At 42.7% G+C, this 71865-nt stretch overlaps 2 protein-coding genes across 3 annotated transcripts; one reads left to right on the top strand and one right to left on the bottom strand.

Moving 5' to 3' along the window:
- Positions 1–17854: 17854 nt before the first annotated feature.
- GLRX3 (glutaredoxin 3) lies at positions 17855–40960 on the bottom strand. 2 transcript variants are annotated; one of them, XM_074875556.1, is made up of 11 exons: positions 40828–40959; positions 35403–35511; positions 32367–32441; positions 31538–31739; positions 25707–25879; positions 25552–25613; positions 22841–22898; positions 20917–20969; positions 19755–19794; positions 19580–19672; positions 17855–18132 (listed from the first exon to the last, which is right to left on the bottom strand). In XM_074875556.1, the coding sequence occupies exons 1-11, from the start codon at positions 40899–40901 to the stop codon at positions 18082–18084; spliced, it is 990 nt and encodes a 329-aa protein (XP_074731657.1). In that variant the 5' UTR covers positions 40902–40959; the 3' UTR covers positions 17855–18081. The 2 variants fall into 2 exon arrangements, with proteins under 2 accessions (XP_074731657.1, XP_074731658.1); XM_074875557.1 differs by lacking the exons at positions 17855–18132; positions 19580–19672; positions 19755–19794; positions 20917–20969 and adding an exon at positions 20986–21474 and having other exon boundaries at positions 40828–40960.
- Positions 40961–50073: 9113 nt separating this feature from the next.
- On the top strand, positions 50074–62346 carry C7H10orf143 (chromosome 7 C10orf143 homolog). The gene is made up of 4 exons (XM_074875546.1): positions 50074–50261; positions 55016–55156; positions 55282–55347; positions 57485–62346. Exons 1-4 carry the CDS (start codon positions 50181–50183, stop codon positions 57512–57514), a joined length of 318 nt encoding a protein of 105 aa, XP_074731647.1. The 5' UTR covers positions 50074–50180; the 3' UTR covers positions 57515–62346.
- Positions 62347–71865: the final 9519 nt, after the last annotated feature.

Below are 71865 nucleotides of genomic sequence, written 5' to 3'. Positions count from 1 at the left end.
TACACATGGCACCCCCAAAGCCAGCAGTTCTTTTATTAAGAAGCTCATCGTGCCTCACAAAGGAACAGAATCCTCTGAGGCAGGGAAACCAAATTTTCATTTTGATACAAGGAAGTAAAAGCAAAGCAGATCTTAAAAACTTGGGGGAAAAAAATTTTAAAAAAAATGTATCAGTTGTATCTCATGAAATTTAGAGATTAAAAGGGGACAACTGCTCTGGTACATGTCCACGTCCACTCCTATCACCAAGGCTATTTGTTAGAGTACAGAATATTTAGTGAAACAGGAGTTTGAGTCTCCCTGTGGCACAGCAAGCTTCATCGCAACAGTTTGTGCCAAAAAAGCAGTAAGCTTGCTTCAGCTCAGGAGGAGTCATCAGGACCATAAGATTAGGTAGTAAAAGGCTTGGGGTTTTACATGCAAAATATCCTTACCCACAAATTGAGGGTAATAACGACACCCAATGAAAGAACTAGGAAGTGGTTTTTAGCCTAAGTAATTTTCTTATTATTTCTATTGGTTTTATTAAGATGCACTGGGAAAAATATAGTTCAATCTAAAATGGGATTTTCATTAAATTCTCTGGTTCAATTCTTTTTAATGTGTAGGGCTATATTCAGCAAATAGCCAGCAAGCAGAGGTTTTCGTCCAGTTTAAAGCCGTTAAACACAGTTTCATCAATTCCATAGAAATCTCCAGATTTTGCTTTCAGATGAAAAGATAAAAGCTGTAGCCACCCAATTACATTCTGTCTGAGCGTGAAATTCAGGAAAACAGTGAAACCATGAAGGCTGCAGTGGAGCAGGACAGCCAGCAGATGCCATCCTCACGTGAGATGGGAGACAATGTGTTGCCCATGAGCTGGACTTCACAAGTGGGTTTTCTACACTTTTAATAAATTTAAATTGGGTCTTTCGTAGTGCCAGGTTTCATAAATGCAAACAAAACATCTTTTGCCTTCCCTGTCTGTTCTCATGCAACAAACAGCACAAGAGGGTGAAGCCAAGTCCCAGCTCTTGAGGAGAGGAGTCAACTGGCCATGCCCTTCTCTCTAAATGGACTACGTGTGAAAACCCCATCACCTACAGCCATCCTATAGAGGAACAAAACAGAATTTGTAGGGCCCCATGAAGTGAAGGCAACACGCACAGTCTAATCGCTGACTTCCTGCATTGGTTTTCCTGCTAAACACTAAAGAAAACAATCTATTTTTTTCATTGTTTCTCTACCCTATTAAGTGTATAAGCTTAAAGGGGTCTGGTGATGTTGAGACCTTTGGGTCTGTCACAACCCAGACTGGGAGCCCTGTTAAAATGTTTTATTTGTGGTAGAAAACAATTTAAACTTGGAAAAGGATAATAAGCAATGTGGTCTCTTATAAATCTATAAGAAAGAAAAGAAAGGAAAGGAAAGAAAAAGAAAGGAGAGAAAGAGTCAAGGAAATGGGGATCAGCACCCCTGGATCCAGCCTTGTCTCAGGTCCGGTAATCCTGGGTGGTGGGTGCACACCCAGCAAAGCTTCTGTCCCCTTTTAAATTCATCTTATCAGCTGATTAGCATACTTTTTTTTTCTCAGTTCCCACAGGTTTTTGCTGACTTCATGCTTCTTGAGCAATCATCAGGCTTCTGGGACAGAAATTCTCACCTTCACAAGAACCCTCTTCAACGGCCAAGGCACGAGTCATTAGCAAGGCAAGCTGGGCTCTGGCTGGTACAATAGAGCCACAAAGTACCGGGCTGACACAGCAGAGCCAGTGATTAGCGGTGCTTGTGCTCGAGGGGAAACATTTGGTTTCCCTCAGTCCAGTTTCCCCCTCTGAGCTTTATCTAAGGAGTTTGTCAGTGCAACTGCAAGGGGGTGGGGGTGCAGCCTTCCATACACTCCCGCTTCCTTGGGGGACATTCCTTAGACTAACCACAAAGGCCACAGCTTCTCCTTGAGGTTCCTTACAGGTCCCTTCAGCTCCTTACAGGGTCCGTTCCCAGAGGCACAGGTGACACACTGCTCTGTGTCATGCTGTAAGGCACAGTGGGAAGGTGGTGCCCAGTGTCGCAGGTGAAGAGCTGAGCAATATGCCCCCACATTTTCAAGGGGATTATTTCCATAACAAACACTAAGATTACTGAATATCAAATTTTAACACTAGTTCTGTGGCTAAACACACTTAATCCTAATTCTTCATCCAAAACTCAGAGTAAATTATGAGAAGACACACTGTTTTCCAGGATCAGCCATCAGCAGGCAGATGGTAGATCTGTGTACAGATTCCGACAGATTCCACACAAATATTGGGGCTTGAAACGAATGTCACCGAGCACTTTGCAAGCGTGAAGTTTATCACGTGTCCTGTAATTTTCTGGGATATTGTATTTTCCTCTGGCTAGAGAAAGTCCTAGTACATGAAACGATTTGTCCCTAGGAACATTAATTGTTTAACATCAGATCTTAATGAGCTTTCAGCATCAAAAAGAGAGAAATTCTGCCCCTGGCAGAAATAACTTTCTATTTACAGGAAATACACATTGCCAGAAGAGAGCTCTGAAGACTGAAATCATATTTCCTTAAGCCAGTAATTCCTGAACTTTCTGAACACAGTGCACAAGGGGATTTTTGTTATTGTCTGCTATTTTGTTTCTGTGGTTGGCCAAAGCACCGACATCTACTACACAAATGCAAATACTCTCCAGGCCAACGCATCAGCCTCTCTCCCTGCACAGGACACAAACTGCCAGACAGTGGCACAGCCTCCAGCACTGTAATTAGATCACAATTATTTTGTTGCATGTGCACCAAATTTATTTTTAAGCATTCCAAATAACCTAAAATCTGAATTCATTCCTGTGAAAGCCTAGACCTGGCTGCAGTGCTGTCTAGATCTGCATGTGCAGTTGACACCATCAGATTTCAGCCAAGGGGTGGGTTAGTGAAATCCAGATCTCTGTTACTTAGTGCAAAACCAAACAATACGGAGCAACAGCTTTTTTACTTGAGATAAGGTACTAAAATAGGAGCTTTCCAACTAAAAGCAGTGAAAAATTGAAGGTAATACAGAAATCACCACTACAAATTAGGTCTATAGCGCTTAAGTGTCTCATTAAATAGACAGAAAAATATGATTAAATCTGAGATGCCAGAAGAACAGATGAAATGAGGATCCTGGTAACGCACAACAGCAATTCTCCGTGTTTAAACCTGATGTTCCTATTCCCCATTTTGCTTCTGCCAAATGCCTATTGTGTTTTATTTATATTTTAAAAATTAAGGTGAAGGTTTCACTAATGTGAAACCTTGTTTTTCCCTCCCGTGGTGTTGGTTTCCTACCTCCCTGTCCTAGTTCAGAAAGCCACATCCTGCAGTTCAGGCGCACGCTCCCAGCATACAGCACACCGCCCGTCAGATGCTTCAACATGCAGATCCAGTTCTTCCCTGAAGCTAGGAAAAACTTCTCAGGTGAAGATCTTTCATTTGGCAAAAGTCATCTGGGGCAGGCAAACCTGTTTAAAAAATTCAAATTAGATTTTCAAATAGATTTTAGCTAAAGAATTCGAAAACATTTCCTGAAAGACAGAAATTTTGTTTTCAATGTTTGTTCTCAAAGTAACTTTTATCCAGAATTCATTTCCAGTCAAGTGAGGAAAAAGAAGACACCTTTTAAGACAAAACGTTTTTTGAAAATTACCATTTCAGGGGATGAAATTGTGTCGCATTTGATCTGAAACTAATGAGGTCTGCTCAGTTATTTTGCTGTCCTCCGGAACCAAACCAACAGCTTATTTACCCAGTTCTGTCTTCGCGCCGTCTTCACTGAACAGCTACATTATCGCAGCAAGATGAGGACAAGAGAGATGTCAAAAAGCTGGTAGATGCTTGTCATAGTAGATATTTACCCTAACAGCACATCAAGCACTGCAAGCCTAAAATATCCTGGCAAGCTGTTCTCTCTCAAGGGAGAGGAGCAGACTCTTCTGCACGCAGTGCTCCTGCTTTGTTTTCTATCAGCACCTTTGAAACACTCCAAGCAAAGACCCAAAAAAAAGCATTACATGTTCATGCTCCCACCCTCAGGGCGACAGAGCACAGCACTGGCACACCATCTGAAGTTATCTATTAATTTGATGGTTATGGCACAGTCCAAAACCAGGAATATTGGCCAAAATTTCTACTCAATTCTTTTAGTCACCTTCCACGTTTCAGAAGGGACTTTCCAAAGCGCTGGCACTCATGAACCTGAATTCCTTGCTAAGCAGTGAAGGAGCTTTTGTCACACTCTAAACTTATGACTTGGTTCATATGGAGACGTAATTCACCTGTTGAACTAAGAGTCATCACAGCAATCCTTCCCCACCCACAGGACAACTTCTCTCTCTTTGATTGCCCTTAAAATTCTTGGAGAAAATGGAATCAAATTAAAGCATTTTATAAAATAAAAGGAATTTTATTATCAAGTATGTTGGATATTTGAAAGCAAACAACAAGCTACTAGTTTGTAATCCTCAGTGATTTCAGCAGCGCTTTCTCACGCTCCTTATGACTAAGGTAACTCGGGACTTCCATCACCTCCCTGTACGTAGCCTACACACACTCCCACGCTTGCTCCTCTTTTCCTTTCCCTGCATCCATCATGTCACAAAAAGGCTTCCCATGCTTCCATTTCTAACGCATTTTAACAGGGAACAGAATAAAATGGGGAAACAAGGGCTGTGACGTCACTTCCCCATTCACAAGTTTTCCTGTAAGGAGTCTCCACGTCCACTGTCGCTACAAAACAGATGAGTCACAATTCCAGGAAACCCCCCCATGAGATATGAACTGATTAATGGCCATGACTTCTTCAGTTCCTCTACATCCTTAATAAATTAGCAGGATTTTGTATGATACCAGAACTAAGCAAAAACTCTAGACAAATAACACAAGCTGGTACAGCGTGTGAAAAGCTGGAAATTAAAGAAAAAAAGTGGGAGAACACTCTCTGGAATTCTATGTGTGTAACTTAACCCAGCCAAGAAAACAGTGTAATGCAACCCCCTGGATGGAAGCAAACCATACACAGTCCTTCATCCCCTGAATGCCGTTGATGCCACAGATGAGGTTTTGGACACTCGAAGACCACCACCAGCTTGCAACCCCTTATCTCCTCACAGCCCAAGCTCGCGCAAGAAGATAAACCTAGGGACAGGCTGTGTGAAGCACACAGGGGATCTCTTATGGAATAAAAGGTAGGAAAGACCATGGTCTTGGTCACTATGATAACACAATTTACAGGCAGAACATGAAGCGTTAATTATCTCAGCTTTGGTTTCTTACTTTGCCGAGATAGACTCAGCAAAGGCTCAGACACGAGCAGCGGGGGCCCTTCGTTCTGCACCTGCCACGACTCCCCAGCCATGACTGCAGTCATCAAGTCCCAGTGATGGAAAGCTCCTCATTCCCATAGGATCACTCCATTTCCTCCACTTAAATTAAAACCAAGATGGTCAGAAGCAGTGAGATACTTTTAAATGTGGACGTTCAGAATGAGAACAAGCGAGAAGCTGACTTTCAGGATCACACGGTCTCTTCATATCTGCGAATTTCCCAGCAATGCTTTAAGAGCAGTACCGATGCTGGCACTTCCAGAAAGCAAAATTCTCAAACGATACCCCAAAATCAGCAATGATGGGGATCTGCACCTCCCTTGCTTGTTGGGAGCCTTTCACAGGGCAAAAGAGGGGTAACCTAAAGGAGGACTGGGAGGTATGACCTGTTTATGTACTCCAAAGGCATTTGATAAAGTTCCTGCCTAGCTAGAGGCTGCAGAGGAAACACAGTTACCACCGGGTGAAGGATAAAGCCTTGTCATGGATTAAAACAAGTTAGGAGATAGGAAAGAGAATAGAAATAAATGGCCAATTCTCAGCATGGAGAAAGGTTAATAGTGTAGTGACCTAGGGATCAGTCTTCGAGCTGGTGTTTTTCAATATATTCATTACCAGCCTCCGAGAGGTGGTGCACAGCGAGGCAGCAGGAACGCCTGACAGAATTGGTTTAGGTCAGTCGCGAGGATGGGAGCTGGGGAAGGAGTGACCACCGCTGCCCAAACACACACTGAGCAACCCAGGCTCTGCTCCCCGAATGCAGCGGCGGGGAAACGGCCCAGAGACATCAGAGAGCCTGGTGTTGCCAGAGTTGTGAACGCACAAGAAAAGCGGCCAACGGCCCTGTAGGAACTCACCTAATGCTAGAGCTGATACAACGCCACATATCTGCTAAGGTCCAGGAACAGTCAAAAGGGACAGTGTCAAGAAAAAAGACTAGAGACACAAAAAACGTTAAGCAAAACATCTCCCCAGCCTATTACCATTAAGATTTTTTTTTTAATAAGATGACAAAATAAAGCTAGCAGGAACGAAACTATTTTGAAATATGACAAAATCCTTAGAAGGGGCCATTATCCCTTCAACGTCTCTTTGACCTTTTGGCCCTCTTGGCGCTCTCTGGTCCCCACGAGCATCTTACAGCTTATCCAAAAGTTGACCTTGGAAATCACCTACATGTCCAGCATTTAGAGCTCATGGCATTTTCTCCTTTATCTGTATTAGTGGCATCGCTCTCATTAAATGAAAGCAGAACATTATTCAGAGGCATAGAAAGTGCAAGGAACATTTGATGACAAAAACCCTGTAGTTTGATCTGAGATTCAGTGCTGCTCGCCAAGCCTTCGATCAAGGGAAGAAGCCGCCTCCCAGGTGGGAACAAACAGCGGGAAAAAAAATCCCAAGAAACTAGTGGGAATTAGTGTAAGAATGGGTATATATACAGAGAGGTAATTTGCAGCAAGAGCCTCTTAGGTGTTGGGGGCAGAGGAGCTCAGTTCATCCTCAGTAAATCTTCATTCCTAAGAAAGATATGTTGCAAAATAGCACGTGTGCACGTGGCCAGACCAACAAACTGTTATTATTAATACCCATAGAGTGACTAATCTCTTCAAAACACTTGCATATGCACCTTCAAAATCTTATCAGAGTACCTCAGCACACACATGGGGACCAAAACTTGATCACTGCAGGTAAGAAAGAGACACACGTGGATTTTGTTAGGAGGAAGGTGCCTGGGGAAAGGAGTCAGAGCCCATATAGATTCAGGAGTTAAAAGCCACGCGGCTCACACAATCCGGTGCTTTATGGAGGCGTCCAAGCCGGCTGTGAATAAGCTGCTACAGGGTACGAGGGTCAAGCAGTCAGATCTGTGCTTTATCCTCACAGCGATGCTGCCCCATTCCCGCAGCGCTCCGGCCAGGATCACCCACAGCCCGGTGCCAAAAAGGGACACAAACCGCTGCTGCTTGGAGCCGCTTGCAGCTGGTGGAGAGCTGTCTCAGACTGACAGCCCAGGGTTTTGAGTAAAGATTCCCCAAAATGACAAATTAAGACGCCTCAAGGAACTCCCCATCTGCAACTTAAAACTGCTCCCACCATGGCCCCGGGTGAGAATGGCCCAACATCAGCTCCACAGCCGTTCCCTTGCTCTCCCTGCTCTCCCTGCGTGGTGCATCAGAGCGTTATCAGCATCAAGATAGGGACAAGAACATTTCCATTATTAACAACACTACCACAATCACAGGTAACAGTGTTTTTACTACAAAAAATAAATAATAAAGTACATTTTACGAGCTGGCCCCACTAACAGCTCTTCACCTTGCCACGCTGCACACTGATACGCGGCTGAAGCAGAAAGCGATAGCAATTTAGGGGAGAGAGGATGAATGTCAGCTTTGACAGATTACTTTTCCAACTGGTTGTAGTAATCTTCTAAAAGGCCACTGACAAACCCTGAGCAGCACGTGAAAACATCCGAAAATTAAGGGAAAGCTACTCACTGTGCTATTGAGCACATGGGGCCTGCGTACCTGATGACTTATACCGTGAAACGCAAACTTGGAAAGGCACGGGTTAATTCAGGTGGTTTCAGAAAAATACCATTGTTCTGAAATACTTACAGAAATTCACTGAAACACTAACATCCTGTTGGTACCGCATTTAATTTAGAAGACAAAATATACTGTGGATGATTTTGCTGTTGTTTTCGACTCATTCGTGTTAACTTTACTAGATTGAATCCATCAACCAAAACTTTATAAAGTCTTTCTTGGTTGGTTGGCAAGCAGGTGGATTACAGGCAGTGATTATTTCTCACTGAAAAAAGACTATCAGCCCATTTCACAGACCGATTGGAATGCCAACAGCAGCCTCTCCCACTCGACCCTTACTGCAATAACACAATTAAATGGGTGTCCTACACAGCGCGTGAGCAAAGCATAGGAAGGTAGGAAAGAACTTTAATTCCAAACATGTCAATTTTTTGCTTTTTCTAAACAATTAAGAAGCACACACGAATTTGCTTAAGCGTAAGTATTTCAAAAGTATGTCCTGACATGTAGGAGTATGAACGATTTAATTATCTTTCCGTTTTCCCTCTAAAGAGGCTATAACAAAGTGATTCTAGTAAATTCATTGGGAACTATTCATCTGAGCACAAAATTAAAGCAGTATGCATAAATATTTGCAGAACTAGGTCATTAACCCATCAAGGATCCCTTCCTGCAAGGTTTAAAAATTGTTGGCAATCTTTTGGTTCAGAGGTTCCATCCTTTGGGTGGCACCATGCACAACTCTCAGTTTCCTACAAGAACTTCTCTTTCTGTTACCGTTCTCGGTACAAACATATGTAATTTGCCCAAAACTTGTTTTATATGCATTTCCTCAGTATCCTATAATCATTCTGGATGTCAGCAAGATGTACTAGTTGTTTATGCAGTCTAAAATTTGCAAAGAATAATTAAGATGACATGGTTCGTTTCATAATGATGTTGCAATTTTGTCTTCTTGAAAACTAGTATTCTGTAATCTGCTCTCTTGGTTGCTTTTGGAGGCTGCCGATGTGCACAGAATGCTGACACCACTCTGCTTCTGTAAAACAACGTTGGGAAGAGCTCCCCAACGCAACCACCACCGCCATTGGGTCATTCAGAAAGATCAGCAGCCAGTGCACCGGAGCGCTACCCCCAAAGCCATAATGTAAAATAATAATCGGCTTCTTATAAAGTGTCAAAACTCATCGTATTTTGAATAGTTTTCCTAAGAAAGAGAGGTGCAAATGGTTGTGGAAAGCCAGACAGAAGGACAGAAACAATTTGACACGTATCTAGCTGCAGGCACACGTTCTCAAAGCCAGATGTAACCTTTCCTCTACATATACTCCAAAACCTACTTTAAAAGTGATGCATATATAACCTTTAATGCTATAACCATTCTAATTCTTAGTTCCGATGTATTTTTCATGCCAAAGGGAAATGCCACATGATTTTTTTGCCCTCTGTAGGCGTAAGGAAGAATTTCCCACCATGTTTTCCCGTTAAATGGCATCGCACTGCCAGCGATACTCACCTTAACGCATTTCACAAGGCACTGCTTGAAGGGAAGGCTGCTGCTCTGAACTCTTCTAGCTCCTCTGCTCCTCCAGTGCACAGAAGGCTCCATCTAGTGTTACACACACAAAATCCCAGGGAAAAGGAGGAGAAGAGAAAAAAGCCACTTGATAATAATTGCTATAGATTTTTAAGTAGTCCTAGCAAGATAACTGGACTTTCCTGCCCGTGCTTTCCCACACTTGCTTTGCTACCCACCCAGAGGCTGGGTCCAGACTAAAAAGCAACAAAACCAAGCACGGGTAGTCCCTGACTAAATCCCTCACATGTGTACAAACAATAACACAGTAAGGGGAAAGGCCCTAGAAATTACACCAAGTGGGAACAGTGCCCAAAACTGGATCCCCACCCGTTTTTGGCAGCACAGCCATGCTGCGGCTGCTGGCTCTCTGCACATCTTCGGAGTTCCCCCTTTGCTCAGTGGCTGCAGGGGGGTTAAGGATCATAGGTCTCCACCCAGAGACAGCCAACAGTGGATATTGTGCCTTGAACCTGGAAGTCACATCCTGGATAAAATACAACACAGCGTCTCCAGCTCAAACCAGCTGAGGACCAGATCTTTCACCCTGACTTGCACATAACACCATTAATTCTGTTGCCATCACTTAATTACAGTGAAAGTCGCATTGTAGCCAGCGGTGAGTTTGAATCCAAGAGGTCTCTGTGCAAACCCAAGCTGTTGGAGCGCAGTGCTGGGCAGGCAGACCCGCATTCCAAAAAAACACAGGTCAGGGTTAAGGCAGCTCGGTTGACGGATTATCCCAGACGCTGAGCAGGCAGAAATGCCAGACTGGCTCTACTGGGAGCCTGAACAGCCCTTGGCATCTTTAAGAGTTTCAGTGTTCATGACAGCTTCAGTCAGCCTAACATTAGGATTCTTAATTTCAATCGAATCTTTCAAGTTGCAAGAAGACTGTGAGAGAGTGAAATGTCAAATGATTGTCTCAAAATTTGCTTCTGTGTGTGCTGAGTCATGGGGTGGTGTAGGTAATGCCTCCAACAAGCCTCAAGGACAAGCTGTGGCCTTTAGATTAGTCTAAGGAATGTCCCCCAAGGAAGCGGGAGTGTATGAAAGGCTGCACCCCCCACGCATTGACAAACTCCTTAGATAAAGCTCAGAGGGGGAAACTGGACTGAGGGAAACCAAATGTTTCCCCTCGAGCACAAGCACCGCTAATCACTGGCTCTGCTGTGTCAGCCCGGTACTTTGTGGCTCTATTGTACCAGCCAGAGCCCAGCTTGCCTTGCTAATGACTCGTGCCTTGGCCGTTGAAGAGGTGACAAGAACCGATAAGAGGTGAGCGTTTCTGTCCCAGAAGCCGGATGATTGCTCAAGAAGCATGAAGTCAGCAAAAACCAAAGGTGGGCAGGGTGAGCACGACCCCTGATTCAATTGGACAAGGGGTGGTGCACCCCATTTCCCCTTCAATGCATGTGCAGAACCCCTGCTGCACCTTTTTCCTCATCTCATGGAAATGAGTTTGTGGAATCCCTGCCCCTCCTCGTCTAGTATGCAAATCAGATGATAAAATGAACTTAAAAGAGGACAGAAACTTTGCTGGGTGTGCACCCATCACCGAAGAACTGAAGATTGAGGACCCACGGGATGCTGTTGGATCCATGGTGCTGACTATTCTTGTGACTCTATTCCGGATGCTTGCTTGATTTTTCATTCCATTCTGTCCTATCGCTACCCCTCTTCACTTTTAATAATAAAAAAGGGTTTAGGTGTACGGCATTTGACCTTGTTTGTGTCTTAATCTCACTCTTGGGATCATATCAAAACCTTCCCTAACATTGGATCAGGACAAAGACCTCGCCTGCACGTCCCTCCTTCAGGAGCACGTGTGACCCCGCCAGGCTTTCAGAGCCGCTCCACCGGCAGTGGCACCGCTCACCCAGGCCCTGGAAACCCTCCTGGGGGGCTCAGCAGAGACCCCCACTTCCACTCCCTACCCCAGTTGCCATCCCATCCGCTCCCCGGCCCCCTCGGCCATGCAGTCGTCTGCCCCCACCCCACAGACACCCTCCCTGGCCCCCTTGCCCCCAGCTTCCCCCCTCCGTACCTCACTGCACATCGCCACTTCGTCTGCCCCCACCCCTCCAGCTACCACCATCTTATTAATCATTTATATCTTATTTCCAACAAAACTGGGCACTGTGCAGCACCCCGAGAACAGCCACCTGGGGGATTTACCAATACCCGCAGGCAGCTTTTATTATTATTATTGCTACCCAACACATAAGCTTAAAAAAAAAAAAGCTGAAGAGTCCATGTTTGCCTTTGTAAACTTTTAAAAACTGTTTTAGCTTTAAACTTAAAAAAACAAACAAACAATATAGCAGTACCTGAGAGCGCTGGCGGTGAGCCCAGCAGCCAGCCCGGGTCACACGCCGAAGTCGCCAACTCCCCAAGTCCAGCAGCCACCAGCTCCTGGCCACCCAGTGCCCCCAGCAACCCATCACCCTGCGCCCCGTTACAGCCTCCGCCGCTCCGCGGGGCTCCGCGCCGCTCCGCGGTGCGCACCGCCGCCCCGTGGGCAGCCGCGGGCACTGCGCCGGCTCAGGACTGGGTTTTTGTTGTGGTTTGTTTTGGTTTGTTTTTTTTTCCCAAAAAACCCCGTGCTTTTTGGATACACTGCCCACGCTGCCCAGCGTTTGCATTCAGGCATAAAAATTCACTTTTGGCAAAAGGGTGTCCGGCACAGAGACGCCGGTTTTCCCCCTGGAGCTCTGGGGAAGCACATTATTGTCTGAATTAACATTTAACTACACCCAGTTTTACCAGTTTGATTCATCTCCAGATGATGATGCTGCAGGATGTGCCGACTGCAGGTGCACCCTCCATCAGGTCACAAAACCAGCAACGCATGGCACTTGCTTCTACAGATCTTGTCTTCAAGGTAAATCTTGACTATTGAGACAAAAATAACACTGCAAAGTAATTCTAAACCAGGCATGGCGTTGGCGAGGAAAGGCCCTGTACTACAGAATCACAGAATCATCTGGGTTGGAAAAGCCCTTGAAGCTCCTCCAGTCCAACCATGAACCTCACACTGACCGTTCTCAACTCCACCAGATCCCTCAGTGCTGGGTCAACCCAACTCTTCAACCCCTCCAGGGATGGGGACTCCCCCCCTGCCCTGGGCAGCCCATTCCAACGCCCAACAACCCCTTCTGCAAAGAAATACTTCCTAAGAGCCAGTCTGACCCTGCCCTGGCACAGCTTGAGGCCATTCCCTCTTGTCCTGGCGCTTGTTCCTTGGGTCAAGAGACTCATCCCCCCTCTCTGCACCCTCCTTTCAGGGAGTTGTAGAGGGCCATGAGGTCTCCCCTCAGCCTCCTCTTCTCCAGACTAAACCCCCCCAGTTCCCTCAGCTGCTCCTAACAGCACTTGTGCTCCAGACCCTGCACCAGCTCCGTTGCCCTTCTCTGGACACGCTCGAGTCATTCAATGTCCTTTTTGGAGTGAGGGGCCCAAAACTGAACCCAGTCATCGAGGGGCGGCCTCACCAGTGCCGTGTACAGGTCAACCTGCAGCCCTGCACCTTCCTCTTCCACTTTTACAGGACACCTTTGTAGATTTGAGGAGAAAAGGCTGCAATAGTCTGTGATCCATCCTTCCCCCTCTCTTCACATCTCCTAAGGAAGACCAGAGCTTAACCAGATCTCAATTTAAGATAAAAAATGACTGGAAATGGGCCAGCAGGTGAAACATTCTGAGAGTAAGACTATGAAGCACCGTAACCTGCTTATTCTGCTCTGATGAACCCTGAGCTGTGTCCTCCCAGGCCCAGCTCATCTCAGACCAAGAGCTAGCAACACCTTCTCCTCTCGCTCACCCCTCACCCCAGCCTGACGCTGCTGGGACCAGAGCAACCAGCCAAAGCTTGTTCTGCCTCCCCAAGCCCCCCTCAGCACACCGTGGTGCTGGGTGCTCCAAGAGCCCTGACAGGGACATTGTCTTGTGGGACCCAACATGAGGCAGCACTGCCAGTGCTTTTAATAACCCCAAGGCAGAATTTCACATCCTGGATGTCATCCCTCCCCTGTTTAGGATTTGAGGATACGAGAAGCTCAGCTGGAGCTCAGAGTCCCAACCAAAGCATCAGTCCTCTTACACCCAAGTCTTCAGCACATGCAGAAAGGAGAGGCCTTGTCTCTGCAGTACCCAGCTGGAGCCCCTTGATTCAGGTTTTTTAATGTTTCTGTACACAAGCAATAAAGTCAGTAGAAATACTGGTACAAATACAGTGGGAAATACACACACATGATCACAACCACACTGTGGCACAGAGCAGGAAACACTGACCACGTGGCCCAAGGACTTGCAGACCGGGATTAACAGAGGGATGAGTTTTCTGACGGAGGAGGAGGAGGTAAGGACTGCACCATCATCTCTCTCTCCTCTCCCCCCTAATATCATTAACCCCCTTCCAAGTGCTTCCCTCGCTTGGGCAGGGGCTCCACTCCCCCTGACCACACACACCTGGGGAAAGGGCAGCGGCCAGGCTCATCCCGCCTCCGTGATGGGGCTTTGAATAGCTCAAGTCTCCTCTGACTTGGCTGCCTGGAACTACAACTTGAAGAAAAAAAAGTCACTGATTTCCACTACTTCTGCCTCAGTACTGCAAAATGAGAGACTGTATCTTTCCCATGACTTTCCATGAAATACTTCCCTAATTAAAATCATTAACTGCATCAGATTTCTCCTCAGTCTGTCACGAGGCCTTTAACTAATGTTCACATATTGCCAGATTAATTTTTAATTCCAAAACAATATTGCATTAGCTATCTCAGCTCTGTGTCACTTGCCTTTAAAAACCAGAATACTTCAGTGTTTTGAAAGTATTTCTTACTCAAGCACAGAGGAGGTGACGGGGGGTGGCAGTTATCTGTTCCACAAAGTTATTAAATAGAGTTAGTATCACACAGCAGGACTCTTTTGGCTACTCAAAGGTGCTGTTCTGCGCTCCATCCACCAACACCTCTCACTACCCACTGACCCTTCATTACAGGGTTACTGAAAAGCAGAGACTAATTCAGGTTGGGACACACCTCTTGCATGTCATCTAGTCCAGCCCCGCTGCTGAAAGTGGATCAAATCAGGTCAGGTTTTCTCTGAGATTTATCTAGTTGGGTCCTAAACAGCTCTGAGGACAGAGCCCCAACCCCTGGAAGCAGCTTGTTCCCCTTTTGCCCATTAAAGATGAGAAAGAATCTGACTGAAATCTTGGGACAAGAAAGCAAAAGAAAAATACAAATAAGCAGAATATGTTATGTTAATTGCACTCAAACACCGAAGTCAAATACTTCTTTACTGGTACAAAGTGACATGCCATCGTTAGCAGCCACCAAAGCTCAAGTCCTCACTGACTTCCTCCCCAAGAGGACTGTAGCTCTGACACTTCATTCCCTTTTTTTCCCCTTCTGGGCAAAATACACATTTTTCCTTGAAAGCCTCCTGGCACAGCACCCCAGCCCCCCCACATTCAGCTTTAGAGGTCTGGGAACACCACGCAAATCATTCGGATTTACAGAAAACCAGTTGAGGTGCCCTGTCTGCACTTTCAGTAGGTAAAAGGGGTGACTCTGGGGAGAGCACCAAGAAATAAACACTTTTGCAGAAGGAAAGCGTGGAAAGCTGGAACAAGAACCAGCACCCGCACTGGTCACAGGGATCAACCACGGAACTTCCAGCAGCACATCTCACCCCTCAGTAAATTCATTTACCTCATCTTCATCCCGAGTGCTGATAAACTACACACCCACCACCCCTCCCGCTCCACATAAAGCTGAATTTCCCCTCCACAGCAGCAGCGGGACCACATACTCCCGCAAAATCCCTCGGAGGGAGGTTGCGGCCGCACAGCTGGAAGGATTTCCAAGCGTGGTGCAGTGCTCGCTCTGCCACCACCGAGAGGCAGCCTCCACCCACGCATCCTCCCCTTCACCACGCAGCTCCCTCCGCACCAACACACCCAAACAAAATTAGGCCGGCAGGGCAAGTTGAGGCCCACGGGCGAGTTGAGGCCCACGGGCGGAGGCAGCACAAATTTGGAAATTGCACAGCGCGTGGCAGCGCAGGAACGTGCTGCTTTCTAAAGGATTTTACCAGCAGCAGCGTGACGTTCAGATGTGACACCCCCTTCATAGCATTAACCTGCCAGAGGTCGATGGGCCGGTTGCCACCTTGACCCCCCCAGTCTGGAGGGGTGACCTCACGCTATGCGTGGGCACCCCCCCCCCCCAAGCACTCCAAACAGGTTAGAAAATGGCTGTTAAAAGTGCTTGTTTCCAGAAAGTCTGGGTTTGTCCGAAACCAAAGTCTGGGTTTGTCCACAGAAGTGCCATTTTAACTTCTCCAGAGTGGATTTACAACAAATTCTGACAAAAAAAGAGCTGTTAATTACCAAAGCCAGAGACCCTCAGCTGAGCACCATGAAAAGTTAAAGAGAACAGTCACCAAACATGAACAGCAGCCCAGGAGTTGCACTTGCAGAATAAATTCCATACTGGACTAAGTAGTGTAGTGGAGTATGGAGTATAAGAAATATATATATGGAACATAAAAATATAAATTGTCAGAGAAACAACTGTTACTCACTGATGGTCTGCTGCATTTCTATAAATATATTAGCAGGACTCAATAAACCTCAAGTAGTTAAATTGCACTATAGTGAATTCTGAAGGAAAACTATTGGAGAAGAAATAGCATTTTGTATTTAGTCTTGCTTTAATTAAAGCTTCTAGCTTCTAATTTAACCACAGGGATGTTATTTTTTGTATTTTTTTTTTTTTTAAGTAGGTTACTATTACTCCTGACAACTGCTGCCTGGATGCATTTGCAATTCACTTTGAGACATTAATGAAGACTTGTTTTCATGAGAGGGACAAGATTTTTTTTTTTATAGCAATTAAAATTGGTTTTAAAGTTATATACTATTTTATAGTAATTACTAAAATTATTCCTAGAAAATTGATACTTGGATTGAGTTAAATACCAATCACTAAGAATTCTGCAACACATGTAACTACCACCTTCTCTGCAGTCAACCTTTACCAGTTTGGGACTAAGTCCAGTAACAGTGTCGTGTCAGGTTCCAGTGTATTTAAATTCTATTTAGAATTTAAGCAACAAAACCCCAAACTTGCTTCCAAAATCTTACTTCTCAGCTGCTGCCTAAAACTTCGCCCTACCTAAACTCATCAGGCCTCTCTTCTTCCAGGCACATTTTGAAGAGCACGTGGCCAGTCCTGACCCTCCCAACAAGGGAGCAGCTCCTCAGAAGAGCTTCTGGCCATGAATCTCAAGTAGACACATGTGTTTCTCTGCAAGCACAACACAAAAACCAGCAAGGAAAAGGCTTTTAGCAAACCTTTCTGCTCAAAAGGTATTACTGGTGAGGTTCAGGCACCTTTCTGCTCAGCAGTGCTCCATTTGCTGGGTTTCACGAGGACAGCCAGCACCTCTTCACGTTCCAGATCTCCCAGAACAGGGTGTCCTCGTCCTCTTTGCTGGGTACAGCCAATGTGCTCAGAATAGTTTAAACCACCTAGAAGTCAGCAGCAGCTGATAATGCTGTCGCACACTGCGGTCTATACATAATTAACCAGAAATATTTCAGTATTTCACAGACACAAAAACACATTCCAAAGTAGAAACTTCATTAGCCTCAGCACAGATGCCAAGAACTTAAGAGCTGAAAGCAAAAAATGTTTCTGTTGAAGAGAAATACCCTCCTGTGCAGGCTTGCAAGTACACCTGGGCTGGTTGGAGGGTCAGCCCATTATATTTCAGAGCATTACAGGTATTGAAAGAAGGATTAAAAACAAATTAAAGCCTCTGAATACAGAAGGGAAGGATTCATATATTCGATGATTTAAATTGCCAAAGTCCTAGCCCAGAAAGGGACACCTTCCATTTAACTGAAGGAGCACTGATGATACACCACAAGACTGGCCTAATACCGTGTTTATTGGCTCATTTCCACCATAATTTAAATATGTCCAAAAAACTATGTTAAAATAGGTTGAACATCTGAAATTAACAATTACCATACCTACTTCGATAATGAAGATGCATAGTATACAGCTGAAACTCATTAATAACAACTTCCTAATGGGGCACTGGATTAAGCTTTCAATAGTATTTCTCTCGCTCACTAGACATGAAAACAATTATTAACAGGGACAGAAAGTTATTATGCTCCATACCACAGAGGTATACCCATTAATATTCTCCTAATGAGAGCTGAGCCCCCCCCCAAAAAAAAGAGATGCAATTTAGTCCTAAATAGTACTGCAATGGATAGTGGTGTCATTACTCAATTCTTAAACATCTCGATGCAATGAATACACACAGACAGAGGGTAATAACAAACCCAAAGTTCTTTAGCATGGTATTTTAATTGAATTTGAAGATCTTGACATTTTTGTCTCTTCGGTGGGAACACATTTTCACCCGTAGCACAGTCTTGTGAATACACAGAGTACAGAAGCTGTCTTTATCTACTCCCGCTCGGTTCCACGAGGCTAAGCTGTATATTGCTCCAATATAATCTATAAATGAGTAACTGTTCAAAAGTATTTCGGTTCCCATTGATGTCCTCCTCCGTTAATTTTCGCCTTTCAGAATAGGCAACAATTCACCACTTTCCTTTAGTTCCTGTAAAGAAATAATAGAGAGCAATTATTCTCTGACATGTTCCCACCGTTCCCCCAGGGCCCAGTGGGGGTGGGGGGGGAAGCCCACAGGCCGACTTGGCACGGAAGGCACCAGGTGACCCACTGACATCCCTCTCAAACAAGGCTCTAAAGCTCATAAAGTTGTATTTAAATTCTATTTTGTGTCTATTTAGTAAGAGAGAAAGCTTATTTAGTGAAAAGATACACCTTCACAAGAATTGGTTGTTATCAGCGTCACCAGGTAAATCCCCTGGTAGATCTCCTTTGAGATGTAATTCAAGATATATTTCAGGCACACACAAAATCTTACAACATCCAAAATGCCTCCCACAAAATGAAAAAATGACCACCCACTGATAGATTTTGTTACTACCACACTAAACCAAACAAGACAGTATGAGATTTGTAAGAGTTCTAAGAGCTGCTTGCCCATATTATCTCAATGATTTAAAATCAAATTATAAGGCTGTTAAACTTACCAGAGCTAGACAACACCAGGAAATAGTTTTAAAATAACACATTGTGGAGTAGATACTCTTTTCCCACATCTCAAGAGAAACAACTGTCTCAATTTTATTACATATTATGCGATATTACAGAATGCATTTTAAAATACTGACAACATTCATCTACCCGTGCAAGTTAGTCCATGTGAACACAGTCCAATAATGCAAATAGACAAATTACATTTAAATACCAGGGAGAGAAATATTTTGCAGCATCTCCACAATGCCCAAGACTATACTTACTGATCACTGAAATAACCCACACACTTGTTAAATAAATAAAATTAATCTATATAATTTAAGTAATACCAGTATTTTTAGAACCAAATGAGATTTATTGATTGGCTCTTCCCAGGAGTTACGACGTCTGAGGAATTGGCTATAAAACATTCAGACAAGAATGGGCTCAAGAGTATTTGGGGTTTAGAACACTGTGCCTGCTCTGTTACAAAAATCAAAAACCACAGTAACAGATGCAGATCTATTTTTGTTGCTTCAGGGTCTGTTCAAACAACTACAATAAACCTTACTTTCTTCCAGGAATGAGACTGTTTGCTAGGAAGAAAAAAAAGTCTTGCCCACCTTATTTGAGAAAAGCAATGTCAGAAGTAAAACTAGGAAGAGAAACCTGTAAAAATGCACCCACGGGGTAAAAATGGTCTTTACAGTAACTGTAGCTGACTGCTGTCAAGAAAATACATTTCACTGCTAAATCTAGGCATGTGAGAACGCTAGAGATTTAGAGCTCCTTCCAACTGTACGCCAAGCTAATAGAAGTCCCAGTAAAAGCAACCGAGTCATCTGGGCTCAAGATCTAGGGCCACTACACAGGAATTTCTCTGTGTTACGGACAGAAAAACATTTCTACAGTTTTAAACAAACGGTCAATTTACATCTCAAAGGAGATTCTCCCAGTCCTACCTTGACAATGTCCAGCCCTCCAACAAGTTCACCTTTCACATATAATTGAGGATACGTTGGCCAGTTTGAATAGGTTTTTAATCCTTGCCGCACCTAAGAAAAATAAATTTAAATGTAAATCTCAGTTTTAGTAAAAGCAACAACAAAATCCTCAGTGATGGAGAAGCTTAATTACCTCTTCATCTTCCAGTATGTCAAATGTCTCATAATCAATGCTAGGAAAGAAAAAAAAAAAGAAACAAAATCATCTACTGTGGAGTTTTGCAATGTAAGACCCTCAAAAATTCAAAATGGGTATATTTACAAGCTAGCTTCCAAATCACTCAGAATTAACAGGAGGGAAAAAGTCAGAGCTTTATGCATCAAGAACCGTGATGTAAAAAATATCTAGCTTCATGGGACACTATAATGCACAGATGGCAGCATAACGCACTAAAAAGTTAAGCCATGTAGCTTAGGCTCTAATTGGCCAAAATGTGTTCAAAGTAATTCGGTTCACTATTAGCTTAAAAAAAAAAAAGACACACACATCTTTGGAGGTTTTTATTAACGAATCAGCCAGCCACAGCTATTTCACCATCTTCATAGACTACTTGCATAAAAACACAAAAATAAAATGTCTGTGTAAATTTGATTTCTGGTTGGTTCACGTTTGAGTTCTGGTATGCAATTCCAAATATTTTAAGAACTGGCACTCCCCAATAACCAGCAAGTGTGCAGACTCCTGCGAGTGGACTAGGGCCAGTGACAAGGAACAATGATTTGAGTAACTGCTACTTATTTCCGAGATGTGTATTGCTATCTAGTTATCTATTATCTCAAAATTCTAACATCTAGTAATGAAGTCAACTGCTTAACCTCTAACCAGCAGCCCAAATGAAACAGGAGTTTATTCAAAGGAAGATGATACTAATCTCACTGCAGAAAGAACTGCTTTGAAGAGGAAAACTGAGGCTAGATAACATGAGAGGCTCAGAGATTAAGGAAACAGATCAAGAGGGACCTCTCTGAGAAGAGCCGCTTACCAGAGTGGAAGCATTTCTTTCATGTCAATAATCACAGCAAAAGAAAGAAAAAATTCACTGTTGCAATAAACTCCTCAACCCCAGCAAGACAATCACTATGTAGCAGTGCTAGAGCCACGTAACATCTGACACACCACATGTGACTTGGTATCAAGTGAGTGCAGCAGTGATTTACACTACGGGCTTTCACATAAAGATACTTCAAAGTACTCTTAAAGAAGTCTCCCACTAATATTTGCTACTAATTATAAAACATAGTTTTTAAAACAGAACTGGGTTCCCAAATTCAATTAAAAAACCCCACCTACATACCCAGTATTATTTATGATTTCTATAATTTGCTTGCTGAATCCACATTTTGCGACCTAGAATGCAAACCACACATATGTTAAAACATATATCTGCTATATTTAATCCACAATATTCCTCAAGCTACACTAAAGCTATTACCAATCCATTGCTAGTGATGACCTTACTGCATAAGCAATACTGCTAAATCCCTTTTTCATTCTTCTTTATACTCTTTGAGCTTTAAACAGTACTAAATGTCTCTTTCTTTCTATACTCTGCTGAAATCAATTAAAACATTGATAATATTAAAACACTTTCCTCAGCTGTGGTATGAAGTGACACAAGGTGAATCTATTTTCCAGGTTTGGCAATACTGTCTTGAAAACTCGTTAGGCTTAATTACTTTCTGAACATTCAAAAAGCTAAAGCTATAGGTATGATGGGCATAAATGCCTTATACACCCTTGTAAAATAGATGTGTTTTATCTTGAGACATACACTCCCCTTCACTTACCATTCAGGAGAGAGTAGCAACTGATGGTCAACTGATAAAGAGGTTGCACGTACGCTGACTCCCCACTGCAATTAATAATTGAAAGTATCTACTGCAAACTCTTCATGTTGACAGTGTGAGGACACAGAACGCCCATCATTTTTTAAGACGCTGAATATTTAATCCAGACTATCCCTTCTCACTGGTGATTTCACTCCACCCGTAGCTCAAGCAAAATACAAACGTGTTAAGCAACCTGCCCAATCTCCTGCTTTCTGTAGTCAAGACACAGGTTTTAAAGGAGACAAAGTGCATCTTGTTTTAAGACCTAAACCCAGCTAGCTCATCACCACTGCTTCAGTGAGCCAGCACAACCCACGGGGTTCCAGGGGCTATGAAACAGCTTAGTACAACAGCCTGTAACACTCTAGAAGTATCTGTTGTTAATACACAGAGAAAGCTCTGGGAACACATGAGGAAATGAAATGGAAAGACAAGTCACATGAACGAGCTCACGCCCCTACCTCTGTAACCCTTCAAAAAATACCGTATAAACAGCTCATAACATGCAATCACTGACTACAATTATAGTTTAGGGCACACCACTCCAACAAAAAGTCCAAGCTAGGGGCCCTTCACGTAATTTTGACAGGAAGAACTGCAGTGCCTTGCTGTTCAAAGGGGAGTCATTTATCCCCTGGTTACTCTGAGTATGTAACACAAAGCAATACACTGACCTTTTGGTTTACAGTCATTTGTTATTATTTTAATCCTAACTGTTAGCAGCTGACTGTCTGCAGTCACCACCTTTATTTCAGTGAGCAAGATAATTAAGTGCAGCTCAAAGACACCAGGCATAGACCATTCCATGCACATAAAGAAGTGGATCATTTATAGTATGTAGCATTATACTTCAGCCTTAAAAACATCTAGCAGCTTTTTTTAGATGCAGCTGTGAAAGCATAATAAAATCAGAGACATTAAAAAGGATAGAAGACCCAATCCAATTAGGTGCACAGAGGGAAATTTCAAGAAACATGCATCCCAAGATAAAGTTTGGGGCAACACTCAAAGTGTACGCCTCGCCTAGGATAGCCATCAGGGACAAGCACTCAGAACATCAGAAAAAAATCCATTATTTGCAAAGACAATCAATAACGGACCAAAAGGACACACGCAGTTCTTCCATTCATTCCGGAATTGTAGAGCAATTGGCAGACATCACCGCAGGGCATCAAATTCCCCGATTTTACTGTAACACAGCTATCAGCATTTTAGCAATATATATCCATCAGGTAAAACAGGGACTGCTCTTCTATGGCTTACAGAAGGACCAAATAAAAAGACAAATAACTAACTTCCCAACACCATTAATTTTCATTAAGGGAAAAAAAAGTCATTGTCACTGTTTAAAAAACTGTTTAAAATATATTCTGCAACACTCAATCTTACCTGTTTGCTTCCCTTCATAAAAAGCATCACAGGAGCTTTGTTTATCAAGGTTTTAAGCCTACAGAAGGCACAAAAAAAGACATAGAACGGGTTAGTTATTATCCCAAGCTTTGTTCTGACAGGAAAACAAAATGCAAAAGTGGGAAAAGAGCAACTTACAGCTTTACTAAATGCATTTAAAGCATTATTATAAGCAACTCTATTCATTTAAATTGCTTACAGTAACTCTATGAGTGAATGAATCTGCACCATCCTGGTACTTTTGGAGCACCAACTTACTTTTCTAGATTGACCGCTGAGTATCAAGCGGCAGTTAAGTTTAAGGAGACACATCATCTCACGATATTTTAAATACAATGTCTGTATTTAGTGACATACTGCTTTTTCACAAACTGAATACAATGCTTAGCATTTCTCATTCTCCATGGGAGAGTGTCTTTTGCAAAGTAAGAGCCATACCTACTGTCCATCCATTGGAAGATCTTACAGACTAACCACTACTGAAATTCAGGAGTAGGTCTGGTTTGCCCCACTGTGCTACCCCCACAACCCTCAGACATTCCCCTCCTTTCCCTCTCCTTTTGGGAAAACCTTTCTGTGACAATCAACAGAAAAAAGTTAGCAAAGACTCCTGTCCAACCGTTTCCTTCTACAGGCAAACCACCCTCTAATAAAATGCATCAACAAGTGCTCATTTTCTGTAAAAGGTCACTTCGCATGACTCGCACAATGCAAAAAGATTCCAGACTGGAGAGTCCAGGGTCTTTGTCAAATAAAACTAAACCAAGTTTTGTTGGTGACCTACATACAGCCTTTGCACGTGTAAAGCTCAAAACAATTTTTCCAACCAAGTTGTCTCTAGGTTAAAAAGCAACAGCAAAACTCAGAGTTACAGCAAGGGTGAGCTACAGTAACCTGAGCTAGGTCCCCAGCTGCCAGATCGGGCTCATGAAGCCAAGCTGACTGCCAGAGCCCCTTTCAAGGGTATTTTCAAGTGAAGACGACACAGCTAATCGATGAGAAGAGATCAAACATTGAGTAAAGGAACATAATTCAGCATTAAATAGATTCTACTACCGATATTCCTTCATTTTATTAAGTCTTAACATATCTGAATAACTACCTCACAGGGTTTTTCTTAGGAGGGACTGAGAGTGAAGATAGTTTGAAAGAGATGTCAGTGGCTCAGAAGTTAAGTATGAGGTTAGCTACGACTCAAAACTAATCTGCAGGATGGAAAAAGATCTTACCAGTTGTCACCAGAAAACAAGACCTCTGCTAAATGTCACCTGTTAACCCATGAAACAAGCACTTACTAAAAGATGAAGAACAAACTAGGCAACAAGCAGCTACCTGGGACTTGAATTTTTAGCCAGTTTTCCTTCAGGCCACTTCTACATCAAAATTTGATAAAGACTGATAAAAACTTCATGTGCCTGTTCAAAAGATGCTGCTGCTGCTCCTTTAGGGAGCCATTTAGCTATACCAACCATTTTAATCTATTAAAATACATCAGGTAAGCAGAAGACATTTCCCATTACCTTCTTTCCCCAAAAAGATTAAGCAAAGCAAAAAAAAGTATAATCAATAAAGTTGCAGCTTACACAAGTTTGCAAGAAGGAAGAGACTAAAGGAAACTTTCTGAAATAAGTTTTTAAAAGGCCACACTGAGCCAACCTCATCTTTACCTATAATTTAATCTCAAACTGCAGAAGGCAGCCATTGTTTTTCATGGCTTTGGTGAAACAATTTACAAGTTACACTAGTAAAGAAACAAAAGAATAAATTAAAAAGGAATTAATAAGTACTAAGCTATAAAAACAAGTATACTTTATCACCATATCGAAACAGCTTGCATTAAATTATATCTCCACTGTGCTGAGAAGGCAAAAAAAATCAACATCAGTCACATCTAGAGCGCTGTAAAACTTGCTCTTACCATCCACAGACAGCAAGAGGGAATCTGCACTAACACATTTGCCTTCGAGGTACAGGCCACCCTCTTGGTAAACCAGCCCCCCCTTTGCATGTCTTAATGGCACTATTCACATAAAAACTAGGAAAAAAAAAAGCCATGTCTACTAGCAACTTCTCAAACAGAATGACTTGTCAGATATCTGGAGTCTGACTGCCTGGGGCACGTCAGAATTTCAAACAAGAGTGAATCTTCAAATGGGAAGGTTAAAGGAGGACAAATTGGTTTCTAGATATCACATCTGATTTGGGAAGCAACACACTTCCTATGGCTGCAGCATATATTCATCTTGCCAAGGTGAAAGAAAACAGGAACTGAAGGACAAGAGTAATTGAGAAAAATGAGACAAGCCTAGAGAGTTTCTCCAGTGACATCACAGTCATGAAGTCTATGCCAGATGAAGTTAACAAAAGCTACTCATGTTTGAAAGATCTTCCCAGTCATCATTAGACAATAAATTCTTAAGAGAGAAAAGAAGGAATCTCTATATTCCTGCTGTAATTAAAACTTGACAAAGTACAAATATAAGTCTATTGGAACAGTATAGCTTAATACATATATAACAGTATATCTTTTCTTAAGTGATGCTTACTGTATAGAAAATGGAACATATTAAACAACTGCAGAAGTTCTGAAATTAAAGAAAATCTTAACACACTTCTGATAAAGGTGTTTTTACACACTTAGGTTCCCCCTATATAAATGAACATACCCTTAAACTAATGACATAATATACCTGTCCTCCAACTTCTGTGCCTTCGGACAGACCGTGTCCAGTTCTCCAGATGCCTCAAGTTCCTACAGAGATTGGGGAGAAGAAAAATCAGATCTAAAAAGCAAGAAAAACATGCACCTGACAACTAACAAGGTAAGAATTTCTCAGCTGCTAACCTTGACAATATCAACTCCACCGATAAGCTCTCCAGCTACGTACAACTGCGGGTAAGTTGGCCAATTAGAGTATGTTTTCAGCCCCTGACGAACTTCTTCATCAGAAAAAATATCAAAACTGCTAAATGAAATACCGTGTTTGTTCAGTATCTCCACCATTTGTTTGCTGAAACCTGCAAACACAAGAGGAATTACAGGTAGTTTTAAACAAAGCATTCCCATGTCTCCACTAAACCTTATTCATTTAAAAAAAGGCAATTCTTCTAGATAGTGACTTCAGAAAAGCTCTAGTGTGTTATTCTTTGCTCTAGCAATAGCCTCAAATATTATAAAGGGGCAAAACCCATATTTATTACTGGGATTACAAAACCAAAGTATATGGACAGCTTACTAAGTCTGGTGTTTCTCCATTTAGAGAGCTACACAATAAGTACCCTTCATATAAGCTCACTGTTGTTCCAGCACACAATTAAAGCAAAGTTAAATGCATTCCCTTCTGACTTTCCCAGTTCTTAGTTGAGCATTCACAAAGAATAAAAGCTTCTCAAGGACTGTAACAGCATCTTCAGGAGCCTTCTTTTCATTCCTCTAATTGCACATCACCTCCTCTGCCCCTCATTTCTTCCTCCAGCTACTACTGAACTCCTACACCAAATGGGGATGAAGTTGACACCCAGAGTGGGAACCAGGATTTAAACCCACTACTGTGTCACTAGTTTAACTTAAAAACTTGGCTTTTATCATGTTTTCTACTGTTTCTTTAAGAGCACATCCCTTCCTACTTCATGGTAAAAGGCAGATTCCTTTTTATTTTTTTAAACTGTTTACAGAAGTACTTAATATTATTTTACTACCCTTGTGACACTTTCATACCATGTTTTGTTTTCCTTTACGACACATCTTCATTATGTCCTACTCTGACAATGCTCTCTCAGCAGGATATTAAGCACTGAATATTACGATGTAAACATCCAGCTTCTATAAGTTTATTATGTGGCCAATCTAAGAAAAGTTTCTCCCTTCTGTAACTAAGCATCTTTTTCTTAAGAAAATTGTCATGTTATTTATAAAAAGTTGTATGCATAAAGTTTAATATTATAAAGTTTACAGGCTATAATCACCTCAATCTTCTTATGCTAGAGAGAAACCCTCACAAAATTTCACTTTCAAACAATTCTACTCTATTTTAAATTCACCATTCTCATTAAAGTGAAACAATAAAATGATTTTTTTCAAATGAAGATAAATTGCTTTTTCAATCATTAGTCTCTACAGAAACTCTTCAAAATCACTTTAAAAACCAAACCACACACAACCACCCACACCGAGGCTGTGCCCTTTATGTCAACAAGTCCGTTCTTCATGGGGTAACCTGAGAGGAACTGAAGTTCAAAGTCATGTTCAGCCACCAAACACCTCCCCTGACCAGACACAACCGATGCTCCAGAGCAGGCACCAGCCGACTGGATGTTTCAGTGTGTTGCAGATATTCACTCTGTACAAAACCAGAGAAGGGGTCTCCTGTACTTCACAACACAAGGAAGCCAACAACTTCATCTCTAGGACTGATGATCAAATCTTGATTCGCAGCTCCACAGTTCCTCCACAACCTACCTGCTCTGCCATGAAAATGATGCTAATCATGAAAAAAGGCTAAGTACACTGCAACACGTGGAAAGATTTTGGAACTTTGCTTCCTTTCTAGTATGTGGTCTTTATCCTGAAGTATTTCAACACCTGCCACCATTGCTGGCATGCACATCCCTTCTAAGGAAGGAGAACCCTCCGAGACAACACAACCATATGGTTTGCAAAAAGGATTCATGAGAATCTGCCCATAAATCAATGTGATAATAATGCATGGTTTATATCTTTGCCAACTCACTGGTTTGGATTCAAATGCTCTTGCAATCCTACCAATTCCCTCAAAGAATTCCAGCAAATGCTGTGCAGACAAATGAAAACCTCTATACAAATATAAAAAAAAGGAGAAACAATGCTTAAAGGCTTTAATAAAGGAATAAAAAAAATAAAGCAGCTTTAAATGGGAAAAAAAAAATAAAGTGCCATAGAAGAATAACCTTTGATTTCAGCTTGCAAGACCACCTATTAGTTTTTGAAATATGGATTTTTACTACAGCTTTCTACAGTTTTCATGATCTAGAATTTATTGAGATATGAAGTAGCAGTATTTATATGTATGGCATCGAAGTTGCTTTTCTTTCTACAACTGAAGTGTTAAGTTCATGTACAGCCTGAAGTAAAACACAGATTCTGAAATTTTTCATACATCTGGGAGTTCATTAGTAAACAGCTAAAGGCTGATTGCTGATGGTTATTCCATCGCCAATATATTAACTCATTTCTACTGTAAGGAACTGGGGAAAAAAAAGCGCTTTATTTTAGCTGTAGGCAATTACATGCAAACTAGAAAGATTGATCGGTTGTATTTCATTTTGAAGGGTTATGGTAGCAGTCTAGAAGTGTTATGCTTAGGGATAAAGTGCCAGAACAGCTTTACTTTCATAACAAAAGATTTAGGTTGAATTTCTGAAGAAATGCCATACATGCATTAACAGAATAATTAAACTGCTAACAAAATGTTTTAAGCGGTTATCTAGACAATCACAAATGCCATTCCCGATTCTACACCAATTAAAAAACCCCTAAATAAATGACAGTATTGATGAAGCAAACAAATACTGCCACAGTCCAAATGAATCCATTGAAATACAACAACGTCGTAGCAACCACAGACAACTGCCAGGAAACACACAGCCGAGGGGACAAACCTCACTTTACACTGTGCTTAGCTGGCTTTTCCAATGAAGAAATTATGAACTACAAGAAGATCCCAAAATACACTGCTGGATAGGGTTCCCTCTACTCACCAGCTGCAACTCAGACTCGAGTGTAAGTCTATTATTTGTATCAAAATAGACACAATTCAAAAATATCTTCACCTTTTGGCTCCTTTTACTTAATTCTATTTTTACTACTCCTGCTACTGTTATAACAGATCCGTATCACCTTTAACAAAATGTTACCTTCCCCTTGAAAGACACTGTCTATTCTAGGAAGTTAAAAAGGACTCAACTTACTAACATCTCCCAACTACTGCCAGGAACTATCAGAGCAGTCCACAGCAGGCACGGTATTCACCTGCAAAATTAAGAGCTCTAAGTTCAGATGATTTCACGTGTTACACTACATTTTAATATTTCCTATTTTAATACCTACACCTATTTAGGTAAGTATCTCCTCTGCACTTTTCATGGGGTATCAGGGATCAAATGTAGGAACTGAAAGCTTGAAGAAATATCCACTTTATCATGTTAAGACATGCAAAGGAATGTGCATTACATTCTTAAGTCACTTTCCATATTTTTATGATGAGGTACCTAACCATCCTTAACCTTGATGCCTCAACGGCTTTTTCGGTTTGTGCTTTTTGTGATGGGTTTGGGGTTTGGGTTTTTTTTTATTTTAACAGCCTCACAATTCTCTTCCATCAAAAAGTCACAGAATCATCTCGGTTGGAAAAGACCTTGAAGATCATCCAGTCCAACCACTAACCTCACACTGACCATTCTCAAACACATGAGAACCAGTAAAGGGTCTTTTCTCTGCGTTACTTCACAATCTGCCTAGCCTTCTGCGCAATGCCCTTTAGAAAGCCAGCTGTCTGCAGAGCACCCACAGAAATCCAAAGGAGAAGTGGTGTGCCTCTGATGCCAGGAGAAACGTCAGCTGATAATGGAGAACCTGGGCACAGGAGCAGTTCGGAGGAGGCACCACTGCCTGCACACCACCTCCGAGCTCAGCCCAGACACAGCAGCACCCACGCTCTGCTCCTACTGCCATGCAAGTAGAAGAAAAAAAAGGGCTGACACAGTGCTGAGGGATCTGGTGGAGTTGAGAACTCTCAGTCACTACTTCTCTTTCAAATAGTTTTATGACTCTGACACAGAAGCCTTCCTCCTCGTGAAAGGGCAGCACACGCTATACTGAACTCCCTCCAGCGCTTGACAGACAGAGCCTCCCCCTTTCCTGCCCAATATACACACTATCAGCCCAAAGCTTCTCTCTGTAATCCCCACCCAGCAGCTCCACCATTGTTACCCGGCTGCTCAGCTCCCTCCTTCATCAAGCACTGGTCCTAACCCAAAACTACTTGAAATTAATGAAAAGATTCTTATTTACGGACCCAGTCCTCAATTGCAGTAACTATACAGGATGACATGAATAGCTCTCCCGCCACAGAGCACCTTCACAGACAGTGCAAAATAGCCAAGGCTGCCACAAATCCACATTATTTTCACTTCACCAAATCAACATGTTCCATATTGTTTTCCTTCCCTTTCCCCCCTTTTAACAGTACATGGCAATATGACAATTTGAATCCTTCCAGATTAAGGGACAGAATATGTAAAATCAGTTTGGTTTAGGTCCTTTTATACTATTTCATCCATTTTCCTTCACACAGTTCTCCACTCAGTTTCTTTAGGAAACTTCCTGGACAACTCCAGTAGAAAGCACAAGCAGCAGGTTCACGGGGATGTCTGCACATGAAATTCCTAACTGAATTTAATACCTAAAACCCAGGGTGGGATCTTCCATGGCTGGAAGATCAGCAGTGCATGCACACCACAAGGATATCTGGCGATTATGTGAATATAGCATCAAGAAATCACCACGCCAACAGTTCAAACCAATCACTCGTGGCCTCCTGACCAGACACAAGCAGCGCCGCTCTGTCTCGAGGCTGCACTTGCTTAGCCCTTACCAGAAGGGGGTTAAAAAGAATAGTTCCACGAGTGCTCGTTTCCCTCCTCAAAGTGTTTTAAGCACATTTAGTTCACATGTATCTCTGCCACGATATAGAAACATTTATGAGAAATCTTTCAAGCCTGCGCATGCTACTGTAATTCATGCACAGATGGACAAAACAAGTATTTCCATTGGTTCTAGACACAAATAACCGACGTTTTGCATGACAATTTAACTTTTTGAGCAGTTATCTCTTTATTGCTTCCATAGATATATGCCACAGGCCTGCAGGAGATTGGCTGTAAGGAGCTAGCTATTGCTAATTCTTTTCTTTTTCTTCTGTTACATTTCACAACTCCTTCAGCTCTTTGGCCCACCAATGTAGTTGATATGATTTGCCCCACAGGATACATGTTTGCTTAGTAAAGGAATCAGTGCAACTTCTTGAGACTCTATAAGCAGAAGGATGGTGGCTTCACAATACTTAAAAATTTTGTCTTTTAACAATTGTTTGTGTGCTTTCCATATAGATCAACACTTCACGTTCGTTAGGAACCAAGCACTCTAAACAAGAGTTAAGAGAACAGGTTTAAGAAAAGGCATTTCCACTGTAGCAGATACACATGCTACTGGTCTTTTGACTTTACCAGCTAGGACAGTTTTATTTTCTTTTTCCAAATGGCAACAGTGATCCCTGATGTTAGTCAATTCTTCTTCTTCCTTGAACTGAAACATTCTCTTCAGACTATTTTACATTTTCAATGTGCGTAACCTGATGCAGAAAATGTCATGAATAAACCCTGAGCTACCTCAGGAAGAGCGTCCTAGTCCAAGTATACCCTTGTTCTTCAGGAAGCGCCTAATCTGTGATTTAATTTCCAAAATTTAACTAAAGGAAGTGCAATTCTCTACCTGCATATGAGCAATACGAAAATACTTTCATCAACGTTTCTAGGTGTGCAAGACACTGTTGGAATGTATCTCCCCAAAACTGAATAAATCTGACAGCTAGCCCAAAGCAAGTGCTGTCACATTGAACATGAACTTCAGAAAATCCTTACCACAGCGGGGTTCTTTTGGAGAGCCTTTCATAAACAGCATGCAAGGGGCAGCATTGATGAGTTTCTTTAAGCGCACATTAAGATCTTCTTTTGCACTGTCATTGGTGCCAGCAGAAAGGGAACTGCTGGACGCGTGGCGCTGCACTTTTTTGGTCAGCTCTGGGGCATGTGCACCATCTAATCTGTCAACTTTCTGAGCATTCTACGGAAACCAAAACACAGGCTTGCGTTAAAGGATTAAACTTAGAATTTGTACTGTAATAAAAAAGGAATAGTAAAACCACCATATAAAGTATAGATTTTCAGATGCAGGGTGGATTAGTGTATTGATCTTTTGGCCAGCCTTTAGTTCCAAGACTCACACCATTCCGTTGGCTGGCTACTGTTAGTGCTAGCATATTTACTATTAGAAGAATTTATTAAAGAAAATAGTTTGAATTATATGATTGCAGGCAAACATGCCCCAAACAAACTTGCCATTTCTACCAAAAGATTATTTACTTGGGTTTTTGCCATGTTGTAGAACTACAGCTAGACAAGGAAACATTACTGAAAATATTCTGACCCAATAGAGGGTATGACAATTAAAATAAAAACCACGTAAGAATCCCAAAGCAACTAAGGAAGCTCTGAAATATTACATACAAAGTATAAGACCTATTTCTATCTACTCTTTTAGGTTCCACTGGATAGACTTAAATCAGATACATAAGTGTTTCTTCACTAAGAAATTTCTTAAGGTTCTGCTCTTCTGGTGGTAGTATTACAGAAGTATACATATTAAAAGTCCACATGGAATCCATTTTCTCTTAAATCCATTTTCTCTCACCTTAAAGAATAAGAACGTTGGAACAGAACTAATTCCATATTTTTCAGAGACTTCAGGCACAGCCTCAGCTTCCAGCTTAAAAAAAACAAAAAACAACAAAAAAAAAAGAGAAAAAGATTATTTTCATAATCTTCTTTAAAGTTTGACTGTGGATGTCAATCCTGTCTAGAATGTTCTTCTAGGCATTTTATACATTTAAAAAGGATTTGATGCAGAAGTTTGTGACACATTTGCATTTAAATGAGACTCACCGGGTTGGCGTGTCATCCACTGAGCCTACACAGTGTCAAAACAGGTTCAGAGGTTTTTATTTTGTTGCACATTTCAAAAGATGCCCGGAGGCTGCGAATAAAATTTTTGGTGCACTAGTGACCTAGTAAATTTTCAATCATATGCAGCTACTACTATATTGAAATCCATAAATCATTGACCCCAGTTATGTCATGATTACAGTGCTTATTTTCTGCCCACAGCAATTCTTGCTGTTTGCTCTATTGACTAATTTCAAGGGGCAGTACATCATGACTGACATTTGCAGCCTTCTGCAAATTATGAAGAAAAAAGGAGTGTTTCTTCAATAAGCTATTGATGTCTACTAAGTTTTATTTTTAACTCCTGCAAGGCTACTGAGTACCGAGTGGCAAGCTTGGTGAGATTATTGGTTCCAACTTTATTCAGCGTTCGAATGCATACCTTGAAATTATAAATGTAGTAATTTTCCAACAAAATACATCTTTTAATTAACTCAAATTTGTGATTTTTGTGTGCATGGGCTAATAGCTTACTTGAGTGACAGAAGATCTAGTACAAGGTTAGGACATTAGTTCTGTAGTAACTGCAGAGTTAATGGTTAAAAAAGTGGTAATAGAGCTAAATGTTTCAAACAGAAACCTGCAATTCAGTGCACAGAACTGAAAAGCCTTTCAAATTCTTATTCCACAAACCATACAGTGACATTTTGTGAACAAGAATCAAGAGAACTACTTCACAATTTGCTCCTGCTCACCCCTGTCCATCCTTATGCATTTTAGAAAATACTGTGATTCTTCTCATTATGAGCTGAAATGTAGCGAACCTCTGAATATTTCAGTATTACAGCATGTTTGATTTGCTCCAGCTACACAGGCTCTTAATGAATTCACAGAATACAGAAACAAAACAAAGTAAGTCAAAAGTGAAAGTCCAAGCTTCTCCTCTATTTCTGTAAATCAGTCCCACAGGATCAACTGAGAAACTAAAGCTATAAATTGAAAGCTGTACATAGATTATAATTATCTATTCTCTTTCAAGTGGCAAATGATTAAACGACTTCTACCTATAATATTAATTTTATTTTCTAGCACAATGTCCTACCTACTTGGATACTTACGTTCCACTCTGGTGAGGTTCACACATACAGAACAGATTTAATTTCGTATTTCAGTAACTTGCTCTGATCCGTACAACTTTCCAAAACATTGTTTCTAACTGTTTCTGGATATAGACACACTTTCATTTTAACTAAGCCAAGGACCTCAGAGTTAGGCTATGCAACAACTACAATGAGAAGTTACATTCAGAAAGACTTCAAGATTTATTGACAGTTTTGAAGTTCATTTCATTATTACTTAGCTCTATTCTAGAATATAACTGTTAATGATTTGCAAGGCAGTAACCATCTGATGAGTTAACAGATTCTTACCAATTAAAAGGCAGACTGTGTATTCCGGAATATGGACCAAAATCCCACAAAGAACTTCCAAAAGCAAACACATTCCCCACAAAGAGCCTCCCCCCTCTCAGAAAATATCAACAAATTCACCCAAGTCTTTCAGTAACGTCTTTTCTCTAAACAAGTACACCAGTACTTGGGAGGAGGGGGGCGGGGGAAAGGAGGTGCCATTAGCTTAATTTTGCAACACTTGATCACTTTGGAACCTTGTTATTAAAAAATAAATTACAGCAGAATAATAAAGGTTATAAATAAATAATGTATGAATATGAATAATAAAGAAGCAACTGAGTGTTTTCAAACTTTTGTGGGCCTACTAAAAGCTACAGCAACTCTATATAAATTTAAGTATCTTGTATTTTCAAAATGTTGAAAATTAGTCTTTTGAAGCTCTAAGTAATAAAATACTACCATTAAAATAGTTCTGTCCTCCTGTTTCAGAGAGAAATACCAACCAAGAGAGGAATCATTAGAAAAAACACCACAAAACCTAAAGGCTGTAAGAAATCAAATTAAAATACTCACACACAGCTGGCTGCTCCATTACTCCCTGCCCTCATAATCACAGAAGTGTCTCATTAACAAGAGAAAGTTGTTTTAAAACGAACAGCACATTGATGAAGTGCATTCATTTTTCCCTCCACGCTGGTTCTCTTACTAGCATGTGCAGACAATATCACAAAAATATAGTCTCATTTGTGTTTATACCATCCAGCGCCACACAACCCTCATCTCAGAGTGACAATGTTGCACAAGCTTAAATCTACCTTCCTTTAAACTTGGAAGATTGCTGCTCATCTTCAGCATCAGACAGAAAACCTCTATTTCTGAGATCTATTTAATAACATCATGAGAACAAATGAAATCTCCAGCACACTTGAAAAGAGCAGTGTTGCCAAATTAATCTCAAATCCAGGGATAAAAATGCTGCTTTAAAAATATGGTGATTTACAGAACTGAAGGGCTGAAACATTGCAGGCACAGAGAAATGTAAAAGCCTATTTGTGGAGTAGCTAGTGAAAAAAAATCCTTTACTGTATCTTAACAGACTGATTTTTTTTTTTTCCTTTTTTTTCTTCACCCTCTTTAAATAGCACAATAAAATGAAGGTCTTATTTAAGCTTGCAATATCAAGTTAGGAAAGGTGAACCTAGAACTTTCATCCCACAGATTTTTAATGCATCTCTTGCATACGTTCAACTCACATATTTAAACGTGAAGACATAAAGGAACTTCAAAAACGACTTTACCTATATTTTGCAATACTTTACTCGTACTTTGCAATAATGGCTCTCCTCTGTTTAAAGCTCAGCTGCCTGACTTACCTTCACAAACGCAACCTGCACGTGTTCCTTTGCCAGTGCTGCCATAACCTCATTCATTTGAGCACACTGAGGAGCCCATGGCGCCCAGAAGTGGACAACGACAAGGGACCTATTATTAAAAAAAAAAAAAAAAAAAGGAGTAACAGCATTTATTTTTAAAAAAAGAATCATGCAATATAGAAGTTTGATATGTCATGGGAAAAAAAAAAACAACCTACAGACAAAACCACCCTCCACACCCCCTTCCTGAGAAAAAAAGAAAATCAAACCAGTGAAACCAGGAAGGTTTTGTACAACTCGGACAGAGGAGGACTTTAACGCTTCTTCAGGAAACATTCCAAAACCCAACCAGCACTATTAAGGGAACAATACTAAGAAAAAACTCATCCTGTGTTTTGACAGCAGAAGATGATTCCATATGAACGTCAGACAGGGAGAAGAGCAAGCAGAAGCACTGTCGACACAGTCATACGCAGATTTTGAAGTGCCTGAAGGCCAAGCACTCAGAATGGCTCCCAGGCATCCGACATCTCCTCCCAGACAAGCTTTTTTTCTATGCTCAGCAGCTCTGGGAGCTCCAGAGCTCAGCAGCTTCACACCAGAGGCTGCACCGCTGCTTTTCTCCTCTCAGTGCCACTGTTGCCCCTTTACTACTTATCCAGGGAATAAGTAGACTTTTCAAGTCTACGCTAAAAATACAGTACTCTTATGTTGAAATGTTATTTTTCTGCTTTTAATAACTTCAGTTTCTTATCCCTCTTCCAGCTTCAGTAAGGTTTCCTTGGATGTTTGGTATTGATTATACAGAGTATTTAAAGATGAGACTTCACACGTGTGAACAGAAATCCCAAACTGGGTACCACGAGGTAGTTCTCGTGAGCTTAAACACACACACTTGGATGACCACAGTGACAAGATATTTGCATCTGATTTTCAATTCCACTTTGCAGGTTTGCTGAAGTCAAAACCACTAGATGATAGGGGATAAAGAATAAAAGACATATAATGTACTACTTTTAGTCTACCTAGAGATACAGAAAAGTCAACCATACCATAGAAGTCATTTAGTGTCTTTTATTACTAAATAATGGTAGTTCATTATAAATTTTAATAGGTATGTGGGCAAACCAACATTCATATTGGAACAGTTAACAGCTGTGTTATCTGACCACATAGTCTGAAGACAGCGCTAAATTCACAGAACTTTAAAACTCATAAACTTGATTTTCCAAAGCAATTCTAGAAAGTTCTGGTAGAAATATAATAGGATGATATACTTTGATAGAAATATAATAGCCTGCCTCTGTTTTTTTTTTCATCATGCCATCAGTCAGAGCTTACAGGCTAGTAAAAACTTAAATTAGGGAATGATAAGGCAGTTCTATTCTTCTGCAAGTGCCAGCCTTGCAAATTTAGACCTGAGCTCAGGAACAGTTCAAGACACGCTCTCCAGGGCTGCCATCTGCACAGATTCTTCCAACAGTCCTGTACCCGAGTCACCCACAGCAACAACCCCAAAGGCAAACTGTCTCTAATGACAGCAAAATACTGTAAAGCTTTACTGCTCACAACTGACACCAGCATTTAAACCCCAGTAGAGGCTCATCTAAGGGATTTACTCTTTACTTATAAACAGGATTTGACGTGGACTCCTTGAGAAACCCACAAGCACATCTCACTGCTCAGAGTAAAACCTTAACTGCAAAACTCTGTTTCTGCACGGAAACTTTCCCAGCAACGCTCTTTGTGGAGCCCAGCAGAGGCAGAGCAAGCACAGGTACCTCGCGCAGGAGCTTCCTCTGCCCTCAGAGCAGACAGGTCTTCCAACCTTACGACAGCTGTCAGCTCATACAGACACATTTTAATTAAGACTTTTGAGCCAACTGGGACATGCACTTCACATCATGCTGCAACCAACGTTTTTTGCCACAGAGTAATGAGGTGAAAATAATTAGGTAGGTTGGGAGACGGGGAAGTCATTTATATGTATGAGAATACCCAGTCGCAACAGAAAATTTTCAAATTAAAAAAGCAGCAGCAGTTTGATATTTCAGAAGAGAAGCTCCAATGCAGCGAATTTTCAAGAGTTTTGCTCCAGGATTGGTTTTTCCCGTACTTGTTCATCACATCCTTTGTTTGAAATACCAATTTTGAGACCTCCTCCAATATCATTCTTAACTGTTTCTGGCACCTTTAAGAGCTCAGAGTGGTTGTGAAAAATAGATCAAGGATGAACCAAAATATTTTTTTTAATTGAGTTTTATGACAAAACAGTCCAATCTACTCAGATCTTTTGCAATTACAGAGAATGAAGTTGTCAAGCTGTCATTGCAACTGCACAAGGCCTGTACATTTAAAAAAATAATTTTTACATCTTTTAGACTACAAGTAGGGTAAGAGAATACTTCCAGTAGCTAAAAACAAGTAGTGGGGGAAAGGAGAAGAGAGAACGTAGGAGTATAGTGGCTATGCATCAGGCGGAAGCACTACTAATTAACTTGCCCTTCCCTTCCATGAACCGAAGGCAGGAGTCCATACTCTTCCCCTGCTACCAAGGAGTATTTCACAAATGCTCAATTTAATTTAGCATGCACAGCAGGACACATCTGATCACGTGAATGTCAGCTCATGACAAGTAGAGGAGGAATAACCACACGGTTATTTAATCCTCATCCCATTCCTTCCTTACCAATGTATAGCTGCAATGCACTTCATTTTTATCTTCATGAAGAACATACTTTAAATTAATTCACACCAAGGGTTTTGGGAGTTGGTTTTTTTGACAAATTGATTCACAGAACAAGCCTAAATCTGCAATTAGCCTGCCCTCTTGGTATCTGAACACTTTAAACTTGAAAAATAGCAAGAGTAGTTCAAAACATTAAGAAAGGAAGAAAACAGAGTTAGCAAAATGAAGCACACGTGATTCTAAACAAAGTATTTCTTACATTCAGCGAAGATATTTCTAAAAACTCTACTGTTATCTATAAAAGAGAATTGTAACAGAAAGCTTATGACAAGTTCCAAAGTTTCTCTTCCTATATCATTTTATATTTTGGAGGAAAAGCTGTGGGCCCAAAAATAACTTTAATATAACTTTTCTAAAACTTTAGCAGCAGAAGAAAAATCCAAAGGACATATCACACCTTTTCTGTGGAGAAACAAAAAGCCCAAAGTCTTGTTTCTATAGTGTATTAAAAAAAAAAACCAACATTGGTTGAGAGTGTCACAAAATATACCTTTAAAACAAAGAGTCTATTGACTATAGAACCAAAATAGCAAGACATTCTCTGATAGGGATATCCAGAAAATAATTACTCCATAGGTCCACCCTCCTCTTTTGAAACTGTAAAATCTAGATACATGTTGAAAAAATTAAACCTTCAAATTTACCCTTATTCTGTAATACCAAGCTAATAACTTGATATCTGAAAGAGTAATTTGCTGAAACAAGAACTCCCATGAAATTAAGTATCAACGTAAAACACTGGCAGCTGCAGCTGATTAATGGTTCTGATTAATTAACTCTATTAGTTTGGAAAAATCAGGAAGTCCATTTGAAAAAAAAAGCAGTAAAACTGCATTAGGCCTAGCCTTAAAAATTCAGCACATCTTCTGTCTTAAGCTTTATCTTTCAAGAGAAAAATACTTCCTTGAAGAAACTTTCTCCTTTCCCACTTTGAGTGTTTAAAACTACTTTTTTTTTTTTTACATAATTAATTTTCAAATTCACTTGACAATCTAAATATAGAAGGTACCTTAAGTCAGCCAATGTATATTTTTAAAGTTCTCCCACCATTCAGAAACAGGGACATCATTAAAAAAAAAATCTATGATTTGAGGGATTTGTTGTGCTCTGCGAGTGCAGGTTTGTTTGGTGTCTTAGCAGTGACAAAAAACAAATCCAAATATTTTGAAATTAAGCAGAGGAAAAGAGTTATCAGTACTACCAATTCATCTTAGGACAAAAAAAGGCATAAAATAATCAAGTTCTTTAAAACAAAAACTGAATCATGTTCTGTGGACAAAGGGAAGGAGACAATTACTGAGAGTTTTGTTGAAAATAACTTCCAAAATGTTGTATTTGTCCTGAAGCCATTTTATTTCAATCTCAGTGAGTGTGAAGAGTGTGACTTTCCTCTGGGGTGTCCCCACACAACAATTCAGTTGAAGAATAATTCCAGAAAATAAAACAGTCATGCAGCAACTTTTCCATGTTTCCTTATGCTGTCTTTAAGAACATGATGCTGGTAGTTTCACCATCCTTTTTAAACCACTCTATCAGTCTTCTCTCCTTATTCATTTAAAGGTCACTTGCTAACGCAGCAGTTAAATGACGGGGAAGCGTTTTTGACACAGCACCTTATTTTCATGTGCCTTACAAGACCTAGTTAAATACATACTCAGCTAGTGGATTAAAAAAATATAAGAGCAGTTACTACACCTTTAATTCAACAAAGCAAACAAGCAAAGCTCATAATCAAACCTGTCTTATCTCAAGTAAGGCACCCAAATACCTTTTCATCTTTAATTACAGTAGTACTTATTGCTACCACTGTCATTAAATCCTGAGGGTGAAACATGTGCACAGAGTTTTCCCTAAAATGATCCCCCAAGACTTCCCACCCCAGACCAAGAGCCACTGCCCAGGGGCTGCAGAGAATCAGTGGTCCATGCCACGAGCTACCAATGGAAACAGAGCCTCGTTACTCGTTATTAGACCATAAAACCATATTAATGAGAAGCCAGCCCTGTTGCACGAGATGAACAACTCCGTTTTGCATTGCTGCTCAATAAACAACCTAATGCTGCTGTTTTCATTGAAAATGTTGTACAGTAACTGTTTTGCTGACACCTTAACAGCTCAGGAGAAAAAAAAAAAAATCTTAGGTTACACGGAAGTTCTGTTTTGCATAATTTTCCTGTCAATCTGCCTATTTAGGCTTTCCATCCCCTCCAGAAGGTTTTAAAGCGGCAGCAGTCCTCTTCGTCTGAGCTCTCCTAGACTCATAAGCTTTGCCTGAGGAAACGGTGCTTAAAAAACAAGCAGCAAACCCGAAGCCCTCAAATCTACGAGTTCGGGGGGGGGGGGGGGGGGGCTGTATTTTCCCCGCGACGGTTTTATTCGGCTCCGAGGCCGTATCGAGCCTGTTTCCCTCAGCAGACACCGGCCTTTCTCAAAGCTCGGGCCAAAGGCGCGAAGCGACCGCGGACCCACGTTTTGGGGGAGACCGGAACAGATCCACGAGCGCCCTTTTCCCCCAGGGCCTGAGGCCCCGGCACCCGCCGCCGTTCCCCGCCGCGGAGCAGTGCAGAGGAAAGGCCGGGCCGCCCCCGGCGCGGGGCCTCTCCGGCAGCGGGCCCCGCTCCTTCCGCGCCCGGCAGGCCGTACCCGGGGCCCTCCCGGCCCCCATCCCCGCCTCACCTGTCCTTCTGCTGCAACAGCTGGTGGAACTGCTCGGCGGACCCCGCCGCCACTACCTGCCCCCCCGCCGCCATGGCCGGGCTGCCGCCGCCGCAGGAAGCGGGAAGAGAGGCGCCGGGTCACGTGGGGCGTCCCCGCGCACGCGCCACGGCCCCGCGCCGCCCGCGCATGCGCCGCCCGCCCGCGCAGGCGCAGTGGCGGCCCCGGCCCCGCCGTGGTGGGGGGGGCGGTGGCCATGAGGGGCCCTATGAGGGGCGGCTCTCCGCGGGCGCGGCACTTCCCGCGGTGGATTTAAGTAAAATAAAAAAAGCTTAGTCAGTGCTCTATCCAAATATGGAGATAACTCTGATAGTCATAAAAGGTCCCTGTTCATGACGTGCTTACTAAACTCAGGCCGCTTTAAATCTGGGTTAAAATATCCATAAAAGGCTTTAATGTCACATAGAAAATCTGTATGTTGAGTAATTTTAGTTTTCTAGAATCCACCATTTCAAACAAGACCTCAGGTCTGTCTTTGCCATTCAAAAATTATTACTAGTTAACACTTCTGTTACCAAAATAATGCACCTTTGGTTTCTAATGGAGAAAATATTTAAAGATCATAATCCACTGTAATATACATAATAAACCCACAAGTTTTTAGTATATAAGACTTGTAGCACATAAAGATGGGAAAGGACTAATGTGGATGTAAGAGTGAAAAGCTTGCCCCCAGTTCGGCTGGAGGCGGGGTGGGGGTGTGGAATGGGAAGGCAGGCGGGTGGTGTGCTCTGGCCCTGCCATGGAATTTTTTGCATCTTCAGGACCATCACAACAGTAATTTTTCCAACGAGCTTGACACAGGAATTCTCACACTGTAAATAATAGCAGATCGCTTAAACGATATTCTTAAAATGAAACAGCAGGTAAGGTAGGACAGGTTGGTTGTAGTTCTTACCATTCCTATCAGGTTGCTGTTCAGGACCGACATATTACCATTTTCCTTCAAATTTGCCAAGACAGTCTATTGAAAAGAATCAGATATTATGTCAACCTGAAATTAGATTTTCGCTCCTCAAGCTCGCTGCCCATAAATATGCAGCTGTTACAACTCATGCCACTGGAACCAGGATTACTACTGGTGACAGGGAATCACATTGTGAAGAACTGGAACAGGATAAGAAGAGTGAATATTTTATTTTGGTTTGTCTAATAATGCTTATGTCCTTTTGATATGGAAAATAAAAAAAAACTCCAAAAATACTGTCTTGTCTCTGTTCTGTTAAAAAGATGGCCCTAAAGCATCCTGAAGAATGTTTACTGTTCTTATAAATCTAATGTAAAATTTTGACACATTAATCAACAATATCTGAAATCTCAAAAAGCAAAACAGAAATAAATAAAATACTAGTGTCTCCACTGAGTTACTGTCTTTTCTCAAATAATATTTCTAAGAAAACAAAAGCATGTAAATACTTTTGAAGAAAAGAAAGAAAAAGTAAGCTGTAAAACTACATGCTTTCCATAAACAAATTCTAGTTGACATGAAGTACATTGCTACCACGTTGCACAGAGCCACCCACGGGACGGACCTGAAGTCGGTCTGTGACACCACAGTAGAGTAACAGGGCAACTAAAAATAGATTCAACTTTAAGATTGTGGTCAGACTACCCTAACTTTTCATTCTTCGACAATACAGTTGTTTTTCAATTACTTTAGAAAAGCAGCAAGTGGAGGATGAAAATTTTGATAAAGTTCTCTTCACTGTTTATCTGTTCAATGCTTATTAATTGACTACCTTACCAGAAAGAAAAAAAAATAGTTTAGAAACAAACTTTTGGAAGAAATTAGAAGTATTTTAACAAAATTCTAAACAAAGTGTATGAATCATGAAGCAAGATCACCACAGCTTGTTCATCTTAACAGTTACAGGTTCATCTTAACTGGTGTTGTGATAAAAGCAGCAGTTCAAAAAGATTTCACAGGCACGAGAAGAAGTATGAGAACCTCAGCTCTGTTTACTGATTGCTACATCTCTCAGATGATTTGGGATGAGCAGAGGGAAGAAAGTCTAATTCTATATATTTTCACTGACATTTTAACCTGACAGAAAACCAGTGACCTAATCAGAAATTTGTAAGAGCAGAAAATCTTTAGGGAAAGCGTATTTGGGATTTTATATTATATTTTGCTGCATTTCAGAGCTTTTAAAAATTACTGTTCCTTTCAGTCACAAAACAAGGAAAACCAGTTATTTTTCCCCATAAAATATTTGTTTCAAAGAAAATAATTTTGCTTAAATTCTAAATTCTTGTGTAAGTCCCATAGATTGCCCAATTTTATTTTAGATTTCAGATCATAAAAATAAACCCGTATTAAATAATCTAGAACATTGAGCAAATAGCATATACCCTCCTCCTGCAGCTCTTTCAAGACTAATGAAAAGTAACAGACGGTGTAGAGTGGCGTCGGACACAGCGCTGTGCCATTAGTAAGGCTAAAATACGTAAGTGCACAAACAAATCTATTTTCTGATGGTAAATTCTTTTGCCTTTTCAGTTCTCTGGTACTGCACAAAATGTGTATTCTGTTTGATTTCAGCATTTCTGCTGTAGTAAAGACAGGCTTATATTGTTGGAAAAGACTGTAATTTTTGCAAGAAGAAAACACACTGTTATAGCCTGAATAACTCTTGTTTTATTATTTATTGTCCATATTATTGGTCCCACTTCTTGGCCCTTTTTCAACAAATGGAGCCGCTTTTTCGCTGCGAAGGAATTCAGCACAAGCTACCGTGGCCTGTACGCTGTCACGGTCAACACAATAGGGGCCGGAGGGTTAAAGCACTCTGGACTCTGTGGGCCAAAGCTCAGTGACACGATTACACTTTAGGACTGACTCGTCCTACAGACGTAACTTCTGGAAATAAATGTCTTCCTCTGTAGCCTGTGTCAACCACAGCTACGCCACATAATTTAAAACCTCATTGTTTAATAAGGTTCACAAGACCTTTTCAAGGTTCATTTGGAAGGTAAAAACAAGGATTGCTGTTAAAAATGTATAGGCCCATTGAGACGCAGGGGAACTAAATCTCCCTAACATTAGGCTATATTTCTGGGCATCCCATATGGAGTATTTGGCAGCACGGTCCCAGGGAAACCCGGGGCTTCAATGACTCCAGATTGAACAACAGGCAGCGGGCCAAATTAATCTGGCAAGCCTCCCATAGTGCCCAGTTGATCTACTGCTCACCTCAAGTTGCAAAGAACTCGATTGCAGAGGCGATATCCAACGCGGGCTGAAAGAAAACCTGAAGACACAGCACGGCGTGGCCGCTCACTCCCCAGTGCCACTCCTGTTTTCGCCCTGCCTGAATACCTCAGTTTGCAAAAGAATTGTGTCTTGGCTTTACATTTGCTAATTACCGTATTGTAGTGCCCTGCTGAGGTACTGAAATGTATATTCCTTACAGACACAGGTTTTATTCTGTTATATTCAAGCTGGGAATGCCCCGTAAAATATAGATGTGTGTTAACATAATTCTTGTTCTAGCCAGTCCCTGAACTCACAACTATATGTGTGGCAAAAAATTACTGGTGTTTAATATTGTTTTCCTGAGCTGTGCTCAGACAAAGACATAGCAGTAGAGAGACTGAAGAAATTAAAGTAGCTGGAAGTTGCTAAGTATTCAGGATATGTATAAGCTATGGTTTGATACAGAAATAGTATTTATTACAGTGTAAAATGAAAACTAATACCTTTAGAATATGCCTAAGCAACACCTTTTCTTATTTTATCTGGTTACATCCTTCCTTTATTCTGATATATCATCAGCTATACTTTTGGGAATTTAGTCTTTGCTACAAAAGACTTCTTCTTATGCAGTAATTTGGCGTCTTATTTATATGAAGTGATTAAGAACAGCATGTTTTTGTTGATTCTTGCAAAAACAGCTTCTTGGGTGTCTGAACTGGTGAGATTTACTAGACTGTACAAACTAAGATTGATCCTAGGGAAAAAAAAGTAAAGGAAATGGTTGCGTTCAAAGAAAAATTAAAATTTATATTAAAACAGATTACTTGTATTGATAAAATTATTTTGAGTATTGGGGTTTTTTTTCCCCTAGGGACCTTGACTGTGACTGCTGATGATATGATGAACACTCTTCAAAAAATCATTGTAAATCAAGGCAGAATTGTTTGCCATGTAGCAAGAGCTATCCAGGGGTGACAACCTGCTCTCCCAGCAGCAAAGATGAGATTCAGTGCAACCACATGCTCACACCACTCTTGCTGGTTCGCAGAAAGACTCTGTATTGTCCCCTTTTATTATTCTAGGGGGTTCGGAGAGCCTTGAACATGAAGAGGAAAAAAGCTTGGATGTGAGAAGAATGTGTGATATGAGTATAAAGGGTGCAAATAACAGATTCCGAAGATGAGCATAGAAAACCCACAATAAGTAGAGAATAGGAGCCAGGAAGAGGGCACTGGCAATGGTAAGAATGCATAATAGTTCTGAAAAAAACCCTTTGTGGTAAGCAAACGTGGTCCGGCATAATATTTTGACTTTTGGATGCAAGACACAAGATAAAGTGAAAACCACTTTGGTCTAGAAGAATGTATAGGAGTGAGAGGTGAAGTGATTGTCTAGTATGAACACTGCAAAACAAAGAGCAAATATTCTGAAAAAAGACATGAACTCACTTTAAGACATGTCAGGTCTTAGTATAATAGCAGTGGGAAAAGGCTATGAGAGGTCACTAGTTTTCTTGATTAAATGTCAGTAGGAGTTGTATACACAGAATAAAACAAAATGAGGGGGACTTTAACAGGGACTCAAGTACAGCAAACATGGAAATACTGACATTTTCGTCTAGGAAAATGGTAAAATTAAGGTCCCAGTTGAAGACCTGAAGATATCAGTTAGCTTTGGACCAAGGTGTGACAAAGAACGAGCATGTCTGTAATTGCAGAGTTCCTACAGTCCTGAGTCTTTCTCTAACAGCACTCAACAAGCTGTGCAAAGGAACAGATTGGAAGGTCTGACAGGTTTGTGAGTGCTAAATCTATTTACTAAGGGTAAATATCAACACAAGAAAACAATTTTTCACTGTGAGGGTGGCAAAACTCCGGAGCAGGCTGGCCAGAGAGGCTGTGGAGTCTCCATCCTTGGAGATAAAACCCCACAGGACACAGTCCTGGGCAACCTGCTCTAGGCACCCTGCTTGAGCAGGATCTTGGGCTGGGCCACCTCAGGAGGTCTCTTCCAAATACAAATGACTCTGTGAAATTATTCTCCTTTTAAATTACCTGCTGTTCCACAAAATGATGGAGTTAACAGCAGAGAAGGCATGGAGAGACATTTAGCAAATGAGCTTAACTGAGGAAAGGGAAAAAACTGAGCAAATGGAGAGAAGAATGAAAAGACTTGTGAGTCCTCAGTTTCTCAGGATACAAGAACACCAAATCTAAGAATGGGATTTTGGGGTGGTGCGATGTAATTTCTCTGCAAGAAAAAGGGCAAACTACTTCAGATAAAACTCAGAAAAGTCTCAAGAAGTGAAGGTCTCTGAATTTAGCAAGTTGCAAATATAGTTGAGTCTGAGGACGGCAACAAGCTATTTCTGACAACCAAAGCACCTCTCCATCTTTTTGCTGGAGGGTTGGGTTTTTTCAGTCAGATCTCGCCTGCAGAAGACAAGGTGCATCCCTAACTGAAAACATAAGACATTTGAAGGTGTCTTCATGTAAAGAGCAGCATGCCTTTTGTTTCTAGCCTCTTAGTTCCCAAGATGCCTTGGAAAGGTTGGTAAATTATATCTCCTCTACCTTTGTTACCGAACTCTTAAAATCTGGTGATTGCAGCATTTGCATTTTTACTTCAGGCCATGCAGTCTTCAGAGCATAAGCAATTAATCACTCTACAAGATCACCCTTTTGGATCTGCACGACTATTCTTTGTGACTTACTGAACTGAGCTTTCATACTCCTTATCATAGCCTTTACCAAGCTCAGCTTTTTCTTCCTCAGAAAAATATCCATGGAGGGAGAGAACGGATCTTCGTTCTGCTCACACAGGTAACACTGAACTCCGCAGTTTTTACGGCAGATGAGACTTTTCTAACGCACTTGCCATTTGCAAGGCTTGCACCTGCAGAAAGGGATCCCCTGCTGTATGCTGACACATTTAGATGGATGTGTCACAAAATATGTGTTTTTTACAGGGCATCCTATTGTTCTAAACATGTGAATATAAACGGGAGGCCAGTCCACAATGCTAGCTGTACTGGCAAGACACATAAATAAGCTCTGGAGGTGGAACTGGAAGGTGGCTTTGAAATAATTAAATAAATCTGATTTGATGTGAATGGATTTGGGTTTGGTTCAAACTCTGAAATGGCTTATGCTTCAGATGTTCTGCAAAGTGGATTACCCAGATTTAGGGTTATTTTTCTATCAGGCATGTCAAATGCTAAATTAAAAAAAAAAATTTAAATCTGTGGATTATTTTTTGGTGATACGCCCTCAGGCTCAAAGAATGTGACAGAGCATATACTGTAAGTACAGCTGGATCCCCAGTGAAGAATAAGCTCCAGAAGGAATGAATGCCAGGGATAGCGTGACAATACGGGTTTTCTCCTGCAAAGCAGCTCAATTTAGCAGAGCAGAAAAGCCAAGCAGTAAATCACACCCCCCTGACTGAGGATATCGTCCCGCGCTGGCCTCACGACCCAGCAAAAGTGAAATGAAGGACTCTGGTTTTATCTGCAGCACATAGCGCCAGGAGCAACAAGCACGGTGAATTCTGCTCAGTCCCACCTCCGCCCTTCCATTTTGTTTTCCCCCCTTTTGGCAGGAGATGGAGGGTGCAGAAGACACCTTCGCTTCATTAAAGGAGGGAGCCATCCTCTAGAAAAGAGTCTTCTGCTGATCATTTTCAGAATTAATCAGAAACGAGTATCTGGACCGCTGTGCAGTTTGTGCAGACCGCTCTCGGGTTTTGACCTTCTGCTGTGGTGGGTGGGAATTTTCAGGTGATCCTTGGAAGCTTCCAAACGATTCTGTTTGACAATTGGATATTTCTGTATTAAAACTCAGGTACTTTCCTGGGACTTAATCTGAAATAATGATGGGCAGCTCCAGCTGGAGGGGTGACTTGTACCAGGCAGGAACAGGGCAACATGTGGCTGTCACAACCCGGACTGGAAGCCCAGAGAGTCCCAAGGGTTCTGTGATCCCCTCCGGTTAAATCAAGGTGAAAGGACACCAAACGACCTGTTAAAATGTTCTACTTGCAGTAGAGAACAATTTAAACTTGGAAAAGGATAATAAGCAATGTGGTCTCTTAGAAATCTGTAAGAAAGAAAAGAAAGGAAAGAAAAAGGAAGGAGAGAAAGAGTTAAGGAAATGGGGATCAGCACCCCTGGATCCAGCGTTGTCTCAGGTCCGGTAATCCTGGGTGGTGGGTGCACACCCGCAAAGCTTCTGTCCCCTTTTAAGTTCATCGTATCTGTTGATTTGCATACTAGACGAGGAGGGGCAGGGATTCCAGAAACTGATTTCCATGAGATGAGGAAGAAGGTGGAGCCGGGGTTCCAGTTGAGTCGGTGGTTGGTGATCGTTGCCCAGCTTTGGTTTTTCCTCTGTTCCCAGAGATCTTATCAGTCATCCCAGAAGCTCACCTCTTATCAGGTCTTGTTACCACTTCAATGGCGAAGGCCCATTAGTCATTAGCAAGTCATTAGCAAGGCAAGCCTGGTGTCTGGCTTGCACAATGGGGTTTCGCTCAGTCCATGTCTGCCCCTCTGAGGTTCATCTAAGGAGTTTGTCAGTGCGACTGCAAGGGGGTGGGGGGTGCAGCCTTCCATACACTCCCGCTTCCTTGGGGGACATCCCTTAGACTAATCCCAAGGCCACAGCTTGTCCTTGAGGTTTTCTGTGTCGATGAATGTTTGAGACATTGCTCCCTTCAGCTCCTTATAGCGGCCCGAGGCCACCAGGCTGGTGCAGGTCCCTGGAACGGTCAGTCCCTCACCTGTGGTTAGGTCCCCAAATCTAAAAGCCGTAATCGTTATTCTCAGCACTGCTGAAACACTCGCGAAAACAGAGATCTTCAGTGCACCATCACACAGCATTTAAATGTTTCTTTTGGAGAAGGACAACTGCTGCCAAAAAAAAGTAGGAGCTACGCTAAGATGTTCTCATCAATTCTGTGTTCAGTCCCGAGTGCGTCATACCTGGGAAGCAAACTCCTTACTCCCCAGCTTTCGTAATGCACACGATGCTGGGCACGCGTAGTTTCCTAGTAGTAATTTCCACGTGGCCTCTGATCTTTCCTGGGACTCTAAAGGAGGTTTAGTTCTTTGGGAAAGATTTAATTACAAAATAAGCTCAAATCGCTGATGGCAACAGCCGTGGTCACATCATTACCTCAATGGATGAACTCTGACCGCTGTTAACAGAAAGGTTACTGACACACTTCACAGACAAAAACCAGCTTAGGTGGTGGTTTTTCTGACCTTGCTGTAGGCGGCACAGAGACAGAGCAAGCTTTTTTCCTCTTCCCTAGGAAATATCTTTTTTTTTTTTTTTCCCATCCACTATGCCAACTTTAAAGCTATTTCCAGCCCCCACACACGTGCAGCCTCCGTCATCCCTTTATGTGGGTTTTGTTCTTTGATGTTCTGGCCTACCTGGAGCCTGCAGGCACGGAAATTAGACCGTAAATTACATGAAGTCGCAGACGCAAAGGTCGCGGATAATATTTTCTTGTTGTCTCTAATGCCACCAAAACCCGAAGAAATTAAAAGTGAAAATTAAAGCCTGTCCTGCATCCAACCCAGTTCCTGCTTAGCGCAGGATTTAGAGTAAGGTCACCGGCTATTTGAAGACCACTTGAAATTGCTGCCCAGCTTTTAAACCTTTTCCTACCAATTTAAGGAACACTCGGAATGTTCATAAAACGCAAATTCGTGAAACTACCACTGCGGGTGACGTCAGGTCGCCCCTCCCCTCCGCAGCTCTGCTCACGTCAGACGCGCGCAGGCTGACGGCGCAAACCTTCGGCGCGGACCCCGCTCCGCGGAACCTCGCTGCCCCCCTCCTAACCGCCCGCGCAAATAAACGCGGAGCAGCCGCCTTAAAACTTGCGCGGCGCCGGTCCGCAAGGCCCCGATGTCCCCCCCGCCGGCCTCCCACAGCGCGGCGGAGGGGCGGCGGCCTCCCGCCCCGGCCCCGCCCCGCGCGGGGCTGGCAGGCGGCGGAGCCCGGCCGGGCCGCGGGCGCAGCGCGGGGTGCGGAAGCAGCGCGGAAGGAGGGAGAAGGAGGAGGAAGAAGAAGAAGAAAAAAGGGTGGGGGGGTATCGCCCCGCCATCATGGCCGCGGTGCCGCTGCCCGCGCGGGGGCGGCGCGGGGCGCTGCGCGCGCACGAGCCGGAGCCGGGGGAGCCGGAGCGCGTGAGTTCCGCCCGCGCGCGGGGGGCGGGAAAGCGGCGGGAAATGGCGGCTCGGCGCTTCCCTCGTGGGGGGGGAGCTGGCGCTGGCGCTGAGGAGGGCTCTGAGGCGGACGGTGGCCCCGCGGCTGTGAGGGGGCCGGGGGCGGCCCGGCGGCCGGTGCCCTCTGGCGGCGCCGCGGCGGTGGTGCCGCCGGGGCGGGCGGGAGCGGCCGGCGGGAGGTGGCGGTGGCCCTTGGCCTCCCCAGCCCCTTGTTACCGGGGCTGCGTGCGGGTCGCGGGGGGACCGGTACCGCTGGCCGGAGCTGGTGCTACGTGCCATCGAGGTTTTGGTCTGCCTGGAGACAGGGGGTCTGCGCGCACGCTCACATAATTTTAAGTAGAATTTCACCAAACAAGCTTTTTTTTTTTCTTTTTTCCCGGTTGATACCCTCTTTACCCTCTCTGGAGCACAGGTCTGATGGGGAGCGGCTGAGGGAACTGGGGGGGTTTAGTCTGGAGAAGAGGAGGCTGAGAGGAGACCTCATGGCCCTCTACAACTCCCTGACAGGAGGGTGCAGAGAGGGGGGATGAGTCTCTTGACCCAAGGAACAAGCACCAGGCCAAGAGGGAATGGCCTCAAGCTGTGCCAGGGCAGGGTCAGACTGGCTCTTAGGAAGTATTTCTTTGCAGAAGGGGTTGTTGGGCATTGGAATGGGCTGCCCAGGGCAGGGGGGGAGTCCCCATCCCTGGAGGGGTTGAAGAGTCGGGTTGACCCAGCGCTGAGGGATGTGGTGGAGTTGGGAACGGTCAGTGTGAGGTTCATGGTTGGACTGGAGGAGCTTCAAGGGCTTTTCCAACCCAGATGATTCTGTGGTACCATGTGGCATTATTAATGCTATCTATTTCCTGCTCTCCCAGCTCCAGGATGTGCCTCACAGTGTGTTTAGCATTCATACGCTAGGCTTCTGTAATACTTCTCCATTCCAGCTAATCTCGAGTGTGTGTATGTCTCTAACCAGATTCATCCTGACAAGGTGTCTCTCATCCACCACCTTGTACAGCTCGTTCATCCTGAGAAGTGCCCAGCTGTTAACTTTGCAAAACTGCAAAAAGTAAATGCAGTTAAACTCCATTTAACTTTGCAAAAGTTAACGGGAGTTCCAGGAAAAACTTATCCTTGTTTTCACGCTCTCCCCCACTGTTACTTGATCATCCCTGTTTGTGTGTGACATGACTAAAAACTGGTGTAGTCGGGGCTAACCTCATTTATCAGAGAAACGCCATGTGCGGAGAAGAGAAGCATCTGTCCAGTGAGCTTTGTGATGGTGACTGACAAGGTTATATATAAAAAAAAAAATTTCTTCCTCCTGTTTTTGAGGTTAGAGAGGCCAGTAGTAGCTTTCTTCTAGTCCATGAATTGCAGCTTGTCCACTAACGAAGGCATTAATGAGCCAGTTGTCTGAAGACCAGATAAAATTCTTCTGAAACTTCTGTGACATAGAGCAACTCGGAGTTGCTGTCGCTACCTCTGTAGGCAGCAGAATACATAAGTCAAGCTCTGCAAGGTGGTTTTAAAAGAGAACTTTTCTTATTCCAGTTCAGAATATTTTCTGTGTAGACAAGACATCAGAGGTTGTTTTTTTTCTATAACAGCGGTTACGGTCCAGATGACAACTGAGTCACCATGGCTTGATGCGTTTAAGCGGCCAGTGGAGGTGCTGCAGTGACATGCTCTCACGGGCCGAGGTGAAACACCTACGCTTAACCTTTCCGAGTGCTGAGGGGATGGATGCGTGCTAATCGAACTGTGCCCTCCGCCTTCTGGTACCTGCTCGCTGTGGTGCAGGGATTTCTTAGCTAAATCACTGACAGCTATTTCTGATTTTAGCTAACGGCGTGAACGCGAGTGGCACTGCAGACGAGGTGCTTTGCTTTATCACCGTACAGAGCTTTGCATGTTTTAGGTCTAATACCAGAACGTTTGTCGCTCTTCTCCTCGGGATTCTGTCCTGGTTGGTTTTAAGGCGTTGCCGAGTCGTTAGGAACGCTGTGGCCGGCCTTTGCAGAGATGTTACCGCTGTGTCAGCCACTCGGGGAGGGGACCCAGAACTCGGCCCTACTAACCGAAGCAAGCAGGGCCAGACTGATCCCTGGGTCTGGGGAGAACAACTAGTTTGAAGTCTTAATCATCCCCTTATTTGTTGCTGCTGTCATGCAGCATCCTGTGCTAGTGGGTGTTGTAACTGGGGAAGATTTTGGGCTCTCCCTCAGCTCCTACTGTATGTTATATATATATGAACATAGGATTTCCTTCTGCCTTTTGTACCTTGGTGTGGTTATCTGTGTGTATTTCAGAAACTTGCTTTAGGATGGAGCTTACTGATTTCATACTGGTTTTAAGGATTTCGAGGCCGGTAAAGTATAACAGATTTTTCAAGGCTACTCACATGGCGTGTTCTGGTTTGGACTGGACTGCAAGCAGAGTTTCCCAGAACAGGGACCTGCAGGGACCTCACCTTCCTTCTGCTCCCCCAAACTGAGCCACCTGCATTCCTGGCAGCAGGGAGCTGGGCCCTAATAAAACGGGGAGCATCTACACACTGCCATCCTCATAAAGCTACCCAGGGGAACTAAACGAAGTAAAGCTGGGCTGGATGGAGACCTGCTTTATACCTGTAGGATGGCTGGTGATGAGACACAAACCAGAAGCAAGCCTGGCTTTAAAAATGTGGTAAACAAAACAGGAATTGCATGTGATGAATATATTAAATTTATAGGGCATCTTTCAGATCTTAAACCTAAATTATAAAAAAAAAAAAGTTGTAGTCTTTCTTAAAATATTTTCCGTTGCATTTAGGTTTGTTATTTCGATGTAGGTAGTTTTTGCACCAGTTTAGTTCCTCTGTTTATGAAAAGCAGCATCTGTGAGGCCTTTATCCTTTCAGCATCAGTGAATATGTGCGTGTCTTTTCCAGCTGGAAGGTCCTGGAAAAAAAGCGACAGAGTATCTTCTCAGCAGAGAGACCTGTCTCCTACCTGTTGTAGGACAGTACATGATTTGCTGTTGCTTGTCTTAAACTGCATTTCCAAGCTGGAGGTAGCATGTTCGTTCCCCAAAAAAGTAGTCATTTTGGTGAAATCCTTGCTTGCCTTTTGAATAGCGAGCTCGTCGGTTTAATCACAGGCTCTTTGAATCCTGCACTAGGTCCATTCTGCACGCAGGCAGGATGGATTGATTGTTTCTTTCCTAAGAGAGAGAATTCCAGGGAGTGAAGTCTTCCCTGAAGCCAGCCTCTGCTAGAAACTTCCACAAATTGCCTTGGCATTGGTAGGATACATTTGTCCCCCATCTACTCTGTATGCTGAATTCCTGTCCCTGATGCTACGTATCTTAACCCCCCCAAACAACAATACCTTGAATTTATTTTTAATAAGCCAGATTCCTTCTGATGTGTGGCAGTAAGTCATTTTTTCCCTTTTCTCCTTCATCTCGCACGTTACGCTGCCGTACCACTATACGGCACCTTTTAATAAAGGACGAGTTCTTCAGCAACAAAGGGAAGAGAATGTTTTCCCAGTGGAAGGCGGTCTGTCTTGAGAGGACCTTCTCAGACTTTTTGTTATTCTATTATTCACTTTCTTAGTACAATACATATTTTACTTTTTGATTTACTTCCCATCCAAAATATCCTGTATTCCTTGATAGTGTTCTCGTTTCAACTGTTTTCCGCTGAGGTTCCAGTTGTATTGATCCATTTTATTTTTGCATAGCGTATTCAAATTTTAAATCTACTTTCTGTGCTTCAGTAGTCTGAGTTCTGTGGCAACACATCTTCTGCCTGTGAAATCAGATGCTTGTGAAAGAGATCGAGTACCATTATTCCTTAAACAAAGTTTGTTCAGAAAGGCATCAGAAAAAAATTTCAAAAGCATATGTATCTCCTTGGAATTCAGAGTCAGACCCTGAAACGTCTGCGTCAGTTTTGAAATTTCCCATTTCTCTGTTAATTTGCTGTTACAGTTTCAAGGAGCCCCTGGGATTTAGGTAGTCCTTCCGTTGCCTGGGATAGCAGTCACAGGCCAAGGATATTCTTCTTAAAGTTTCCAGTCAGTGTCTTCCCCAGACTCACATCTTACCCTCACCAGTTCCTGAGGTGGCTCTCGCAGAGCGGCACAGCAGGATTTCTGGGGACTGCTGAGCACTGTGAGAGCCAGGCCTGGTTAGGCCAGCCCTGCCTCCGGAGGTGGAAGAACAAGCACAGCTCGGGTTAGAGCTTCAAGAGCATGAAAGTGATTATATAGCAATGGAAAGCTGTAAAAAGGTAGCAGTGTTCAGAAGAGGATACAAATGTCTTTCCAAAATATGTCTTCGTAGCTGCCTGACTTGGCTTCAGGGTTTTCTTTCCGTTTCCTTGATTTAATTGGTCATTTCACACAACTTCCCATGATCTGCTCCTTTGATAAACACCATCCTAAATTAAGCATGAACGGAGGGTGAGGTATGCTCTTTCTCCAGTGGCATTTTATCCCCAGTTTATGAAACTGAGGCACAGAGACATGTAGCAGGTTTCCCTGCTCATCCAGCGTGAGGTACGGTGCTAAATACAACCTTTAGGTGTGCTGGCCTAGTGCCTGGTAGTCCACGTTTTACTAACTTACTGTTCTTCCAAATGGATGCGACATCCCTATCGGTCATAAACAATAAAATCCTGAAAACTTGTATTCAATGGCCTATGCCTTGTGAAGATGTCTAAATGTTGCTTTTCATTCTTCCAGAAGCGAGCGTGCAAGCCGTCAGAAACCATTCCAAATGAGACTGATGCTTGCCTCGTTGATTGTGCCATGGAGCTGGATTCTAAACAGAAAATCTCCCCTGACTACGGTCCTTGGCCTCCAAAAACAAAGCAAAATTCCATGGTACGTTTACATTGTCAGCATCTATTTTTTAGAACACATTCAGAATAAATTTTATAATAAAACTGCAAATAATTGCCCCCTTTGTTTTTTTTCCTGATGGCTTTGTGTATGTTTTTGTTCATTAGATTTTTGAAAACCACGGAAGCAGAGGTGCTGCCCAGCCTTGCCCAAGATGTATTGCTGGAGAATCTGTAAGTATATTAACCTTCTTTCTGTGACATAAAAGATAGACTTGTTCTTAAGTATTAGATCCATAAAACATAAAGTTAATAAAAACCGCAATTACATTCCTCAGGAATAAAGCATGTAAATAAAAGAAGGCAGATTGATTTAGCGTTTCGGAGGTACGCCAGCAGAGCACAAACTAATATGTTTCCAGCAGCAGTTGGAAAATATGGAGATGGCAAACACATTTTTCAAATTCACTCTAAAAAGCAGAGTTTAGGAAGTAACTGAAGCAAACAGTAACGTACAACTTCCTCTACCCCATTTTTATATCTTCCTTGATTTACTGGATTGTAATAAAATATTCAGGAATCCCATTCTATCTCTTAGTTTTACCTCTTAATTGGATACTTCCTTTCCAACAAGTAGACATAGCCTAAAAATATTAGACTGTAGACACACCAGAGCTGGTTTTAATCGAGCTAGCTAAAGAACCAGCAGCAATCAGAGCTTGGTACAGACAACCTGACTTTTCTGAAAAACCGTGCAAGCATTTGGACAGCTGAATGGTGCTGACTTCTGAGCCGATTCAGATTGGCTCCTCTTGGCACTCCAAAGCAAGCTGTTTAAAACCTGTATTTTCTTTTTACTTATGTAGGCTGCAGTCACAGCTCTGACTTGGCACTGTGTCATATGTTGTAATGCTGCACCAGTAGCACTAGAATCTCCCTCTAACAGATGACTGTGACCTTAACTACTCTTTAGCCCTGAATAGAAAGCCAAGCCCCTCAAGAGATAGTGGCTGATAACAGTGAAAGAGGTTACAGCATTCCTACAGTTACGTTTTTCATGCAGATTGTCTAACCACAGTTTAGGAAGTTTCTTAAATACCTGGGAGCTACTCTTGACTTTTGTTTGCATCCTCTGTATCCTTCTGAGCCATCACACAGGATTCCTTACAGAGCCCAAAATGAGGAGAGGTGTGGGGGAATGCCATGCATTTCTTCAGAAACGCTGAACGTTTGTAGCAAAATCTGTGATTTGATGGAATTAATGGCAAAGTTTCCATTGAATGCTATGAGACAGGTTGCTGTCGTAAGTCAGGAGCTGTGACTGAAAAGACATTTACTGTGTTAACTTATTTCTGCTCATCTTTAAAAATAAAATAGAAACCAGATCCAGGGCTGACTTTAGGAATATTGAAACCAGTATGACCATGTATGTGTCTTACCAAATTTGAACCTTCCCCGTGTGTTACTGTCTTTGGGGGCATGGACAACATCTCAGGGACCACAACCCAAAAAAGAGAAGAACATTTTTGGATTAAAAACCAAATTAGCACATTAGGAAGTGAGTTTTGTTGTATTCTAGAATTACAGTGACAACATTAGAGTCTGTAAAATTCTTCTGTATCAGTGACCACTTAATTTTGGAAAATTATGACTGAGTACAAATATCATCATTCCAAATCAGATTAGGCTGATTGTGTTTTTTAACTATGGTCTAGTAATGAACTTGAGATAAAATAGACATGTATTAAACCACAATTTGAGAAAAGAGTATTACTTTAGTTGCATTTTTTGTAAGCTTTCGTCAGACCAATGTGTTACTGACTAGGCAGGGACTTAGAAGAGGAAGAAGTGGTTAAGTAGAAAGAAACTTGGTAGGATTGTGGGGCGGGAAGAACATCATCATCATCCTTGAGATGTTTCTGTGTTACATGGTAACCAGATGTAATGCTTTTTGTGTTCTAAAAGTGTGACTGTGGATACATTCTTTAAACAAATACAATGTGATAGAAACACATGCAGACTTAAGTTTAAAAGTAGTTTGGAAGTAAGTTTCTGTTCTGTCCTCAAAATCTTTAAACATGTAATGGTGGAATAGAATAAGGTATACAAGTATGATGCTAAAATTGCCTGTATTCTCTATATTTTAATTTCAATTTGACTCAGTTATGCTCCTTACACTGAACAGTCCCTTTACTGTCCAGATTTTTTAGTTGTACACTAGTCCTTCAAGGAAAAAAAAGGGAACATTTGTGATGCAGTTAGTGGAACTGTCAGTTTCTTTTAAAATAAAGTTTGAAAACGTATCCTGAGGAAAAAAACCTACAGTTCTTGATGAGATAATTTTTAGTGACATGAAATTTTGTTGTTTCAGGGACACTTCAGTCATATCCTGGGCTTCTAGAAGTAGAGAGACGGCAGTGCAGCAGCACTGAATTTGAATTCTAAAGATGCACCCTGTGCAGCTGGATGTCTGCACCCACGGCGTGGATTTGTGTGTGGTATTCAGCAGTGCTCTAGGTGTTACTCTCTCAGTGGACAAGTATGGATATCATTGTTTTTACACTTGAAAAAATGCTTCTGCTTTTAAGGTAGCTCAGTATGTGTTCAAAAAAAACAAAAAAAAAGGTTGATTTAATGTTTTAGACTAGTTAAGTTGATCTGGCTTTTGGCCCAGCCTTTACATGGGGCTGGGCCAAAGGTTGTGTTGATACAAGAGATTTTCCTGTCTCTCTTGGGCACTTTCTCTGATACTCTTGGAAAATTGTCCTTGCATTTTCATGGGTACGGGGCCTGCAGTTTGAGCTCAGCCCTATGCATGCAGGCAGGAATGGGGGGACAGAGCTTTCTTCATATTCAGATGGCTCTTCCGATGGCTCTTTTGCAACCTAGGTGATTCTGTGATTCAGCTTTGCAGCTGTGAAGGCCAGTAAAAATCCTTTTGAAACTTATGTTTAAATCCAAAATACGCATCCAGTTCAGGTATCTTACTCACTATACTTCTAGTTTATTTATAAAAAGCAGAGTTTGTGAATGTGGCAGGTAAATATCTAATAGAAAAAGGAATATTATTTGAACAACCCTCTATAAAGTGAAGGTGAATAGTAATTCCGCTCTGTGGAGTCCTCACAAAGTTGTTCTGACACCCCCTGTCTTTCCAGTTATTGTGATATTAGAACAAATCTGTTTAAAAAGTCTTGAACTTGTCATCCAACATAATTTTATTGGCATGTGTCACAAATAATTTCGTCTACGTTTTGCCAGTGTATAGGACTGTACAATTTTTAAATACATTCAGATTTTTAGACTCTCAGGCAGCCGCATTGTGCTGTTTGGCTGTGACGCTTCGGTGGCTGCTCTGGTTTAGGCAGAAGGGTCCTGAGCGCTCAGAGCTGCCTGGCAGCGTGTGTGCTACCCTCGGCCCTGGAGGGAAATTGCTGTGACCTGCCCAAGTTCACAAAGCAGGTGATCCCCACCCTCGGGAGAACCACTGAGCTATTGCTGTGCCCTGCTGCCGCTCCGCTTTCGGGCAGAATTCGACCCAAAACAGGTACAGCAGGAGCAACAGCATTTGGCCTCTCCTGGTCTGAGAGCAGCCAGTAGCCACTTAAAATTAAAACTGTAGCTCCAAAGCTGCGGAAATCTAGTGACAGGCTTTGAAAGGTTAGTTTCCCAGCGGGGTCTATCAGACTGCAAAATCCTTAAACTAAGACTTTTCAGAGTCCTAGAATGCTTCCTGCATTGTGTGTGGACTTGTAGCCAGCACTGAGTTGACTGTTACTAAGGAGATAATCTTCCTAAATATATGAATATCATATAAATACTGAATTAAATTAAGTAATAGGTGAGGAAATAAGTGTGTAAAGCAGACCTGCACTCAACTGGCATACAGATTGGTTGGTTAGGAAAGAATAAGTTTCCTCCAATCCAATATAAGTTTTACTTGCATCGGGGGAAAAAAAAAAAAATATTTTCACAGGAAAATTTTTCAGACACTTCAAAACTTTCTTCAATCACAAGAACAGTACAATCTGTTAAAAGATCAGGTCTTTGAGAAACACAGCGGTTTTAAAAATTGTCCCTGTTAACCTTGAAGATCTAAAATTCATCTTTAATCCTCCCACTCCCAGCACAGGTTGGTGCAAGCAATAGTGTCTACCCAAGCTCGAAAGGAACGTATCCCCACTTGAAACGACAGTAGGATGAGCAAAGTCCTCTGTACTGAGAGCAGAGTTTATCAACTAGTGCAAAATAACAATACAGAATGTTTCCAAAGATTGAAATGGTGTCTTTGTTACCAGGATAACCAGATCATATTTTGCAGACAGTTCATTTTCACCACATTTTCCAACCCTTGTTTTTTAAAAATCCTGGTAATAATTGAGGTCAAAAAAAAGATGGCTAAGCCTGTTCCTGTGCTGTAAAAACTGAAATAGCTGCTTGAAGGTAAAAGGCCAAAAGATATCTGAAAGCTTAGTTACTGTGAAATGACTCAAAACCTGGGATGCTTCATCAAGTAACGATGAGTAGAACAGTGTATGGTCAAAATTTAGGGTACCCAAAGAGGAGGATATCGAAAGGAGACTTGGACTCCACGATGGAACAGTTTTTAGCTAGACTATATTAGAGCAAAGAAGTTTGCCATCATGTTTAACACAGGGGATACATCTGGATTATCAAACCAAAAGGCTGCTTTTCAAAAGACCTCCAGTCTTACCATGGTGAGAATTCACAGATACCTGTGTATGTATTTTTTCTCTTTGCTTTAAACTTGACTGTATTTTAATCTGGAGTGGAATATGGTAAAAACAAGAACCAACTGGTTTTCCTTATGGTCCTCGTAGCTTTTGTGCCACGTTCTTTTTAGTTCTTCTCCTTTTAGAGTAACCATTACTTCTTTTCTGTAAAATCTTACCGTACATAAATCACAGGACAGGTCATAGTTTGTGGGTGCATTACAGAGACTGATGAAGTCATACCACTGTTCGATTTTAATGTAATTTTTTTGTATCGGTCTTCCCATTGTTACTGTACACTGTGCAGGGCTTTTATTACACTGTCCACCCTGACTCTCGAGACTGTCCTTGGAGATTACTGCAGCTCTACAGCTGAACAAAACAGAACTTTCTCCTTTTTTTCACTCTCTTACCTGCAGTGTGAACGTGGGCCTGGTGTAGTTTCTTTACACTGTTAAGAATGCACTGCTGCAGCTTACGCTGAGCCTAACTGCTTAGTAGTTACGTTACTCACACGTGCATTTTGACCACCTAAACGCTGTGCTCTAGAAACTAGAGTGAAGTGGTCACAGGGAGGGTTCTGGTTGGTTGGTTTTTAGATACAGCCTTTTGCATTCTGGAGGAACCCAGTAGACGATATGTCAGATCAATTCTATAATAATACTTAAATAAAACCCCCCTCGGTTCCCCTGTTCATCTGTTTTGAGAGTGAGCTCCAAAAAGGGGTGTAGAAATAGCTTAGCTAGTGGAAAGTTAACTCCCCTCACTTGCAGACTGTCCCAGTTGCCACTTTCATGTAGTTATACCACTGTCGATAAAATATATTAGAATACAAAAGGAATGAAAACCCCTTGGCAGTTTGCTGCATCGTAACACAATTTGTAATGAAAGCGAGTATTAAAAAAAAGTTTTTGCTACAGAAACGCGGCGCCTTTCTCAGCAAAGATTTCTATGAAAGCCTGTCTGTATCTTTGTATTCCTTCAGAGCCGATAAGTGTTTTAATTTTTGCATCCCTAACATTTCAGTGTCCAGGATGATCATCCCTAATTATTTAAGTGCAAAAGCACCAGGCTGGGTCAAAGTTCACTACCTGGGATGCTCTAGTGATGAGGAGCAGGCAGACACACGGGAAGGGTCCAACAAACAGGACACATGTTGGATGGAAAAATGACTTACAAATACAAACCCAGTATTTTATATCAGGTTTTGCTCTGGGCACCTGTTCTTGCCTCACAGCTGAGCCCTGAATATCAGATAGCACAGAAATGATGAAAATGTCTGTAGTTTCCAACAGTATTTTTTTTCTTTGCTAATTTTGTTGATATAAAAAATGTATTGACTATCAGGAGAATGTTAAACTTGACTTTGTTCTTTTTATTAAGTGTTGGTATCTTCAATATTGAAGTAGTTCCTGTATGACTAGAATCCAAGTGTACTCACACTTAATTTGCACAGCATAAGGATACTCTTCCTAGTATTTGTCAGAAATAGCAGCTCCCTCCTTTTGGTTTTTCTTGAGCTGGTTTACAATATAAAAAACCCAAAGAAGGAACCTTTGGGAGTTGCAGTTCAAGGCAGAAGGGCAGCGGCGCTGTACCTTTTTATTAAGAGTTCTACATTTCTCCTTGTTGTGGGAGGCTGTAAGCCCTAACACAAACTTGAACAGATTCCCACGTTTCTGGGAACGCTGCTGCTGATAAATAAAGTATTCTGGATAGATGTACATTTCAGTTACATTTTGTGTAAAGTTTCCCAAAGCCGCTCCCTTTGTGAGCGGGAGGTTAGGCCCGAGTAGCCATGGCCTGGCGGGGCAGAGCTGCACTGTCTCTGCTCCCCTGGCTCCTGGCAACCAGCTGCTGGTCCTGGTCCTCCTCCTCCTCGTAAAGTGTGTTCAGCTCCTCAGAAACGGCAGCCGGGCCCCTCATTTTTTCACAGATGAGAATGCACATGCTTCTGGATAAACTTTCAAGTCAAGCTCTGGGCTAGGAAGTGATTCCTTACTCTGTGCTTTCAAATGGGGCAAATTTATAAATCAGCCAGCGTGAAAACAGATTGTAGTTTAAGAGTTTAATACACTTGAAGGCTTGTAATAATGGTATTTTTAAAAATAAATGTACTGCGTTTGTAATTTGTTTCAGGATTTGTCATAAAGTTACTGTGATAAATGCCATGCAGGTTGGGACAGGTGAATATTTCCTTAAAGCAGATTTGTGTCAAATCTGTGCTAGAACCACAAAATTATTTTTGTAAGACTCTTCTTCACCTTGTATAACTATGAAATTTTGTTTTATTGATAAAAATTATATACTCTTTATATTTCCTAATACTGTGGTTTGTATCAAAATAACCTGAGCGATGCTTTATTCACATGTATATAGTAAAAGAGACACATGGTCTGTTTTTAATTCAGGTTAAAACGATGTAATTAATATTTTTACCTTTGTATTTTGTAAATCGTTACTTCCAAAAGCAGAAGCATTAAACACCACTTTGGCTACAGCGTGGAGTTGGCTGGTTTTGTTACTCTATTAATAATTGGATCGTGTCCTGCAGACTCTGAGGTATAAAGGGAAATAAAGGCGGTGAGGAGGTTGTAGTTTGTAAACTTCACCCAAGCAGCGTGGCCCATGCTGTGGTTTCCCCTCAGGGGCCGGGTGTATGATGACACCCAGAATCGATCTCTCGAAACAGAGTAATTCCTCTCCAGGTTTGGCTTAACAGAGAGTTAAACCTGAATGTTTTTCAACTGCTCCCCCTCCACCCGCATCTCCAGATTTTGTTTTTCCTCACCTGGTTGCGGTGCCTGAGGCTCAGACCCAAGTTCTGCTGGATTTCAGTAGAAATGGGGGTGTCTCAATGCCTTCACAAACCCTCGCTGCCCTCTCCTCGGCCTGGTGCTTTATTTCCGTTATCCTTTTGCTTCCCAGCAGCGTGGTTCTGCGGTGGATCCCGTGATCCTTCTGCTTCCCAGCAGCATGGTTTTGTGGTGGATCCCCGATGGTCGCCGCTGGCAGCGCAGCCTCGGCGTGCCTGAAGCTCTTTCTTTGGAGATGAGCCTGCCCTGGGACCAGTCACACCTCGGGTTCTCCCTCTGTGCCCAGGCCTGCTCCTTTCGACACCTGCAGCTGACTAACTTTAGTCTAGCCTAAACCCTCCAGGCAACGTATGGCATGGGTGTTCCCATCCCAAAAGAGCGCCGTGGCCTAGCGGTTCCCGGGCTGTTCGTTGACAGCTTTGTCAGCAGCCCAGGGATGGCCTGTTAAACCATGTACAGGCCACACGCTGCCCTTTAAAGCCATTCACTTGCCATTTCTGCAAAAATCTTCAAAAAAAAGTCCATGTTAACTTCCTTGCATTTATTTCTCTCTGGAGAAATCGAGTTTAACGGCCTGCCTTGGAAAAGTCTAACCATGGCTGCGCAGCACAGGCCAACCTGACCACTTGTCCTCAGAGCAGCAGTACAGAAACCGAGGGGAAGGAGGATGAAGGTGTCATTTTTTGCTTGCATTTTTTTTCTTTTACCTATTCTTGCCTGTATTGAGGAAAAAGTAACTTTTTGTTTATTTGTAGGTGAGCGGGAGCTCGGCTAGTTGGTGCTGCACATCCATTTTGTATAAAGGTAAGCAGATGAGGCACAAGACAAGAATTACTCCTGGTTTGATGTCTGAAGTAGCAAGGAGTGCAACAGCAAATGTGAAAGGGGTAGGATAAATTAATATTGATGAAAATAATAAATGTATTATCTGTGTTATGTAAAAATCTTGTACTGGGTTTGGTTGATTTAGACTGTGGTACTAGCATTTGCTTAACGATTTGATGAAAATCACACAGTGATTTGTCGATTGCCAAAAAAAGGTGGAAAAACAAAATTTTTGATTTAGTATGTGGAGTTTAAAGGAAATCTGTATATGACTAGCCACGAAGATAAGAAATCTATGCAACATATGTGTTAAAAATACTTAAAATCAGTGGTGTTTATGTCTAAATTACTTTGGAAAGCTGTATACATACTAAAACCTCAGCAGCTCTCCTGAGAACACAATGTGATATCCTGGATGAGCAGATGAATAGTCATACATTACTAATGCTATTTTTGCCTTGATTACTGGCAGTAATTATAAAATGAAGAGTTACATGTGATATTTTATCACACATGAAACTTCCGTTCAGGATAACTGTGTATGAGCACCACTGGTGAGGCCGCCCCTCAGTGACTGGGTTCAGTTTTGGGCCCCTCACTCCAAAAAGGCCATTGAATGACTCGAGCGTGTCCAGAGAAGGGCAACGGAGCTGGTGCAGGGTCTGGAGCACAGGTCTGATGGGGAGCGGCTGAGGGAACTGGGGGGGTTTAGTCTGGAGAAGAGGAGGCTGAGGGGAGACCTCCTGGCCCTCTGCAACTCCCTGAAAGGAGGGTGCAGAGAGGGGGGATGAGTCTCTTGAGCCAAGGACCCAGCGCCAGAACAAGAGGGAATGGCCTCAAGCTGCGCCAGGGCAGGGTCAGACTGGCTCTTAGGAAGTATTTCTTTGCAGAAGGGGTTGTTGGGCATTGGAATGGGCTGCCCAGGGCAGGGGGGGAGTCCCCATCCCTGGAGGGGTTGAAGAGTCGGGTTGAGCCAGCGCTGAGGGATGTGGTGGAGTTGAGAACGGTCAGTGTGAGGTTCATGGTTGGACTGGAGGAGCTTCAAGGGCTTTTCCAACCCAGATGATTCTGTATGCAAAGATGTACGTGTTTCTCTGAGAAGCACCGAGAGATTCCATTGCTGGGGGACAGGTATAAAGTGACTTTTACTGAAAACTAAAATCCACAAGTACAGTGGGAAGTGCCCCACATCAAGGAGCATCAAGACTCATCCATTGGTCCCAACTCTTTCCCAAATAAGAAAGGAAAACATTTGCCATCTTTTTTTCTTTTAAACACATGCAAAAAAAAAAAAAGGAAGAATAAATAGGCATTCACTGATCTGAACCTCATCCTCTGCCAAATAATACATCCTCACCAACTTCAAAAAACCCACTTGCCATGCCGTGCCCAAGCCTGCACACGGGGACATCCCAATCTGACGGCGGCACGGCTGCTCTTTGCTCTGCCATACCGAGCTGCGCCTCCCCCTCCCACTTCTCACCCAGTAGCTCGGTGTTCGCCTGCCCCATGGTCCCTGCCAGCATCAGCACACAGGTTCCAGACTTTTCTTCAGCACCAGGTAGGGATGGTTTTACCTTCTGAAGTCCACGCTACTTAACGCTGCTTACTGCGTAGGCTGGGGTGTAGCGATATTTGTGTGTGATTATAGTGTTGTTACTGAAACAATATAGAAATCACTGCGTGATATTTGCTTGCAACACAGGGTGTCATTCATGAGTTATACATAAATGGCAGCTTTACATATTTAAAAGGAACATGGACTGCTTCATATCTGAAGTATGTTTCCCAGGAGGTAACACCACCATTTGATCTATTTTTGATTAAAATGTAAAAATTAAAAATTAAATCAAATGGTAGTATAATTCCTTTGGGAAAACATACTTCAGTTATGAAGTATTCCCCATAGTAACCTTGAGAATCTTACAGCTGTATTGTCTCATCTGTAGGTGGTCTTTTTATGTCTCACATAATTAAAATGAATTGCTGTTAGAGAACCCATACTACTGCATACAGATTTATGAACCTTGAGGCCCCTCCATTCACAGACAAACAGCGATATCAAAAGCTAACTGTGCCGATACGCTGCGTCAAGGCAGGTACTGGTACCCCAGGTGTTTACTGGGGAGAGGAATTCCCTCTGCCTTGGAAGGGCAAACCAGGAGCATAGTGTGAAACGATCCTGCGTTTCCAATAAAGAAGGGTAGCTAAAGAAAGATAGTGTAGGCACGGCGCCACTGCGTTCTGCTACGTGGTGGTGTAGAACACAGTAGTTAAAATATTCAAAGACCATTTTATATAGTAAGGAATGGCTAATGTGTCACCAGAAAAAGATTGTGAAATTGGATTTCCTAGGAAAATGTGCTCTACAAAATCTAATGCAACTTGTTTATAGCGAGCTGCTTTATCAGACTGACTCAGAATATGGGAATGTATATTTGATAAGATTAGAGAATAGTGGGGATCAGGAAGAAATAAGACCATAGAATTTACATTCACATTTTCACATATCTGAAGGACAAAAATGTCATTTATTTTTTGTTTGGTTTTGATTCTCTTCGTCCTGCTGATGCTATCCATAACAATGACTTGTGACTACACATTCTGTTCAGCGTGTAATTAAAACTTCCATAACATACATCTCAGAAAAAAAAACCCCACCAGGTGGAAGTCAAATGCTGAGAATTAATGTTTAAATAGAGAAAATAAAAAAATTCTAACAATGAAAATACAGAGTCTAAGAGTTCCATAGTGCCTTGTAGAAACATTTTGTAATAAGCAGCAGGAGTGTTCAAATTTCAATGTAATACTTAAAAGGAAATGTCTCTGATCTTTGAATTTCTTTATAGAGGGGAGTTTTTAATGTATAATCAGACTAAAATCCTCCTGTAATTGCACAGTGAGAGGCCTGTGAAGTTTCAGGAAGGCTGCAGATGGAGTACAGACCTACAGAAGCAAGAAGATTTTGGCTAATCTATGGAGCCAGGGGTGTGAAATCAGCCTGCGGCTCCCTGCAGGCCTGTTCAGCATGGGCTACCTCTCCGCCAGCTGTGTTGCCACCGAGGGATGACCAATAATGGTTCCAAGCAGGCAGGACAGTTAAATATTAAGAACAGTTACAATGAAACTGTCCATCTCTGAACAGTAAAACAGCAGCATGCAGTTCACATTATACTTCCTTCCCCTTTCCAGTTGTTCAGGGTCTCGGGTGTACAGGAAGAAAGCTGCTGTGAGGTGCAACACCCCGCTGCAGCCTCTGAGCTGCCCCCATGGCCAGGCACAAGGGAAGGGAAGGAGGAACAAAATATCTGTGTAGTCTTCCATAGTAAAATAGCAGCGCTCAGAGCCCCTCTGCAGGACAGCAGCAAATAAAAGCTAAGAAAGTAAGGAAACGGAGAGTTTGAGACAGAGCTCAAAGCAGGAAAATCAAAACTGCAGGACTGGCATTCGGATTTTTCGTATAGACAATAAAATTCTGGCTGGGTGAGAAAGCAGGACCCTCTCAACTGAAACTATTAAAAAAAGATCATCCAGAGCGTTAAGTCCTTGATTCTGCAAGTTATTGCCCAAGCATGAGATATGGATCCAGCGAGTTGCTGGGTTAAACACACGCTGTTATGAATTAGGCCTTAAGTAACAAAGAGATGTCAGCGCAACCCTGCCCTTTCTCACTAGTGTCTTAAGCCAGGCTTGTCCATGCCCTGGGAAAAACACAACCCAGGTTTAGTGGCATGTGGATATTCTGTTACAGTTACAGCAGCAGCCTCTCTGCAAGGCAGAGCACAGCCAAAACCCTCCGTGTGCTTCCCAGCTCACCCCAGAAGGCTCCCTCCACCTGCAGACACCTTCCCAGCATTGGCCTTCGCCCCCACCACCCTCATCTTCACACCCACAAGGAGAGGAGTCAGGACTCCATCCCCAATTCCTGAGCTCTCGCTGCGCCCAGGGCTGCCTCCAGCACCCCGCTGCTTTGGTCAAGTCTTGAACAAAGGGATTTTTTATCAATGAGAAGCCTTTAAATAAAAGAAAGTTACCTGAACTCAACACCTCCATCTGGAAAATGCCCAGAAAGTGAAAGATTTTGAGTCCATGATTCAGTAGCTCAAAGGAAAGAGTCTGTGAAGCTTTTAAAGTGTTAACTTCTGAGCAAAAGCCAAGAAGGAAAATAATTTAGAAGCGTAATTTTAAAACGCAATTGTAAGAAAAGAGAAATAGCTATTTTGAGTTATTTAGTAGAGATGCTATTTCATCGAAGATTATCTAATTTAGCATAGTTCATAAATAACATTCAGAATTTTCTGTCTGCTTTTAATTGCCAGGGTTACATCCCTTTGACAATTTCGCTGATGATCATGTTGCAGCCGTTCCAATTCTGTTCAAAGTTGAGTCACAAAATCCTGCTCTTTATAAACTGATACTTCCTCAGTCTCGACGTGCAGCAAATCGCTTTCCCAGCTCAGAGGCTGTGACAGTCATTTTAGAAAAGGGGCTACAAGTTTTTCTCTCCCCTTTCTTGACAAAGACATTGCTGTCTATGTTGAAAAGGAGAGTGGGGTGATTTGGTTTTAGTGCCGGCCATTACGATGAGGAATTTGGGATTCTAATCATTACTGCTTTGGGCAGAGCTGCCGAGGGCACACGCCTGGACTAGCTTGGGGGTGAAAGACCCAATTTACCTGGGTGGATCTTCTGGCCCCTTGCTGCCCACCGAGGGCCCTGCGTGCATGAGACACAAGCGTGGTGGAATTACCTCCTTGGTGTCATAGGGTGGGAAAACTACTGCACCCAGGGACAGGCACTTGGCTTTAAATCAAGCTCTGATGTGAGAGAGATGCTCATTCTGAACTGAGCAAAAGAGCGAGCTCACACAACAGCAGTCGTTCAGGGTACGCCACAAGTACGGTACTAGAGTGGAACAGAATCAATATTTTCCACGGTTTTATGCTGAAAATAGCACATGTCTGGTTTGGCCATCACTGAGTCGGCAGTAATTCGGGTGTAGCACACACCTAAACACGAGGGGAAAGCCGAACAGCAGAAGTCCTGTAGAATTTGAGAATTAACTAGGTCCCAGCCAACTGATCTGTTTGGCATTCACCTCCTGATGTGATTTGGACTGACTCAAACGCAGAGCTTAGTCTAACTTTCTCCTGAAATAGCATCGGCAGGTAAAGCAAGCTCTGTGGCTTTGCAGGTTTTGAAGAGCAGATGATTCAACAGCAGTATGAATAAATAATGAAAGAAACCGAGATTATAAATTGTACTTCCTTATTTGAAAGGACTTGTCTCCTGATTCACAATTATATATGCATTACAAACTTCGGGTCATTTACAAAATAATAGAACACTTTAAGATTACCCTTAGCTTTATGTAAATGTAATTTTAATATTCTATCTTCATTAATTATCTAATCTTGGGAGCAAATAAACTACTGACACAATTCTGTAGCTATTTTGCCAGCAGGATTTCCTTTGAAGTCGGTGGCGGTTGTAAGAGGAAGTGGATGACAGGACTGAGCCTCACCGTCACTTTTAGGAGAAGAGAAATTTAAATAGTAGCTGGAAATCCAGACTCGCATCAGCGCAGAGCTACTTCTGCGCTGCGAGATGTTCATTAGTGCCAAAAAATAGGTGGCATTTTATTCCCACCGCTCGGCCGTTGTGCTCCTGTCCCAGGAGCACGCGAGGGCTTTGCTCCCCGCTCCGCAGCCCCGGCAGGGTTCGGAGGGCAGATCCGTGCCCAGGGTGTGTCTTTATCCATGTACATACCTCAATTAATTTTGGAACTGGGTCTAGGTAAGACCATGCTCTGCAGAGCAGCATGCCGCAGCCCACAGATGCCACGGTGACCACCAGGGCCACCCGTGCCCCCTCGCCTTCCCCTTCCCATGTTAATACAGTCAAATTAGCCCTACGTGTTTCCTACCTTATTTTGAATTTTGCCCAGCTATCTGCATGTAAACGCTTATATTAAAGGAATTCATTAATAACTCATACTTAGTTTCTTTAGCACAAAAAGAGCAAAATCAGTACATCGGATAGAAAGAGTAGAGTTCAAAATTACCATCTACAGCCCAATCAGCAGTAGGTCTGCTAATGCTCCCCTCAGAGCTCATCAGCTGAGACAACAGATTTCAAAGTATGAATTCTGGCACCGCACAACCCCAGGGCTATTCATTACATTATACAGTTTCCCGTCTGTTTTATGAAAGGTAGAGATGTATATTACAGTAGTTTGCAGGCTATAATTTTCATTAATAATCTGATCCATGTCTTTAGATTATTTTAGTAATTACTCCACATAAAAAGACTACTGAGTATGATTACAAATATGTCTTTGTTTTGATTGTCTGCTTTTGTGGTGAATACCAGATGTCTGAATTTCTTGACTTTGTTTAACAATATAAATAATGTTCACTGAGGTTTCCAAATGCCTCGCTCTGACCCCAGGAGTATACAACTTAATAATACAACACTCTAATAAACTAATCTGCAAACTGTTCAAAGTTCAGAAATTAAACCTTATTTGCATACAAAAAATACATCAAAAGAACATTAGGGGCCAAATTCTGTTCTTTTGAAGATCCGCCTGCACAACTTGCAAATTACTGCCGCTTTCCCTGGGGTGAGAAGAGTGGGCGGGACCAGCCAGCGGCTCTGCCCCTCGCGTCCAGTGGCCAGGGGCTAGGGGGGCTGGGCAGGGGCTCGCCGGTGCTGCCCGTGGCCATGAGCGCCAGGCCTGCCCGTGGTCCCTGCGCCATTTCCGCACCCCCAACACAAACTATTTGACTTCTATTCCTGCTTAGAAAAACACGTGCAACTGCAGGAATAACCCAGCAGCATACCAGGAGGGGGTGAGGGGCCATGTGGCTGGCCTTCTTGACCACACAACTGGTTGGCCCCTACCATGCAACTCAACTGCTAGCCACCATAGCCCAACAGAGCAGATGGCTACCGGCAGGTAGCCTCGCTCCCCGCCCGCTGCAGAGCCAGGCAGTGCTGTGGGGCCGACATTCTCCTCGCCACGGCCTGGCTGGAGAAGAGGAAGGGTTGATCACCGGGCAGACGGACGGACACGCAGGCAAATCTCCTCCCGAACGGCTGCCAGGCCGCTGGTGCACAAGTAACTCATCGTTGCCACCACAGGAAGGAGCTCCAGCACCGCTCGTGGAGCATCGCTCTCCACACTCCTGGGCTCTCCTGGGCACAGACAGCACTATTTTCTCCACTCTGTTTTCATTCTTCTCTGTCTCTCTGCAGCCCAAACGCTGCCCACAGCAGAGGGGCATCGAGGGAGGCGGTGGGTCCCCACTGAGCTCCATCCTCTCCTCTCTCCAGAGGGGAAGCTCCGGGGCCGTGGCTCAGGGCTGCTGGGGAGGAACCTTGGTTTGTCTGAGTCCTGTATCTACTGAAAACCAGCCCTGCCTGATGCTGGCAAAGCTGCCTACAAGCATCTCACCATATCTCACTTCCAGGAGCAGGCAATTTGCAATTCTGAAAAAGACAATGTTATGTTCTGTTTTATCGAGGGGGAAAGTGCAAAGCATAACCTTTGCCAGGCACTGTCAGCTGCACCAAAAGATGGGCTCAAATATTGATCAACCCTTTGTAAAATGAACGAGGGCTCCTGAGGTGAGATGCTGGGTGGCCGGGCTGTCAGCACCAGCCTGCTGTGGGAGAGGGGCAGAGGACCAGCTGGAGGGGGCACAGCAGCCCCAGTTTGGTCCAAATTACCAAATAACCAATAACTCAGTCACCTACTTGCCAGTGAGAATAAATATCTGCCTCCCCCTTGCCCAGCAGCCCTGGGGCTCTGTACAAAGGGCTTCTCCCCTCCCCCAGCCAGCCCAGGACCCCCCACCACAGCAGGACAGAGCTAAAGCAGGGTGCCAGGTGAGCTGACACAAACTTTATCATTGTCCAAAAACCATGATGCCCACTCAAACCCTTCTCTGGCAAAACAACCTTCTCGAAAGTGCAGGTGCCTCGGTGGAAAAGCATACAGGAAACCACTTGGGTGGATAAATTAATCTCTGGGTGCTACAGAGGGGTCCCCCTGTGCTTCTCCCTGGCCCGGTCGCTCACATTTCCCTATTTTTCCCTCTTCTAGGAGCCTAAACCCTGCACAGAGGAGCAGGATGGTTTATTATGGAGGTTCCCAGCAAAGGTGGGCACTGGTGGAGGGGCTCCTCTCCTCCCGGGCAGGGGAGCAGACACAAGGGCCAAGGCAGTGTCTCCACTCCTCTAGACCCCCCAGATTCAGAGTTTTGAACAGAAGGGAGCATGCCAGCAGGAAGAGCAGCTCCGAGGAGCGATGTGCTCCCGGTCCTATATCCCGGGGAGATCACACCTCCACAGCCATCCTGGTTACCCTTTCT

This window comes from Strix uralensis, chromosome 7 (assembly GCF_047716275.1).
Source record: "Strix uralensis isolate ZFMK-TIS-50842 chromosome 7, bStrUra1, whole genome shotgun sequence".
Lineage (NCBI taxonomy): Eukaryota > Metazoa > Chordata > Aves > Strigiformes > Strigidae > Strix > Strix uralensis.
The sequence above is the reverse complement of the archived record's forward strand: the minus strand, read 5'-3'. Positions and strand labels throughout refer to the sequence as shown.

Coding starts and splice junctions, on each gene's coding strand:
- GLRX3 (XM_074875556.1), bottom strand. CDS start 40,901: ATGGCGGCGGGGGGGCAGGTAGTGGCGGCGGGGTCCGCCGAGCAGTTC. Junction 35,512..40,827: donor CTGTTGCAGCAGAAGGACAG/GTGAGGCGGGGA, acceptor TTTTAATAATAG/GTCCCTTGTCGTTGTCCACT. Junction 19,795..20,916: donor GAAATCATAAATAATACTGG/GTATGTAGGTGG, acceptor TTTCTTTCCTAG/CATTGATTATGAGACATTTG.
- C7H10orf143 (XM_074875546.1), top strand. CDS start 50,181: ATGGCCGCGGTGCCGCTGCCCGCGCGGGGGCGGCGCGGGGCGCTGCGC. Junction 50,262..55,015: donor AGCCGGGGGAGCCGGAGCGC/GTGAGTTCCGCC, acceptor TCATTCTTCCAG/AAGCGAGCGTGCAAGCCGTC. Junction 55,157..55,281: donor AAACAAAGCAAAATTCCATG/GTACGTTTACAT, acceptor TTTGTTCATTAG/ATTTTTGAAAACCACGGAAG.